The 72,089-nt window shown below is 50.2% G+C and overlaps 1 protein-coding gene and 1 non-coding gene across 2 annotated transcripts; both read right to left on the bottom strand.

Moving 5' to 3' along the window:
* Nucleotides 1–3,481: 3,481 nt before the first annotated feature.
* TRNAT-UGU (transfer RNA threonine (anticodon UGU)) lies at nt 3,482–3,554 on the bottom strand. The gene has a single exon. It is a non-coding gene; the product is annotated as a tRNA-Thr (tRNA).
* Nucleotides 3,555–35,501: 31,947 nt separating this feature from the next.
* Nucleotides 35,502–66,961, bottom strand: LOC109733707 (kinesin-like protein KIN-7L). Its single transcript, XM_020292928.4, has 14 exons — nt 65,694–66,961; nt 65,378–65,586; nt 61,040–61,153; nt 60,881–60,962; nt 60,729–60,796; nt 60,564–60,626; nt 60,332–60,474; nt 59,526–59,628; nt 59,343–59,423; nt 45,121–45,189; nt 44,982–45,041; nt 44,704–44,853; nt 44,280–44,507; nt 35,502–36,207 (listed from the first exon to the last, which is right to left on the bottom strand). Exons 1-14 carry the CDS (start codon nt 65,872–65,874, stop codon nt 35,839–35,841), a joined length of 1,920 nt encoding a protein of 639 aa, XP_020148517.1. The 5' UTR covers nt 65,875–66,961; the 3' UTR covers nt 35,502–35,838.
* Between the last annotated feature and the right edge of the window lie 5,128 nt (nt 66,962–72,089).

Here is a 72,089-nt window from a genome sequence, read left to right as displayed (position 1 = left end):
TCGACACTCTTACTTATTGAAAGGACTACGATTGATCCCCTGTACTTGTGGGCCATCAAGACTTTTTTCTGGCGTTGTTGCCGAGGAGTGAAGCGCTCTTGGTTAGTGGAAATTGGTAAGGAAAACTTATACTACGTGTTGAAATTTACTGTCACTTGTTACTATGGAAAACAATCTTTTGAGGGGTTTGTTTGGGGTATCTTCACCTCGACCGGAAACACAAAGAGTTGCCCCTCAACCTACTGTACCTACTGAAAATATTAGTTATGAAATTCCTTCGGGTATGATAGAGGAACCTCTAGCAAATCCTTATGCAGGAGACGGAACGAAGCATCCCGATATGCATTTGATACATGTGGATGAAATTTGTGGATTGTTTAAGCTTGCAGGTTTACCCGGAGATGAAGTTAAGAAGGAGGTTTTCCCTTTTTCTTTGCGGGGAAGCATTGACATGGTATAGGCTATGCGATGAAATTGGAGCTTGGAATTGGAACCGATTGAAATTGGAATTTCACCAGAAGTTTTATCCTATGCATCTTGTTCTTCGTGATCCGGATTATATATATAATTTCTGGCCTCGTGAAGGAGAAAGTATCGCTCTAGCTTGGGGAGGCTTAATTCAATGTTATATTCATTCCCCAATCATGAGTTCTCAAGTGAAATTGTTATTCAAAATTTTATGCTCAGCTTTCTCGTAATGATCAATCCATGGTCGATACTTCTTGTGTTTGTTCTTTTATGAAGAAGACTATTAGAATCAAGTGGGATCTTTTAGAAATAATTAAACGCAACTCTGAAGATTGGGAACTCGGCGAAGGTAAAGAGTCAGGTATTAAGCTTGATTTTGATTGTGTTAAATCTTTTATGAGTATCGATGATTTTCACAAGTTTAGCACTAAATATGGACTTGATCTGAGATAGTAGCCTCTTTTTGCGAATCATTTGCTACTCATGTTGATCTTGCTAAAGAGAAGTGGTTTAAATATCATCACCCTATTAAAGAAGAAATTAAAGAACTGGTTCTAGTTAAAGATGAAACTATCATTTACAATGTTGATCCAGTAGTTCCTGCTGCTTATAATGAAAAACCAACTTTCCTTGTTAGGATAAAGGAACATGTTAAGGTGTCAACAGTGGTTCGCAAAAGTCATATTAAAGCACCTAAACCCTCTAAAAAATTAAAGTGGAACCTAGTGTTGCTATGGTTAAAGATCTCTTGGTCAATAATATTGATGGGCATGCTTTTTATTTCTCTGATGAAGCAGCTAGAATTGCCAAACCCGATACTCCAAAGATAAGAACAAGCTTGTTGTTGGCAATGCATGTCGTCTCGGTTAAAATAGGAGATCATTGATATCATGATTTATGTGACTTGGGTGCTAGTGTGAGTGTTATTCCTTTTACCTTATACCAAGAAATTATGAATGATATAGCACCCGCTGTAATAGAAGACATTGTCACTATTAAACTTGCTAATAGAGATACCATCACACCACTTGGGATTGTTAGAGATGTTGAAGTCTTGTGTGGGAAAATAAAATACCCTACTGATTTTCTAGTTCTTGGGTCCCCACAAGATGACTTTTGTCCCATAATATTTGGTAGACCTTTCTTGAACACTGTTAATGCTAAGATAGATTGCCATAAAGAAACAGTCAGTGTCAATTTTGGTGATGTGTCTCATGAGTTTAATTTCTCTAAGTTTCGTAGACAACCTCATAATGAATAATTTCCTAGTAAGGAAGAAATAATTGGTCTTGCTTCTATTGCCGTACCTCCTACTTATCCACTAGAACAATATTTGCTAGACCATGAAAATGATATGCACTTGCGTGAAAGAAATGAAATAGATAAAATATTCTATGAACGACAACCTATCCTTAAACACAATTTGCCTATTGAAACTCCTAGAGGTCCTCCTCCACCTAAAGGTGATCCTGTGTTTGAATTAAAGAAATTTCCTGGCACTCTGAAGTATGCTTATCTTGATGAGAAAAAGATATATCATGTTATTATTAGTGCTAACCTTTCAGAACACGAAGAAGAGAGATTATTAAAAATTCTGAGGAAGCACCGTGCTGCTATTGGATATACTCTTGATGATCTTAAGGGCATTAGTCCTACTCTCTGTCAACACAAGATTAATATGGAACCTGATGCTAAACCCGTTGTTGATCACCAACGACGATTAAATACCAAGATGAAGGAAGTGTTAAGAACTGAAATACTAACGCTTCTGGAAGCAGGTATAATCTATCCCATAGCTGATAGTAGATTGGTAAGTCTTGTTCCTTGTGTCCCTACGAAGGAGGTATTACTATTGTTCCTAATGATAAAAATGAACTTATCCCACAAAGAATAGTGAATGGCTATAGAATGGTAATTGATTTTAGAAAAATAAACAAAGCTACTAGAAAAGATCATTACCCTCTTCCTTTCATTGATCAAATGTTAGAATGATTGTCAAAGCACACGCACTTTTCCTTTCTTGATGGATATTCTGGTTTCTCTCAAATACCTGTTTCACAACCTGATCAAGAGAAAACCATTTTTACTTGCCTTTTGGAACATATGCTTACAGACGTTTTCCCTTTGGTTTATGTAATGCATCTGCTACCTTTCAAACATGTATGACTGCTATATTCTCTGACTTACGTGAAAAGATTGTTGAGGTTTTCATGGATGATTTCTCCGTTTATGGAACTTCTTTTGATGATTGCTTAAGCAACCTTGATCAAATTTTGCAGAGATGTGAACAAACTAATCTTGTCTTGAATTGAATTGGGAGAAATGGCACTTTATGGTGAATGAGGGAATTGTCTTGGGGCATAAAATTTCTGAGCGAGGTATTGAGGTGGACAAACCTAAAGTTGATGCGATTGATAAAATGCCATGTCCTAAAGACATTAAAGGTATTCGTAGTTTCCTTGGTCATGTTGGTTTCTATAGGAGGTTTATTAAAGAATCCTCTGAAATTTCTAGGCCTCTTACTAATCTTTTGCAAAAGGATGTTCCATTTGTATTTGATGATGATTGTGTAGAAGCCTTTGAAACACTTAAGAAAGCCTTAACTTCTGCACCTATTGTTCAACCACCTGATTGGAATTTGCCTTTTGAAATTATGTGTGATGCTAGTGATTATGTTGTCGGTTCTATTCTAGGACAAAGAGTTGACAAGGAATTAAATGTTATCCATTATGCTAGTAAAACTCTAGACAGTGCTCAAAGAAATTATGCTACTACTGAGAAAGAATTTTTAGCAGTTGTGTTTGCTCGTGATAAATTCAGATCTTACATTATTGATTCCAAAGTAATTGTTCACACCAATCATGCTACTATTAAATATCTTATGGAAAACAAAGATGCTAAACCTAGACTCATTAGGTGGGTTCTCTTGCTGCAAGAATTTGACTTGCATATTACTCCATTTAATTCGGAGAAAAAGAGATTCTTGTTCGTAGAACATCGATAGAGAAAAAAAAGCCGACTATCGAATTTGAACCGATGACCCTCGCATTACAAATGCGATGCTCTAACCTCTGAGCTAAGTGGGCTTACATAACGGAAATAGTGTAACAAATAGAAATAGGTATAGTATAGGAAATCCGTAAAATCTCAGATATTAGTTATTAATCTTAGCTGTTAACTAGTTCTAAATTTGAAGTTATACTTATAAAAATAAAAAATACTAAAACTTCTTAAAGATAAAGTTAGCTTGGTATGCTTAACTATAGGAAAGGAACTGAGAACCCCGTAGCTGATAACTTGTCTAGGTTATAAAATATTCTTGATGACCCATTACCTATTGATGATAGCTTTCCTGATGAAAAATTAGTTGTCATAAATGCTTCTCATAATACTCCTTGGTATGCTGACTATGCTAATTATATTATTGCTAAAATTACACCACCTAGTTTCACATACCAACAAAAGAAAAAAATTCTTATATGATTTAAGACATTACTTTTGGGATGACCCACATCTTTATAAAGAAGGAGTAGATGCTATTATTAGACGTTGTATACCTGAGCATGAACAGGAACACATCCTACGGAAATGTCACTCCAAAGCTTATGGAGGGCATCATGCGGGAGATAGAACTGCTCACAAGGTATTACTATATGGTTTTTATTGGCCTACTCTTTTCAAAGATGCCCGTAAGTTTGTTTTATCTTGTGATGAATGCCAAAGAATAGGTAATGTTGGTAAACGTCAAGAAATGCCTATGAATTATTCACTTGTTATTGAACCATTTGATGTTTGGGGCTTTGATTATATGGGACCTTTTTCTTCCTCTAATGGGTACACACATATTTTGGTTGCTGTTGATTATGTCACTAAGTGGGTAGAAGCTATTCCAACTAGCAGTGATGATCATAACACCTCCATTAAAATGCTTAAAGAAGTTATCTTCCCTAGGTTTGGAGTCCCTAGATATTTAATGACTGATGGTGGTTCACATTTTATTCATGGTGATTTCCATAAATTGCTTGCTAAATATGATGTCAACCATAAAATTGCATCACCTTATCATCCTCAATCTAGTGGTCAAGTTGAACTTAGCAACAGAGAAATAAAATTAATATTACAAAAGACTTTCAATAGGTCCCAGAAGAATTAGTCTAAGAAACTTGATGATGCACTTTGGGCCTATAGAACAACTTATAAAAATCCTATGGGTATGTCTCCATACAAAATGGTTTATGGAAAAGCTTGTCACTTGCCTCTTGAATTAGAACATAAAGCATTTTGGGCAATCAAAGAACTCAACTATGATTTCAAACTTGTCGGTGAAAAGAGGTTATTTGATATTAGCTCACTAGATGAATGGAGAACCCAAGCTTATGAAAATGCCAAACTATTCAAAGAAAAAAGTTCAAAGATGGCATGACAAAAGAATCCAAAAGCGGGAATTTAAAGTTGGTGAGTATGTTCTATTGTACAATTATCATTTTAGATTTTTTGCAGGAAAATTTCTTTCCAAATGGGAAGGACCATATATCATCGAAGAAGTTTACCGCTCTAGAGCTATTAAGATCAATAATGCCGAAGGCACCAATCCGAAGGTGGTCAATGGACAAAGAATTACGCACTATATTTCAGACACGCTATTAATGTTGAAACTAATATTATTCAAACCATGACACTGGAGGAATACATAAAAGAGACATTCTAGAACAGTGCAGAACCCTGAAAAGGAAGAGGTACATGATACGGTAAGTAAACGGACTCTAAAAATTTCGCAAAAATATTTTATGTCAGTTTTGGAATATTAGAGAGAATAGAAAAATAAGAAACAACCAGGAAGGCAACCCAGGTGCCCACTAGGCACCAGGGCGCGCCTACCACACCTGGCGCGCCCTGGTGGGTAGTGGGCCCCTCAGGCACCTTCCTGACTTTGTTTTCCTTCCGTATACTTGTTTCCCAAGATAAAATTTCTTTATATATACCCCCGGACGATTTGGCCACTGCATCGCGGAGAAATCCTCTATTCTTGTTTTGTGTTGTTTTTCTACCAGATCTATCAAGCTAGGCATCATGTCTTCTCCCTCCTCCAACAATGTAGAAGGCGATGCTTGGTTGCTACAGGTGGAGTTAAGGGGAGAGTGAATTGAGGAGGTTGCCATGGGAGAAGATGAAGGTAACTCGCTCGGAGTCCACCCTCCGGCCTCCGAGAGGGGCACATTGACCGGCATCCCCACTCTTCCTAATCCCCATCAAGGCATGAGATCAACAAACGATCAAGAGAGCCCTGAAGTGCAAGAAGGACTCCCTCCAAGGAAGCCTTTACACAGGTTACACCGAAACAATTTTCATAATTTGATTCACAACTATGGGTTCGAACATACTCCTCGTGTGCACATAGCGGACAATTGGGACATATCTCGTCCAAGATAAAGTGATGCAGGAACAAACTCTTAGGGACCAGAGAATAAACATATTATGGCTCTCCGAGAGATTCAAAGTTTGAGAGAGGCACTCATGAATATGTTGGAGGACAAACCCACTACAACACTGACATCACCACCATTACCAAAGAAGGAGACTTGAGTACACGGGTATGGGCACTCCCCTTGGCTTGTGCCAAGCTTGGGGAGATGCCCCGGCACCGTATCACCATCAGTTTTATTACCTTTACCTATCTTAGTTTGATCCTTAGTTATTTCATGATTTAGTTGAATAAAAGTATAGTATGATCTATTTTCATGTGCTAGTTTCTTTATCTATCTATCTATGTAATCGAGTGAGAGTTATATATTAAAGCTTAGTTTGAGTTTTTGCTTATTTACTTTTATGTTTCAATCAAAATAAAGGAAAATAATGAAAAATATCATATACTAACCTTATGGTAAGTAATGACATCACATAAGGAAAAGTATAAGAGGTAAAATTTATTGAAAGTTGACAAACATAGCATTGGTCAATGATGCAATTCATGAATAATTAATAAGGGAAGAGAAGATTCACATGTAAATGTACCATCTTTGACATCTTTTATGATTGTGAGCCCCCATTAAATATTTTATGCCAAACTGTTAACGTTGGACAAGGAAGACAACATAATTATTTATGTTTGTTCATATTTACATAGAAGTTATATTGTCATAGATCCTTCAACATGTGGTGCTTGCCCAATATCTTTGCTAGCCAAAAGTCCGCACTAAGTAGAGATACTACTTGTGCATTCAAAACCCTTAAACCCAAATCCATGTTTTGACAGTCCACCATACCTACCTATGGATTGAGTAAGATCCTTCAAGTAATTTGTCATCGGTGCAAAAAGGGCAATAAAAATTGCTTCTAAATGTGTTTGATCTTTTAGTGTAAGGGAAAATAAGCGTTGTACAAACTTTTGATGGCAAAGTAATAAAAGTGATGGACTGCATAATAAAGGTTGCTATCATAGGGGACAATATAACGTGATTTGCATTAAGAGATTGTGCATACAAAACCAAAAAGCGCATGACAACCTCTACTTCCCTCTGCAAAGGGCCTATATTTTACTTTTATGTATTTACCTTTTATGCAAGAGTCAAAGTACTATCCTCCATTCCTTTTTGTTTTTCTCTTTTGCAAGCATCATGTGGTGGGGAAAGATATAGGCACATATATCTAGTTGGATATGAGTGATCATGAGTTATTATTGTTGACATCGCCCTAGAGGTGAATAAGTTGGAGGCGGAACTATAAGCCCATATCTTTCTATGTGTCCGGTTGAAACTTTTTGCTCATATATATGTCGTGAGTGTTAGCAATCATAGAAGAATTAAATGATGGTTGAGTATGTGGACTTGCCAAAAGGCTCCGATACGAGACCCTTCCTAAAAATATGATGAATTGTAGTTGCAAAGCTGAGTGAGAACATAGTTTGCTAGTTTTCTATAAAGTTTATGCTTTCTACTTCGATGTTGTGATGAATTGTTACTTGTTCATTAGAAGCTATATGATAAAGTTTGTTGATGTTACAATAATAAGCATGATGCTACTATGTCCGTATTTTGTTTATATCGACACCTTTCTCTAAACATGTGGACATGATTTTCGATATCGGCTTTTGCTTGAGGACAAGCGAGGTCTAAGCTTGGGGGAGTTGATACGTCCATTTTGCATCATGTTTCCTACTGTTATTTATAGTGTTTTTATGCAATATAATACTTTGTGGAGTAATTCTAATGTCTTTTCTCTCATAATATGCAAGGTCTACACAAAGAGCGAGAATACCAGCAGCTGGAATTCTGGACCTGAAAAAGCTATGTCAGAGATACCTATTCTGCACATCTCCAAATGAGCTGAAATTTTACGGACAATTGTTTTGGAATAAATAAAAAATATTGGAGAAAAGAACTACGGAGGGGGCCACCCAGGTGCGCATTAGGCACCTGGGCATGCCACCCCCCTCCAGGCGCGCCCTGGTGGGTAGTGGGCCCTAAGGGAGTCCTGGACTAAGGGGTCCTCGGGCGTCCGGCCTGTTAGCCATGGGCCGGACTGATGGGTTGTGAAGATTCGAAGGCCGAAGACTCTACCCGTGTCCGGATGGGACTCTCCTTGGCGTGGAAGGCAAGCTCGGCGACTAAATATGAAGATTCCTTTCTTTGTAACCGACCTTATGTAACCCTAGATCCCTTTGGTGTCTATATAAACCGGGGGGCTAGGTCCGTAGAGGCCAACATATACAATTATAGTCATACAGGCTAGACTTCTAGGGTTTTAGCCATTACGATCTCGTGGTAGATCAACTCTTGTAATACTCATATTCATCAAGATCAATCAAGCAGGAAGTAGGGTATTACATCCATAGAGAGGGCCCGAACCTGGGTAAACATTGTGTCCCCCGTCTCCTGTTACCATTGACCTTAGACGCACAGTTCGGGACCCCCTACCCGAGATCCGCCAGTTTTGACACCGACATTGGTGCTTTCATTGAGAGTTCCACTGTGACGTCGAAGATAGGGTCGATGGCTCACCTTGTTCTCAAGGACAACATCACCTCTGGAGGAGCACTGGCCCCTGGCCAAACCCTCCGGCTGGGCGCCTTTACCATGACCGCCCGTTCAGCCGTTAAGTCGACGATGACCTCTCGGGTCATCAAAAATTCCCTTCGTATTAACTCTGAACACTCCAAGCAGATGGATCCAGCAGAGCTTTCGTCTTTAAACGAGCTCCTAGATCGCATCGCCGCCATGGGGGTCGCTACTGACTACAATTGAATTGGGCTTAAACCCGATCAGAGAGAACTCAAATCTCCACCGATCACCCACCAGATAGCGGTAGTCGAGGAGCGAGACGACAACTCTTCCTCTATATTGAGGATGGACTATGTCCGGATCTCCGACCTCGAAGAGCCGGACACCCACTTGCGAAGAGATGCATCCTGCCCTCCGAACATAGAATCGAACGACGGACCTAAGAAAGCAGATGATATCCCGGAGCCCGAACGGTTAAGTTCGGAAAATCTCCAGACTCCGGATCCAAAATTGGTTCAGGGTTTGGATTTAAATCCACCCACCCACCCACATATAAGCGCTCTCATGAGCATACAACAACAGTCTCAGGAAACGGTCCACCACTGCTGGGCCAGATTCCTCCTTGTCAAAGACAAGATTAAAGATTGTCGCGACGAAGACGCGATCTCAGCGTTCCGCAACAATTGCATGGACGAAGGAATCCTCAACGCTATCAACCGCCGTCGCATATTACACTTCGCTGACTTGGCAACTATCGTACAGAAGTACAGCACAACGGAAAGCGCCTGGAAAACTCAGGCAGCCCGTTGGGAGCCATCGGTCCCCACTCAACCCCTCGTTCAGGTTAAAAGGGCGCACCCTCGTGGCACGGCCGGTCCAATGGTAAAGAAATATAAGCCCATTACGGGGCGCGGAACCATTCTGGAATGATGGCTCGATGGGCCATGCAAAATACACACAACACCAGATAATATACCAACCCACAGCCTTAGAGCATGTTGGATACTCGGGCAAGTGGGCAAGAGCGGCGAGGATATCCTCACCAAGAATACCCCAGAACAATACCCCCCAGAAGACGACGACCTCAAAGTATTGACGGTCTTCGAGACATTCGCTTCAAACAATAGGCGCAAAAGGGCACTCCGCGAGCTCGCCAAAGTCTGCCAAATCACAGCAATAAACCGTTGGAACGACACGGCTATAACTTTTAATGCCGGCGACGAACCCAAATACAGGACAGTCCGAGCACCAGCCGCCCTGGTCCTCAGTCCAATTATGGACGGCTTTCGGCTCACCAAGGTTCTCATGGACGGCGGCAGCGGACTAAACCTCATCTATGAGGATACACTCCACAAAATGGAAATAGACAGGAGCCGCATCGAGCAAAGCAGCACAACTTCCGAGGAATCATTCCCAGTCGGGAGGCGCGGTGTGCGGGAAAAATAACACTTGACGTGGTATTCGGCACGCCGGAGAATTATCGGTCCGAAGAGATAACCTTCCAAGTGGCCCCTTTCAACAGCGGATATCACGCCCTCTTCGGGCGAGAGGCATTTACATGCTTCCAAGCTATACCTCATTACGGGTACATGAAGCTTAAGATGCCCGGGCCCAACGGCATAATCACTCTCGCCAGTGATCCGTACATAGCACTCTGCGCCACCGAAAACAAAACCGCATCACTGGCCCTTGAGGCATTATCTGAAGCCCTCGCGGCCGAAGAACTAACCGCACGACGCTCCACGGTGGACAGGGATGATGTGATCCTAGACAAATGATCCAAATCCACCTCCTTCAAACCGGCAGAAGAAATAGTCAAATTCCAAGTCCATCCAACAGACCCCAAGAAGACAGCATCTATTGGAGCACAACTAGACCCAAGGGTTGACGCCGCGCTACAAGAGTTCCTGCGCGAGAACTGGGATATATTCGCCTGGCACCCTTCTGATATGCCAGGAATCCTACGCAAGTTGGCGGAACACAGCCTCAATATATTGAAGGGATATAAACCGGTCAAACAAACACTGCGGCGTTTTTCCGAACCCAAACATCAAGCTATGGGGGAGGAGCTAGCCAAGCTAATCGAGGCCGGATTCATTAGAGAAATAAAACACCCGGACTGGCTGGCAAACCTGGTGATGGTGCCAAAGAAGGACAAATCCTGGCGCCTGTTCATCGATTTCAAAGACCTCAATAAGGCTTGCCCTAAGGATCCCTCCCCCCTCCCCCACATCGACTAGATCATTGATGCTACCGCAGGACATGACTCACTGTGCTTCCTCGACGCATATTCCGGACACCATCAAATTAAAATGAAGGAGTCCGATCAAGCTGCAACAGCATTCATTACCCCATATGGGCCATTCTGCTTCAACACCATGCCCTTCGGGCTCAAAAACGCCGGCGCCACCTACCAACGCATGATTCAAACATGCCTGGAGAAACAGATCGGCAAGATAGTTGAAGCATATGTGGACAACGTCGTCATCAAAACTAGACACGTCGAAACACTCATAGACGATTTACGTCTCACATTCGACAACCTTCGTGCATACGACATTAAGCTCAACCCAGAAAAGTGTGTTTTCAGCGTCCCCGCTGGAAAACTACTGGGCTTCATCGTTTCCAATAGAGGAATTGAAGCAAATCCAGCCAAAATCCGAGCTTTGTCACAATTGGCTATGCCAACGGACCTTAAACAGGTCCAAAAACTCGCCGGTTGCGTGGCAGCTTTAAGCCGCTTCATCTCCAGATAGGGAGAAAAGGCATTGCCACTCTATCGCCTTCTACGGCGCGTCGATCACTTTGAGTGGACGGATGCGGCAACGGTCAGACAGGAAGAAATAAAAACCCTTCTAGCGAGCAACCCAATCCTGGCCGTGCCGAGCGTCGGCGAACCCATGTTATTATACATATCGGCAGCACACCAGGTGGTGGGCGCCGTGGTCGTCGTTGAACGAGAACAGGACGGACACAAATTCCCGCTTCAGAAGCCAGTACATTACATATCCACTATCCTCACACCATGTAAATCCCGGTACCCTCATTATCAAAAGATAGCATATGCAGTCTTCATGGCATCCTGGAAGCTACGACACTACTTCCAGGAGTGTTCGATCACGGTGGCTTCTGAAGTACCACTCAATGACATAATAAACAACCGCGATGCTATGGGCCGGATTGCCAAATGGGCCATTGAGCTCCTTCCATTTGACATAACATACAAACTGCGTCGAGCCATTAAATCCCAAGTACTGGCTGACTTCGTCGCCGAATGGACAGAGGCCGAACTCCCTAAAGAGTACGGCACATATTCCAACTGGGCTATGTATTTTGATGGTTCCAAAATGCTGGCAGGACTAGGAGCGGGCGTCGTTTTAACGTCCCCCACTGGAGACGTCGTCCAGTACGTACTCCAAATATTATACACAGACTCCAACAACGCAGCCGAATACGAGGCCTAATTGCATGGTCTTTGGATGGCTGTCTCCATGGGCATACAACGCCTGGAAGTGCGCGGGGACTCAAACCTCGCAATATCTCAAATAAATGGAGACTTCGATGCCAAAGATCCGAAGATGGCGGCTTATCGTAACGCCGTCCTAAAAATGTTGGCTCGGTTCGAGGGGCTCGAGTTCCATCATGTGGCCCGAGAAAGTAATCAAGCGGCGGACATCCTTGCTCGCATCGGCGCCAAGCGTGACCCAGTCCCACCTAACATCTTTCTTGAAAGACTTTTTAAGCCATCTGTAGTGTGGCAAGGGGAAAGTGGCAACACCAGTCCGGATCCGAACACAACCCCAGATCCCGAGCACACCGATACCATCGGGGGCTCAGCCACCGAAATAACACCGTCGGCCCATCTCATTATGGCAGTCATTGCCCCATGGACCGAACCCTTCTTGGCCTACCTTAATAGGAAAGAACTCCCTGAGGATCAGAATGAGGCCCGCCGCATTGTCCGGCGTTCGAAGGCCGACAAGGTTCACGGCGGGGAGCTCTACAAGAAAAGCGCTACCGGAGTCCTTCAAAGATGTATCTCCGAAGAAGAGGGGCGGCAGCTCCTGGCTGAAATTCATGCCGGTCTCGGTGGGCACCACGCCGCAGCTCGGGCCCGTGTTAGCAAGGCCTTCCGTACAGGGTTTTATTGGCCGATGGCCCGAGCAGATGCACAGGACCTCGTCCAACGTTGCGTTGGATGCCAACTCTTTGCCAACCAAAGCCATATGCCCCCTACTTCCCTACAAACAATCCCCATCACTTGACCTTTTGCGGTCTGGGGACTGGATATTGTTGGACCCCTTAAAGGAGGAAGCCATAAGAAAAAATATTTGCTGGTCATGGTGCATAAATTCACTAAGTGGATAGAGGCCAAACCAGTTAAAACGGCCGAGTCCGGGCCGGTGATAGAATTCATATCCGGCGTTGTACACCGTTATGGTGTTCCACACAGCATCATCACCGATAACGGCTCCAATTTCACAGTCGATGAGGTGAAAACCTGGTGCGCTAATCTGGGCATTAAGCTCGATTACGCCTCTGGCTATCACCCGCAAACAAATGGTCAAGTCGAATGAGCCAATGGTCTTATTATGAGCAGCATCAAGCCTAGACTAGTGCGGTCTTTGAAAGAATCAGACAAGCACTGGGTTGAGGAGCTCGACTCCGTACTCTGGGGGCTACGGACCACGCCCAATCGCACTACCGGATACACACCTTTCTTCATGGTGTACGGCGTAGAGGCAGTGTTACCCTGCGACATTATTCATGACTCACCTCGAGTGCGCATGTACGAAGAGAGAGAGGCCGAGCTTGATCGGCAGGACAGCTTAGACGCCCTGGTGGAGGAGCGCGACGTCGCAAAGGCCCGTTCCGCATTTTATCAACAACAGGCTCGCAGGTATCAAAGCAGAGAAGTGCGGGCCAAGACTTACAATGTTGGCGAACTCGTTCTACGCCTGCCGGAGAAGAAAAAGGCCAAACTCAAGCCCAAGTGGGAGGTCCCTTCATCATTGACGAAGTTCTCACTGGAGGAGCGTACCGTCTGCATGATGCGTCAGACAATCGCCTGGAGCCGAACCCCTGGAACGCGGCCAGACTTCGAAGATTCTATGCCTAGCGCCGAACTCTTTGTTCGTCTCCTTCCCCCTGTTGTTTCCATCATTTCTTCTCTCTTTTCGTTTTTTCTCTTTAGCCTTAAAACTTCCGCGCGGCTAGACCGTGCACCCCTGATGCATACATCTTCAACTATGTATGTCCATTATACCTGGGGGCTTCTTGGACAGAAGCTTGCTATTGTTATTTCCCGAGCATCAAGCTCATCACATATGCGTTTTTTCCCATATGTACCTTTTCTTCGCCATTATATGCATCGATATGACTTAAGTTTTGGCCAAGCTGGGTTGCCTGGCTCCTGTGCTTATGCCCTACGTTCCCGTTAGTTCGGCTAGGGCATAAAGAGAGCACCTCTGCGATTGTTACTGTCGGGTCATCCGGATGTGTACCTCGGACTTGGTGAAGCCGAAAGCTAGCGTTCTTAAGGTAATATTCGTTCGGTGAATTAAAGATGTTTCTTCCATTTACTCCATTGTGAACCCCCAGAAGTTATATGCACTGCGATTTCTCAATCACAGTTCGGACATGCACATTAACGCATGCACACCCAGGGAAAGGAACCCTTAACGGAACTATTCTCTCTAGAAGTTGTTTCTTACAATCTTAATGTAATATAACATAACTAGCCGGATACAACTTGTCTGTTCAAGAAACTATGACCCCTACGGCTGGTTTCCACGCATAGCCCGGTCTATTTGGCCGTTCTGGTATTCGGAAACACTCCGCACCTTCGGGTCCAGAGGTTGAAGCGAAAAGGTCTTCCATGACAATCATTTTACAATTCAGCTAGAGTTACATATGCCAAGGAAAGTACATAGTCACTTAGGACTCAAAAACTTCCTGTTCTATACCATCCAGCAGGATGTCTAATTTACAATCCTGCTGGGAATACTTGGCGGCTACTTCTACATGGTCATATACCAAACTAACGGGAACTTCCTTCCCATCTGACCCTAGAGGTCCGACCCGGGCCATGCGATTCGGATCAAGCTTGGTATACCGTGTTTTCACCATGGCCCAGGCCTCTCGCACACCCTCCCGGCAGGCCGATATCTTCCATAATCGGATACGCCGCTGTGCTCCCTTGAATAGCTCTACAAGCTCCTCCATACTTCCTGGAGGGGAGGCGGATGGCCATAAGGCCTTGGCAACACTTCGCGTGGCCTGCCGAGCTTGCTCGTGCATTTGCGACAACCCTTGCAGCAGATCGTCCGACAATCCGGACATCTCCTCTTCGGGACGGCCCGTCAGCATACCTGCAAATATAACTCTATCAGTTCCTTTCATTTCCAAACTATTATAAGGTACGTTCGGCCACATACTGAATATGCCGCCTCCCAGCCTTTTGTTCTCCTTCACGGAGTCAGCCAGTTGGGCCCGAACATCTTTCAGTTCTTCGCCCAGCTGGGTGTTTGAATCCTGGAGTTTGTTTTTCTCCTCTCTGACTCGGGTCAGAACACGCTCGCCTGTAGTGTATAATCTTTTTGCCTCTTTCTCGCTCGCTTGAGCGGTTTTCTGTTTCTCCTCCAGTTGATCTGACGATCCTGTTATGAGATAAGCAACAGTGTTAAACACCGCTGGTATATAATTATTGTTTCTCGCTGGAGGGAAATATTACCAGAGGACGCCTTCTTGGATTTTTCCAGTTTGGCGGTAACAGCAGTTAGTTGTGTCCGACACTTTTCTAGCTCTTGGGCTAGCAGGTCATTCTTCTCCATAAGAACCTGGTTATACAACAATCCTTAAATCAGTTGTGCCAACTACTTCAAGTCTCGGGGGCTACTGGCATATGGTTATCATATTCGGGCACAGTAAACTTACCTGCACATCTTTTAAATGCTGCTCTGTGGCTCTGCTAAGCCCATCTCGAGCAGCTCGGATGTATGCATCAGCCGAGCTAAAGGCATTGAACGCCTCTTTTGAGAAGCGGGGGTCTCCTAAAACGGCCCTCCGGCGCTGATGATTCATGGCGCTCTCCACTTCTGAGTTGGTGACGGACATATCTTCCGAGCCCTCAGCCGAAGGATAGTCCGGCGTCACTCCCATATCGGCCCCCGTCTCCTCGGCTGGGACCGAATCCCGGCTGTTGGGAGTATGACTGGCCGGATCCCCGGACATAGTCCGGCGAACTCTTTTCCTGATACAGGACGAACATAAAAATCACAGTTGGAGGCGACTGCTAAAGAACATATTTGCGAATCCATACCTCTTCGATGAAGGCTCGGCCGTATCTTTGTTTGCCTTCCTCTTCGAATGCTTGCCCGACGTAGGGGCCGCTCTCTTTGAAGATACCCCTGGGGCAGCATGGCGCACCCAACGCCTCCCGTTTTGAGTACAGGACGGTGTGGTGGGTGAGGCAGAATGAGAGAACTCTTTCGGATGAGATGTCTCCTGATTACTTATGTGTGAAGCAGGGAGAAGACCGGGGTAATCGGCGATGATGGCCACTTCTGTGCCGTCATAGCTCGCCTGGTAAAACACCCCATCCTCGAGCACCACGAATATATCCGGATCCTCTTCGAATCCGGGGTCAAGGTCCCGATTGTGGCCTTCGGGCTGCGGGGCGGGGATATGAAGCCCTTCGGAAATCTTTTGCCAGTGCTGTTATAAATGGAAGGGTTAATATTCATTGAAAGTAGCTCAGGGAGTGGAACGAGTAGAGCAGAGGAGTTGGGCTTACCCAGCTAGGAGGAATGTACATGGAAAACAAATCTTTGTGCTGGATACGTAGAAATTCCTCTTCCTCCCCTTTGAACAGTTCGCACAATATTTTGGCCAGAGCGGCGGGGGTGTCCGGACCCTTCTTGCCGCAGCGGGAGGCATCGTCCTCCCCGTTATAGTGCCACATGGGAAGCCCTCTGTATTGGAGTGGCTGAACCCCCCATACTATAGAAGTCGCCATTACTTTGACTATTGTTAGCCCGGACTGAGTTTGCGTCCTTATCTTGCTCATGAGTTGACGAACCTCCGCACTATCTTCCTCCTCGAGGCTCCGAGGGCGCCAGTTGTGGCGTTTCTTCAAAGGAACGCTTGTGAACTCGGGAAGACCCCTCCGAACTGGGTCTGGAAGTGCGAAGTCCTCAATATAGAACCATTCGGAAGGCAACTCTTCGGATGCCTTCTTTGGTGTACCGGACAGGTATCCGGTCTCGGCGACGCGCCATATTTCGGCTCCGCCCACTTCAAAAATTAATCCGTCATGGTTGCCCGCGACGAGGTAGAATAGCTTCCTCCACAACTCAAAGTGGGCCTCACAACCCAGGAACAGCTCACAAAGAGCGACGTAACCCGCGATATGCAGGATGGAGGCAGGACTAAAGTTGTGCAGTTGGAGGCTGTAATACTCCAGAAGCCCTTGGAGGAACGGATGAATTGGAAATCCGACACCTCTTAGCAGATAGGGGATGAAACACACTCGTTCCCCCTCAGACGGATTGGGGAAATCCTCCGCCTGGGCCTCACCATTGAAGGAGGTCAACCCTGCTCGAACAGGGACCAGATCTGCAGGAGGAAGAAATCCCTGTGTTTGCAGCTTCTCCAGCTGACCATGGGATACGGAACACCTCTCCCACTCGCATTTTTCTGGGCCGCGAGGACGGGAGGAGGAGCTGGGAGCGCTGGCCATGTTGGATTGGTCTTTCCTGGCAATCTCTGAGGATTTTTTCCGCGTGGTGCCGAATGGATCTGAGATCCAATCTCTTTAAATAGGCACTTTTTCTCGCATGGCCAGGGTGTTGTCTGCAAAAATACCCTGATCTCTCGCATTTGCTTGACACGTGGAAGCTGAAGTTGTTGATACACAGAAGCCGAGGGGTACGACACTAAATGGAAGGCCGGATACATCGCTTTGAAGTCATCGGAGGAAGAACCCGCCTTGCAATGCCGAAGACAATCTGCGAGCCGGACACCTTGTCATTGAAGTCTGGTTCGGGGGCTACTGAGGGAGTCCTGGACTAAGGGGTCCTCGGGCGTCCGGCCTGTTAGCCATGGGCTGGACTGATGGGTTGTGAAGATTCGAAGACCGAAGACTCTACCCGTGTCCGGATGGGACTCTCCTTGGCGTGGAAGGCAAGCTCGGCGACTAAATATGAAGATTCCTTTCTTTGTAACCGACCTTATGTAACCCTAAATCCCTCTGGTGTCTATATAAGCCGGGGGGCTAGGTCCGTAGAGGCCAACATATACAATTATAGTCATACAGGCTAGACTTCTAGGGTTTTAGCCATTACGATCTCGTGGTAGATCAACTCTTGTAATACTCATATTCATCAAGATCAATCAAGCAGGAAGTAGGGTATTACCTCCATAGAGAGGGCCCGAACCTGGGTAAACATTGTGTCCCCCGTCTCTTGTTACCATCGACCTTAGACGCACAGTTCGGGACCCCCTACCCGAGATCCGCCGGTTTTGACACCGACAGGCCCCTCGGCCCACCTCCGCTGCCCATCTTCTAGTACATAAGGTCTTTTGACCTAGAAAAAAATAAGGAGAGGACTTTTGAGACGGAGCCGTCTCGAGGCGGAACTTGGGCAGGAGCACTTTTGCCCTCCAGCGGAGCGATTGCGCCGGGGAAACTTCCCTCGCGGAGGGGGAAATCGAAGCCATCATCATCACCAACAACCCTCTCATCTTTGAGAGGCCAATATTCATCAACATCTTCAACAGCACCATCTCATCTCAAACCCTAGTTCATCTCTTGTGTTCAATCTTTGTATCAAAAACTCAGATTGGTACCTGTGGGGCGACTAGTAGTGTTGATTACATCTTGTAGTTGATGCTAGCCGGTTTATTTGGTGGAAGATCAGATGTTCAGATCCATTATGCTATTTAATATCCCTCTGATCTTGAGCATGAATATTATTTGTGAGTAGTTGCCCTTGTTCTTGAGGCCACGGGAGAAGTCATGTTGCAAGTAATCATGTGAATTTGATATTCGTTCGATATTTTGATGATATGTATGTTGTGATTCCTTTAGTGGTGTTATGTGAACGTCGACTACATGACACTTCACCATCTTTGGGCCTAAGGGAATGCATTGTGGAGTAGTTATTAGATGATGGGTTGCTAGAGTGACAGAAGCTTAAACCCTAGTTTATGCGCTATTCCGTAAGGGGCTGATTTGGATTCATATGTTTAATGCTATTGTTAGATTTTATCTTAATTCTTCTTTGTTAGTTGCGGATGCTTGCAAGAGGGGTTAATCATAGTGGGAGGTTTGTTCAAGTAAGAACAGCATCCAAGCACCGGTCCACCTAGATATCAAATTAGCAAAGTAGCGAACGCGAATTAAACCAACATGATGAGAGTGACTAGATGAAATTCCCATGTGTTCTCAAGAGCGCTTTACTAATTATCCGAGACTGTTTCGGCCTGTCCTTTGCTACCAGAAGGATTGGGCTATCTTGTTGCACTTATTGTTACTATTGCTACTTGTTACTTGTTGCAAATTATCTTGCTATCAAACTACCTGTTATCGACAATTTCAGTGCCTGCAAAAATTACCTTGCTGAAAACCGGTTGTCATTTCCCTCTGCTCCTCGTTGGGTTCTACACTCTTACTTATTGAAAGGACTATGATTGATCCCCTATGCTTGTGGGTCATCACACTCCACAAGCTCTTCTCAGACGGCAAGTTCCGGGGGCGCAAATGGCCTCCAGAACACGAGACGCCCTAAGTCAATAAGGGTCGTCTCAACTGAGAGTCTAGGCTCGATCGTGATGGCGAACAAGTTAGGGAAACGGGCGGTGAAGGGGCGATCCCTAGCCCACCTATCAAACCAGAACAATGTGGACGTCCTGGGCCCTACCGTGATGGAGGTCCCAATGTGTAGATCCGGGAGCAGCTGGATGATGGACTGCCAGAACTGTGATCCGCCATTCCACTGACAAAAGGCGAGCGGTTGTCCACGGAGGTATTTTTTCCGGATGATCTCAAGCCACAGGCCACCCTCCCCCTTTGCAATCCGCCATAACTAGCGCGTTAGGAGGGCGATGTTCATGCCTTTGGACGACATGATCTCGAGCCCGCCTTGGTCATGGGTTTGCAAATATCAGGCCATCGAACCATATGGTATTTCTGCTTATCTCTCTCAACCGCCCAGAAGAAACGAGACTGGTACTTGGCAATCTCATGGTGGAGGGTCTCCTGGAGGCTATAGAAGCTCATGATGAACAGAAGTAGGCTAGAGAGGGGAGAATTCATGAGCACAGTCTGGGCCGCCTTGGAGAGCCAGCGGCCCTGCCAACGCTCGAGGCGATGTTGTAGCTTAGTCATTGAGGGTTCGAAGCTTGGCTACTGAGAGCCGAGAGTCATTAATGGGGATCCCAAGATACACAATTGGGAAGGACCCCAGCTGGCAATTGACCCCTTCCGTGATACTCTGGCACTCAGGGTGCAAATACCCAAGCACCATAACTTCACTCTTATCGAAGTTGATCGTGAGACCCAACATCTATTGAAATCACAGGAGCAAGAATTTCACATTTGCAATGTCGGCATCACACCCTTCCACCATGATAATGGTGGCATCGGCGTATTGCAGGAGGGAGACCCCTCCCCCACCCACAAGGTGCGGGACAACTCCGCGGATATGGCCCACGACCTTGGCCTTGTCGAGGATAGTAGCCAGGGCATTGATCACCATATTGAAAAAAGGGGGAAAACAATCGCCCTGTCTAACCCCACAGTGGGTGGGGAAGAAGGGGTCAATCTTCCAATTAGTGTTCACCGCGGTACGACTGCAGGAAACCATCTACATGACCATGGTGACCCAACGGTCATCAAATCCCTTGCGGAGCAGAACTTCCCGAAGGAAGGGCCGGTGCACATTGTCATAGTATTTATGGAAATCAATCTTCAGGAAGACCACCTTTACCTGCTTTGTGCGGACCTCGCGGAGGACTTCATGGGACACCAATACCCCATCCAGAATATATCGACCTTAGATCAATGTCGACTGGTTGGGGTGAGTGATGTGGTCGGCGAGGGCAGTCACCCTATTGGTGTACCCCTTTGCCAGAATACGTAAGATCACATTGATCACCGTGATTGGGCAGAATTGACGGATGTCCGAGGCGCCCGGCACCTTCGGGATAAGAGTAACAATCCCATAGTTGAGCCGAGCTAAGTCAATGGAGCCTACATGGAAATCCGTGAATAGATCCATCACTTCTGGCTTGATGACATCCCAGAAGGTTTGGAAGAACTTGACTGGGAGGCCGTCAGGGCCCGGGGCGGAAGTCGGATTCATGTCCTTGATGGCCATCCAAACCTCCTCTTCGGAGAAAGGAGACGTCAGGGCCGCGTTCTCGGTATCTGATATGCATTGATGTGCGATCCAAATGTCCGGGGCCAGGGCTACCCCTTCCCTAGGGGAGGCGGAGAAAACGGCTTGATAAAAGCCATGGACGTGTGATCGAATGTCGGAAGGCCGCTGGAGGAGGTTATCCCCGTCCCACGGGAGAGGGATGGTGTTACGACATCATCGACCATTCGCAATGGCCTGGAAATACGTTGTATTGGCATCCCCTGGAGGACCCATCTCTGGGTGCCCCGAAGTCTCCAATAGGCCTACTCATATGTGTAGATAATCGTGAGCTAGTCCTCTATATCGTACCATAGCATCCATTCGGCGGGAGATAGTCCTGAGGTGTCGGCCCGAAGAACTAGGCCTTGGATGGAGGACAAAAGGGCCTTCTTGCGATCTCACAGGTTCTGGCCAAGGTTTTCTCCCCATCCCTTCATGAACTGGCATGCGCGCTTAGCACCAAAGTGCCAGGAATCCACTGCCAAGAGGGAGCAGTGGGGCTCTTCCCAGGCTGCAATCCATCGGTCCCGGACCACCGCGGCAAAACCCTCCTGGTTTAGCCAGAATGTCTCGAAGCAGAACATGTGGGGGAGGAGGGGGTCTATCGTTCTTCGAGGACAGAAGGAGAGGAACATGGTCAGACCCAATCCTGGTGATAGCCCGAAGGGAGGCTAGGGGGCAACGGAGCTCCCACTCGAGGGACACGAAAATGCGATCTAGGACAGACCGTGTCGGATCCGCCTATCTGTTGGTCCAGGTGAACCTGGCACCAACCCTATCTAGTTCTCGGAGCCCGAGATCCGCAATACAGTCGTTAAACAACTGCATCCGGGGGTAGTTAACTAGGTTGTTGCTCTTATCCTCCACCGACCAGATGAGGTTGAAATCAGCTCCAACTACCATAGGTAGTTGTGCCACCAAAATCTTCTTAGTGAGCTCGTCCAGGAAAGCCTCGGAGTGATGGTGGTCGGCAGGGCGATAGACTATGATGATTTCCCATTTGAAGTTGAGAGCCCACTCGAAGATCTCCATGCTCACAAAGAACTCGCCGCAGTCCATGCCGCCCACCTCGAAGGTGGCGTCCTTCACGCCTAGAAGAATGCCACCCGAATGGCCAGTGCTCCCACTAGAAGGGGGCTAATGCCACGCAAAGAGGTGGGTGCTCAGTCGTTCTAGCTCTTAGAGGGCGAAGTCCGTGCACATGGTTTCTTGGATGGCCACGATATCAATTCGTTCATCACGCATGTACTCGATGAGTTGGCGGCGGTGGCCATCTTGGCTGAAACCGCGGATGTTCCATAATAGCGTCCGCATCACGGGGCCATCGAGGGGCTGCTTAACCCTAGGACAACAGAGGCACTCCGCGCACGCAAGGCGTCGGTGCGGGAAACGGGTGCGGCCACGGATCTCTTCCGGAGTCGTGAGGCTGGCACTACTAGGGAAAAGCCTAGCAGCAGCGCGGGTTTTAGGTATAGCAGTAGCGCGGCGTCCCGTGCTACTGATACGGCGCTACAGCTAACCTGTAGGAGCAGCGCATGTCTGCCCGCGCTACTGCTATACAAGCGTAGCAGCAGCGAGCAGCATGAAAGAGCGCTACTGCTAATAGCTCTAGTGCACTTTATTAGGCCGCGCTACTGCTAGTGCCACGCTGCTACTAACTTCTCTTCACTCGCTACTGCTAATTTATTAGTTTTTGTTTTTTTTCTGCATATTTGTTTTGTATTTGAACAGGCCTTATACAAGAATCTTTAGCACATACAAATGTCATCATCATACACATACAAATGGCTGCGAGACCACAAATATAATCATAGCATATACATACAAATAGTCTGATCATAATCATTATCCAACACAAAGTGGTCTCTCGTCATCATCTAGAAAATAGCGATACATGCAAGTCTCGTATACTTGCAACTACAACGTCATCCATCTAAACAATGATATACGCGAGAAGTGCTATCACTATGAGTGATAGCGGAACTATGCAGTACATGAGGCGGCGGTTATGAGGCCTCTCTCGCGCTAGCGTGAACCTCAAGTAACTAGCTTGTGCTTCTTGTCTGCTTTTGAAGCCTTTATGGCTGGCGCCCGAGACCCCCTCCACTTGCGCCTGACACTCATACCACTCATCGTACACTCCCGGAACCTTCCCTTCGTACACGACATAGTACTCCTTCGCCATCAAGAATCTGGGTACCTGTTAGAGATGCATCTTCATCAAGAGAATGTACGATCATATGCAACAAAATATACTAGAGCAACACGAAAAAGAAAGCGTTAGCAACTAGATGCAACATATAGTATGCAAACTAATTAACTAGAGGTGCGCATGTCATCGTACCCAAACTAACAAAGTAGCGTTACGCAAGTTCGGCAGGGACCGTGGACATCACAAAGTTTAATCGCTACAGAAAGTATACAAGTTCAACCGACACATATCATCATCATCGGCATCGTAAATCACTAGAAGTTCCATCCTTCCATATCATCAAGGATGGACCCTAGCTTCTTGAACAGTGTGAGGTCATGACGTTGCATGCCTATGCAAGTCCGGACGTCAGCTCGCGATATAGGGCCGTGGTGGAACATCCCCTTCTCATCGATGACTTCTTTCATGATGATCGTCGCAATGTCCCTTTGGATGCGAAAGAAGTCATCTCTAAGTTTATAATCCACTTCTCCATGAGATTCTACCCACTTGCGGATATGATCATCGTTTCTGGTTGTCATACAAAGCTTTTGGTGATCCGTGTTGAACTCAATCATGAGATGGAGGAGGTAGAATCCATCTTTCTTGCTTGGTTTTGGGACATGGATGCAGCAGAAGTTAGTTTTATGCGAGAAACCCAACTTCTTGTTCCTTTGTTTCCTGATCTGTAGGTGGCCACCCCTAATGCTGAAGCCTTGGAGAGCATCATCTAGAATATTCATTATGTGGGTGTAGTCCTTCTCGTAGTCTCTGGTAGGGTCGAAATACACGGTGTGGGAGACTCGCTGTTAAAGAACGATAAGGACGGCGCGCCCGTTGCTGCGGGGAAAAGACACCTCAAATTATTCTCCATATGAGCGAGAAGGAATGATTGAAATGTACAAAAGGGTTGTCCGGAACTGACTTACTTTGGATGATAAGGCAGGAGGACAATTTCCTGGTCCTTATTCTGTACCATGAAGTTTTGGAGGTAGTCCCTAGCAGTTTCACGCTCAAAGTCGCCGAGACTCAAGAAAGACTCGTGCATGTAGTACGGATCCGCCACACAGATTTGCGAGACTTCTTCTCTCTTCATGATGGAGCTCATATGTAGCGCAAAAAGGCGGACGATTGTAAAATCGAGCCGCCTTGTCAGAAACATCTCAAAGATATGGTCAAACTGCAGGAAGAACACCTCCGCGGGTCGTGTGTCGACGTAGCACTTCCCCTCAGGCACACGAGCCGCGTATGTCGGATATCCTGGATCCTTCGAGGCTAGTAGGCTTTTCTCAGTCGACATCACATGGTCATGCAGTCTCCTGAGATCCCCTGATAGTGCCTCCTGCGGTTTCGGCGGTAGCATCGGCTCGCCCGTGAGATGGAACATGGCCGCACCTTTCACGGGTAGACGCTCTTTAGAATCCACCGTCTGGCTGCTATGTGCTCTGGCTTGTTTGGAGGCAGCTACCTTCCCCGGTCTCTTCCTCTCCTTTTCTTGGGCACACCTTCCAGACCCTTCTGTAACCCCTGCCCCAGTGTTGCCGGGCTAAGCACTGTACGACCCCCGGCTAGTTGAGCCTGTGTTGAGGCGACATCTTCAGGCGTGTCCTGTGAGGATTTCATGAAGAGAGACTTCTTGCAATCCCTGCTACGACGTTCCTGCCCGGGCAGATCATCCATATCCTCATTAGCATGCTGATAGCCCGATTCATCATATGGTTGACTCATCATATCTAAGTCACCCTCATACGCGTTTGTATTGAGGAAACCCATTGGGTCCTCCATATCCTCCGTCTCATCATCCATTCTCTGTTCTACGAGACTGATTACATCAGCCAGTACTATTGCACCCCCTTCATCACGTCGTCCGCCGCTCTCACCCAGCACTACAGGAGCTGGTAATTGCGTAGGTGGGGTGGTGGTCTCCATACATGCTTGTTTATGTGTGGTTATTGGTTCTTTGACATGTTTCCTATGATTAAGTCTCCTCGTTTAATTCTAAAACTATGAAAAAAACGAGAAATGACATAAAAAATATCTATGTTTGTCGGAATGCCGTTTCCCAGCAACTCCCGGCACTCGGTATGCCTACTATCTAGCACAAGCAATGCCAAAATTCACGAAAAAATTTGGCATGACCTTTGCTAAAAATGGACATATCGAGCGCCTGAAATTCACCAAAACAGAAATGAATCAACATTCCGGCGTAACATAGGCCACTCGGATCATTTACCCTGCACATAATCATCATTTTCCAGATGACATGTCCAAATTCCAAATATGACATGTTCAAAACATCACATGTCCACATATCACATGTCCACTTCAAATTTGCATATAAAATTAAAATACTAATTCTAATTAACTAACTAGCACTATAGAATTTAAATAGCAACAATTACTTAAACTAAAAAACCTAGCTAAATTCATAACTTAATAGATAACCTAATTAACCTACTACCCTAACTAAAACCTAAGTAAATTAACCAAAGAACCCTAGTTAGCAGAGATAGGAGGAGCGGTGGGGGCTTACTGAGGGTGCAGGCCCGACGACGGCCGAGGTTGGGAGGGGTCGGGGTCGGGGCCGGGGTCGCAGTCGGGGTCGAGCGCCGGGGCCGGAGCCGGGGTCAGGGCCGGGGTCGGGGCCAGGGTCGGGGTCGGGGGCGAGCGCCGGGGTCGGGCGCGAGCACAGAGGCGCGGCCAAGGCAGGGCTCCGGCGGCGCGACGGGGGAAGAGAGAGTGGGGATTTGGGGGGGAGAGGCGGGATGAAGCAGAGAGAGAAGGATTTTGGGGGTTAAGTGGACATAGCAGTAGTGCGTTTAAACCAAACGCGCTACTGCTATTACATGTAGCTATAGCGGTTTTATAAAGAAACCGCTACTGCTACCTTGACTAGCTATAGCTCTTTTTCAGAAAAGTGCTATTGCTATAACCAGTACCTATAGCAATTTTCCTGTTTGTTTTCTTCTATTTTCTTTTCCTTTATTTTCTCTCACTTTTCCTTTTTTCCGAGAGCAGTGAACGAAGGGAACGCGATATATATTGCATCATTTGACGGTGAAGTATGTATACAAAATAGGAACATATACATTACATCATTGGACCCATGCATAATGGCTAAGTGTGTATACAAAATAGGAACATATATATTACATCATTTGACCGATAACATTAGGTTCCTCAGTGTTGACGTTTTCGTTTTTGAGTGAGCTTCTTTCCCTTCTTGTTCGTTGAAGAATAATTGAGCCCCTCATTGTGACTTTTCCTTTTCCATGGAGTACGATTTTTCTTAGGCAATGTAGTATTGATTCTTCTTTTGACGTATACTTCATCGTCATTGTCATCTTCCCTCATTGGGTTGCTGTACTGATCGTAGTCTTCCTCGTTGGCGACTCCATCCATTCCATTGATGTTCCTTTTGCCTCTCCTCACGACAACACGGCTAGGATTGCGCGGGTCGGTTATGAAGAAGCATTGTGTCACGTGCTTAGCATGTACCCATGGCTCGTTTTTTGCGATAGCGTTCACGGTAGCGCTCTTGGCGTCGGGTATAGTCATGGTAGTGAAATACCGGTTTTGCTCTTTCGACATTCTTAGCCCATCTGACACGGAACATCATCGTGTTGTGCAGTCCAGAGTAGTCAAGCTCCCAGATCTCCTTGACCCTTCCGTAAAATCTCTCAGTTGCGCCGTTGTCGATGCTGGTCATGCATTCCATCGTCACCCCTGAGTTCTGATCATCACTGTCCATATCTTTGGCCTCCGTGTAGAACGTGTATCCGTTGATATCGTATGCCTGATAGGTGACGAGGTTGGGCGAGGGGCCATGTGCTAAGGCATATATGAGCAAACCGTCCTTAGAAACCTCCTCCGGGGGATTAGCAATAATATGCTCTTTGAACCAATGCAGGAAAGTGGAGTTGTGCTCTCTAGTAACTTCGGCGTATGTCCTGCATACCCCCCGGTCACGATACTTCTTTGCGATAATTTCTTTGTGCAGTGCCACGAAAGGATCTACCTCGTCTAGGTGTTGTAGCACTACCAAGTTTGCTCTGTCAAAGTCATTGCGTTGATCTGAGTATGCCACGTGCAGTTCCCTGCGACCGTTGGAGTGACCTTCTCCTTCGAGCCTCCCATCGTGCTTGTTAACGGGCAAACCAACACCAACACCAGGCGGCTGGTCTGCGCCATATAGAAAATTCTCGCAGAAAGAGATGCACTATTGTGTCAGATAGCCCTAGACGATGCTTCCATCCGGACGGGACATGTTACGAACGAATCCTCTGATGATCTCATTCATCCTCTCAAACGGCATCATGTTGTGCAGGAATGACAGCCCCAGGTATATTATGTCGTCCACAATATGGACACACAGATGCACCATGACGTCAAAGAACGCGGGCGGGAAGTACATCTCAAGCTCATTCAGTATCACAACGATCTTTTCCTGTAGCCTTCGGAGCTGCTTCACACTGATCGACTTTCGAGAGATGACGTCGAAAAAGTTGCAGAGACCAATAAGCGTGTCACGGACATGCTTGTCCATTATCCCTCTAAGGGCAACAGGTAGTATCTGCGTCATCATCACATGACAGTCATGGGACTTCATCCCGCTGAACCTTTTCTTGTTCGTGTCTAGATATCTGCTTATCTTGCCACAGTAACCGGAACTAACTTTGACTCTAAATTGATCGATCTCAGCCTGACTTAAGGTGAAGCAAGAAGGGGGGAAATAATCCTCTTCCTTTACTTTCTTGCCCTTCTTCTCCCACGCCTCTGTCTTATTCTCTGTCTTGTCTGTCTTTTTACGGGGCGGCATGTGCAGATCTTCCCTGATATTCAAATCTTGCAAGTATTTTCTTGCCTTCGGCCCATCCTTGGTCTTATCTGGCATGTTCATCAGTGTCGCGAGCAAGCTCTCAAGCACATTCTTACAGATATGCATTTGATCAAGGCAATGAGGTGTGTCGAGTTTGTGCCAGTACTCCAAGTCCCAGAACACAGACCTCGTCTTCCATACCTCCAGCAGTGGCTCTGGCGCCTTTTTCATCGTCTTTCCCAGCGCGGGGCACTGGTTCCAGTTTTTCAACAGCTCATCGATTTCGGCGCCGCTCCTCTTACGTGGAGGTCCTCGATGCTCAGCATGACCATTGAATAGATCTCCATGGTTTCTCCACGGGTCGTCCGGATCGAGCCATCTTCGATGCCCCATGTACACGATTTTCCCAGACCCGCCGTCTTTCCTTGACATTAGCTGCTGAGACGTCATATCATCCATGCACCGCGTGCATCCGCAATACCCATGGCACACCTGGCCTGCGACATATCCGTAACCGAGATAGTCGTGCACCGTCGTGATCAGCGCGGCTCTCATGTAGAAATACTCGCCTTTGTTGGCGTCCCATGTCTTGGCTGGTGTTTTCCATAACGTGTCTAACTCCTCTTGAAGTAGCCCCAGATACAGATTAATATTATTTACTGGTTGTTTCGGCCCTTGAATCAGCATGCTCATGTGAATGTACTTCGACTTCATGCACAACCAGGGGGAGGTTGTACATCCATACAAACACAGGCCATGTGCTATGGTTGGTGTTCTGGTTGCCAAACGGATTCATGCCATCGGTACACGCGCCGAGCACAATGTTCCTTGCATCACATTTGAAATACCGATAGAAGCCGTTCAACGCTCTCCACTGGCTTCCATCCTTGACGTGTCTCAGCTTCGGATCATCTCCACCATCGGGCTTCTTCCTCTCCGCGTGTCAGCGCATGAGCTTTGCTTCCTTGGGATCTACGAAAATACCGCTGGAGACGGGGAGTGATCAGTAAGTATCATACAACTTTCTGGGGACATTTCTTTCCGGCCTTCTTGTATCGAGAAGCATTGCACACCGGACAGCTTGTATTTTCCGCGTGCTCCTTTCGATAAATTATGCAATCGTTGATGCATGCATGGTATCTAACGTGCGGCAGATCAAGAGGGCACACGATCTTCTTGGCCTCATCCACACTAGTAGGACATAGATTCCCCGTGGGAAGAACATCCTTTAGGTACTTGAGATGCTCATCGAGGCTAGTGTCTGTCCATTTGTTTTTAGCCTTCGTCTTCAGGAGTTGGAGCGTGAAACTCAAACGGGTCACCTCAGGATTGCAACCATCATACAATGGAGTGTTCGAGTCTACCACGAGTTGCTGTAGCTTAGCCTCCTCTCTAGAAGCAGCTCTCTTAGTACTCGTCTCCTTGCGAAGCAGTGCTTGAACATGAGGGTCCCGCATGGTTGAACTTAGTACCGACGAACTCTGTGGCGTGGAGTCCACGTTCTCTCCGCCGCCATGTCCGGCCCCTTCTCCTCCGCCATGTCCGGCCCCTTCTCCGCCGCCATGTCCGGCCTCTTCCGCGCCGCCATTATCGATCATCTCTTCGTCTTGCCACGTGTCGTCATTGCCTGACCCGTCAGCGTCCTCAACATCATCATCCTCATCTTCAATTATCCACCGAGTGTAGCCATCCATGAAACTAGTCATGAGCAGGTGCGCTTCGACACGACCTTCGTCATAGGGGTCGAGCCAAACTATTCCTTTGCACCTTCGACACGGAAATAAAACCTCTGCCAGGTTATTTTCTTCCATGTCCTGCACCGGCGACCGCAACCACCTGTCCACCATCGTTCCACTGACCATCATGAACGCCTGCACGGTAATAATAAACAAATTGATTATAAAAATGTGTGCATGCATCAAAGTCATACAAAATTTGGCATGACCTTCCCTAAAAATAGGATATATAGATCTAGAGTTTGCCCGGAATTCGCAGAAACGGAAATAAATCGACATTTCGGCAAAACATAGGCAACTCACAAGCACAATTCGGCTTCAACTCATGCCACACACACAATTTCCATCATATCACCCAATTATCATATCGCACACACATACACATATTTCCATTCTTGCAAAAGCATGAATTTTTAATCACACACCTATCTCGAGATCGAGCACACGGCGGAGAGATGATGATATAGTAGGGAGATCAAAAGTGGACAAAGCTAGATCTAGTTAGGGGGCACATAGGTAGCTAATTTGGGAGGAGACAACTTCAACTAGTGGTGGGGGAGGAAAAAGAGAAAGGAGATGCATTAATGGAGGTGGTGTAGTTAGCTAGGAGTAATAAAGAGAAAGGTAGATAGAAGAGGGAGAGTAATGGGGGAGAAGTATTGAGGAAGAGAGGAGGTGGGAGGTAGGGGAAAGTGAGGAAGAGAAGAGATGGGGGAGGGGGAGGGGGAGGGAAAAGGTGGCATTATGCTGCGTCTTAGCAGTAGCGCGGGTGGTTAAGCGCGCTTCTGCTAAGAGCATAGCAGCAGCGCGCTTCATGCGCACGCGCTACTGCTAAGCGGGGCCCACCATGTGGCCAGTTTCAAAATTAGCAGTAGCGACAATAAAAAAAGCGCGCTACTGCTATTACTTTAGCAGTAGCGCGGGTGGCAGAGGTCGCTTTTAGTAGCAGCGCGGTTCAACTGGGCCGCGCTACTGCTAACTGAGTAGCAGTAGCGCTTGTTTTGAATCAGCGCTACTGAAAGTTAGCAGTAGCGCCTCTTTTTGTACCGTGATGCTGCTAAGATTCTGTGCATAAGGTTTCCCCTAGAAGTGGTGGGGGCAAAGGTTGCAGGGTTAGCCGCAGTCAGCAGGCATGCGTGAGACTCGGCCACCTTCCCATCTAGGATTTCGCGTGCGCGGAGTGCGTCCATTTGATCTAAGGGGGGGTCGCTTCCCCCTGAAAATGATGGCCGATTCCGCCGCGAGCTTAGCCAGGTGGCCTAGTGTGATGCCCAGATAATTAAGCTACAGTAACCCTATAGTAATGACGCCACATCACCACGGTTACTATTGATAAACTCGCATTAATTCAACCCCCGATCAAATTCAAATTTTAAAATCAAGTGAAAGTATAAAAGGTTTCAAACTTTAAAACTAAAAAGTTCAAATTGTTGCAAATAATCATTTGTTATGAATTGTGGTGAACCAACATTTTAAAAGGTGCTTGAATGACCTAAAATAAATTAAAACAGAATAAAAACAATTAGTTAAATGCCTTTTTCAAATAATAAAATATTAAAATATTTGTTTTAGTTGCCCAAACTTATGTGGCAGTGGTATAATTACAACACAACTTTAGGTGTTGATCCTGTTTTTATTTATGAAACTATTTGCTTTTCAAAAAGAAAAGAAAGCTCAAAAAGTAAATAAGAGAGAGAGAGAGGCCCACTGAACCCTGGGCCTAGCCAACCTGGGCCGGCCCAGCTCCCCCGCACCGGATGCCCAACCCGCTCCTTCTTGTTCCTCGGTCCATGACCGCTACAGGGCGCGGGTTCCGCCCGACCATCTCGCCGGCGGTGGGCGAGAGGATAAGGCCGACGCCTCGGCCTTCCCCCTGCCACCTCTCCCACTTGCTCCTCCCCACACACTCGCCCTCTCCCCTCCCCTCCTCAGATCCGCCGAGGTGCGCTCGCCCGAGCAGGCTCGTCGTCGTTGTCTCGCCGTGCGCGTGGCCACCGGCCTTTGTGCTCCGTCCTCTCGTGTCCTGGGAGGTCCTCGGTGTCGACTACGTCGCCTGCGTAGCTGGGTTGAAGACGACGAGCCGCCTCGACGCCGGCTGCCCCGATCTCCGTCGTCGGACGCCACCGCACCACGCTGCTCCATCCTCCCCAACTCCGACCATCGCAGCACGTCCCCGGGCCTTCTCTGCAACGGCCGTGAGCTTCTCCCCCTCATCCCCCTCTCCTTTCGCTCTCGCGCGCCTCCTAGCTAGCTCGCCCGCCGTCGCCCGAGCGCGTTGCCGCCGACGAGCTCGGCGCTGTGGCCATGGTCGCCTTCACATGCGGCCGAGCGCCGCATCGTGCTCCTGGGGTTCCCAGGGGCCCAACGGGCGCGTCCGCTGCTCTCGCCAAGCCCCGTAGCCTGATCCCCGCCAACGCCCGTTTCGGCCGTCCGCCCCGCTCGACGCCGTCGTCGTTGCAGCCCGCCCCCGCCTGAGCTAAGGCCGCAGTTGGATGCGCCGCTCCTCCCGCGTCCGAACGAGCCCGGCCGAACTCGAAACGGCCCCCTGTGGCGCTTTTCCGGCGAAGTCCCGAGCTGCGCCGCCGCGATCTGCGTCGTCGGAGCTTCACTGCCGGCCACGCCAACGTGGCTGGCCTGGCCCCACCTCCGGGCCACTGCCAGTGGGCCCCGCGGGCCCCGTTGACTGGGTTGACCCAGTCAACATGCTGACAGGACAACCTAGTACCATTGACATGCGGGCCCCATAGTTTTTAAGTTAATTAAAACGTTTTTTAACTAAAATTAATTAGTTAATCTAATTAGTCATTGACATGTGGGGCCCAACCACTAATTAACTCTGTTTAGCTAAATTACACTGCTGTTAGCCCCACTGTCTATGACAGGTGGGACCCAGCTGCCAGGTTTAACCTGAGCAGCCGCGGTTGTCCTGTTGACCTCAGCTGACATCATGCTGACGTCATATTCCATTTCTGTTATTTTGAATAATTCCTGAAAATACTTTAATATTTAGAAAATCATACAAATTAATCCGTAGCTCGGATGAAAAAGTTTTATGATGCCTCGAGTGCACTTGTATTCGAGGCCTCGAGGCCCCTGGCTTGTATTATGATGCTTGTATGACTTATTTTATTTTTAGAGTTGTGTTGTGATATCTTCCCGTGAGTCCCTGATCTTGATCGTACACATTTGCGTGCATGATTAGTGTACGATTGAATCGGGGGCGTCACACCTAGCGGACCCGCCTCGAGTGCGGAAAAGGAACGGTTGGAAGAACTAGTAGGGGGTTCTGGGGTACCTGTCTCAAGGTTCCGGGCAGCAGCCCGGATCTTCATCTCCTCGGGGATGGACAGAGCCGGGCTGCCGACCGGTCTGGCTACATCGATCTGTGCATTGCGATGAGAGGGAGTAACAGGGGTTGAGGCAGACCGAGCCCGCCTGGAGTAGGCCATCGTCCATGGAGGAAGGGGGTGGGAGGCCACCGGGGTGGTCACCGATGCCTCGGCAGCCACCGAATCGACCAGCAGAGCGATCGTCCCGGACGATGGACAGACGGTATCGGTGTCGGTGTCCACGCACCTGTGCGACGGCGGCGGCGTGGGTCGAGAGACTCCTTAAGGACGGCCAAAGCGAGCGAGGTGGTGTTGGGGAGCACGTCATCAACTAGGGAGCGCGGGGAAGATGCCGGAAGAACCACAAGCCCAACGGTAGAGGTGTCGCTCGCGGAGGCCGAGGGATATGGAGACCCCCCCCCCTCCGGATGGAAGAGGTCCCTTGCAGCGGCGTGGGAACGCCCAGTGCCCCTCCCCCCGGCCCAGGGCGGTCCTCGAGCGGTCGAGGGAGCAGTTGGGGTTGTCGGGGTCGTCGTGTCGAGGTCAGTGACGGCCATGGTAGTCACCGCCCCCTTCTGGGCCACCACCAAACTTTCCATCATCCATGAGGCGAGGGCGGCCCACATGGTTAGGTGGTTCAGGAGCAATCTTGAGGTCGAAGTCTCGGTCGTTGAAGAAGACCCAGACCGTAGCACAGAGTTTCGAGGAGTCTAGAGATTTGACCTTGACTCGTACCTCCTCCTCCTTGCGAAGCGAGAGCTCATCCACCACGACCACCTTGCCAAGGATGTGGGACATGTTGTGAATAACCCGCTCGTACCTCGCAATGTCCGGGAGCCCGGTGATGAGGATCCATGTCATGTCAAGGACGACAACCGCTTTGGCGTCGACGACCGGCTCCGAGATGTCCACCACCAGTTTGTTGAGGGCCAGGGTGATCTCGTCGCTACGGGTGCATAGGCCAAGGCTAGTCGAGTCGTGTAAGATCACGCTGAACACCAAGCCCGAGGTAGGTGTCACCTGCCAGTCCCACTGACAGCGACATAGGTGGTTGAGCTCAGCCTCGATCATTCGGGCAAGGCGACGCCCTGCCCCAAGACTGTCACAATCGCCCAGAATGAAGGGGTCGGAGATGGGATGTCTGGAACCTCGATGTGGAAGAAGCCCATGCCCTCGATGCCATGACCATACATCATCAACTCCGCGGACACCGGCTGGTCGGGGCAAAGAAGCATGGGGTGTCCGGGGTCCTTGCATAAGTAGCATCATGACGGGTTGGGGCAGGAGACTTGGAAGTGATCGGTAAGCCCACAATTGAAGCACGGAGCAGCTTCACGGGAGGGGTCACCGGCCGGAGCAATGGAGGAGACCACGGCCGCGGGGGGTTGAGCATGCAGGGCCCCGGCCGCGCGCGCGTTCCCCTTCTTCGTCTTCTTCTTTGCAACCGGTCGGCCCCGGTTGGTGTTGGCCCCATTGGTAGGGAGGAATTGGGGTTGGTTCCTTGGTGGCTAGTATCGCTGTTCTAGGGACGCCAGGGGGTGCTGCTGTCGGTTGGTAGGAGCCTGAGAGCGCCTGGTCAGGGAGGGGTTGTGCTCGCGTCGGCGTTGAGGCGACGAAGAACGACACTACAGCGAGCGGCGATCGGTCGGGGAACGGGGTCGGTCACGCCAATCCTCCCGAGTAGGGGACCGTTTGTCGGAGTGAACCGGTGAGCGGCGGTCGGCGCGCATCAGACCGGCGAGACTCTCGACCTGAGTGGCCGGTATACTCCCGGGCGGGACCCCTGGAGCTGCCTACACAGCTCGTCCTTGCGTCGTTGCACCGTCGGAGAGGGGACTCGGTTGTCTCGGCGGGCGTCGAGGCTGTGCTTGGGCTGGCCACCATCGTCGCCCCATTCCGGAGGCATGGCCGAGGCGGGCGACGGGGGGAGGCGGGCCGGTGGCGTGAGGGACGTATAAGGACGCGGTCATGCGGAGGGAGGGATTGCACGAGGGGTGGAAGCGGAGGCAACTGAGCCGAATCGAGGAAGTGGGAAACCCTTAGGCAGCCAGATGCTCCAGATCCTCAGGTGAGTGGTGGACCAATTGGGCCCCTCCAATGCCGATCCGGAGGCCACCGAGGGTCCATATGGTAGGCTAGGGGCCCGAGACACGGCCCAACTAGAGGGTGGCCGATGCGGCCCCGGAGCAGTTTTGTGGCCCGTTAGGGAGCGCCGAAGCCCATCCGAGCCACCCGGGGAATGGCGGGGCCTAGGGTTCCAGGTGCTCCCTAGGATGGCAGGGCGCCGCCAGTGTGCGGCGCCTATCAGCGCGAGCGAGGGGAGCCGGAGGGGGCACGACGGCCACACCCGGGCAACGGGATGGGACTAGGGCGTCGATGAACGGCGGGCCGGGAGTCGAATCGGGGGCGAGCAGATGGACGGAGGAAGTCGACGCCGGCGAGGAATCCATGCGCCAGGAGATACATGCAAGCTACAGTACATACGCTTTCACCTTAAATGATACTTATTTGGCACTCAAGTACATTAGAGATAGGAAGCTAAGAAAATACAGTATATAACAACTTTAGACATACTACAATACATTCGTAAATAAATTCATCTTGTTTATTACATTAATTAACTAGGACAACCATGTGTCAACTACACTTGACACTTTTCAGATTCCTAATGACAAATAAAACCGATGCCCTTTTCCTAGGTATACCCACACCGGTTTCCAGATCTTGCTTACACACACTTAATGATAACGACTGAATTAGAAAACCAAGCACACTGCACACACACGACACGCACACTTGTATTACAGGCACCACGAAATCTACAGTAAAGCAGTGTTGCAGAAATGGAAAAACTTCCAAAGCAGCTGAGGCTCTCATTAGGGCAATGCCACCCGGGAGGCCTTGCAGTTCTCCACGATGGCCTTGGATTTGGTGTACAGGGACGTCAGATGACCCTGCCTCTGTGAGAAGGCCTGGCGAAAGAGCCTGATATCCTGCTTGAGCTCCTCCATCTTGTACTTCTCGGTCTCCAGCTCCTTAAGCAGCCCCTCTTTCTCATGATCTGTGTCGTGCTTCGACTTGGAGAGCTCTTGTCGCAAGGATGAGTTTTCCTCCTTGAGCAGCTCAAGCTCCTTCTCGAGAGTTGTGCATCTTGCTTTTGAATCCTCGAGCTGTTGCCTATCGGAGCTGCATGCAGTTTCTAGCCTAAGGCATCTCACGTCAATGGGCTCCTCTAATGGCACAACCTGTGCAGACAAGACAAGCATTGGCAGCGACAAAAGTGTTACTCTGGTGGCGAAATTTAGCAGCTCAATGACAAATTATCATTTGCAATCAAAAAAAAAAACTAGCAATGGCCAATGGAGTTCATCAGTCTTCAGTTTTGACACTAGGAAAACCTGAGTCAATTTGATACTTGAGGATGATTTTAACACTTTTTTTGGAGAATTCAGAATATACCACCTGCTAGATGGAGAAGTTACGCCTTCTATAAATCAGGCATCTGCATTAGTACAATGAAATCTTTAAATGGCATCACCGAGTAACTTGCTCTGGAGTTGAACTTGTGCCTTGATTCAAACCTGTGGTTGGATGGTTAGGAAGGTGGTTGTACCCTAGCCCACCATGGATAAAACCCCAAGTTTGACACTTGTCTCATAAATACAGAATATTCTTTGTGGGAGGCAAAATTCCTGTCTATAGCAAGGTGCATGTGGTGACTTCGTCAATGTCAAGACCCGCCGGCTAAGTCTCTTCAAGGTGCTCATAGGGGAAGGGTGTCGGTGTGTGCCTTCATAAGGGTGAATGTATGTGAATGCATGTAAGCCTCTGCGCCTCTGTTGTGTTTCTCAAAGAAAAAAGGCAGTCTGATTGTGTGAGTGCTACACATGTTGAGTAAGAAATTCTTACTTAGAGCATCTCTACTCGCCCCCCTCCTCCTTGCGAAGCGAGAGCTCATCCACCACGATCACCTTGCCAAGGATGCGGGACATGTTGTGAATAACCCGCTCGTACCTTGCAATGTCCGGGAGCCCGGTGATGAGGATCCATGTCATGTCAAGGACGGCAACCGCTTTGGCGTCGAGGACCGGCTCCAAGATGTCCACCACCAGTTTGTTGAGGGCCAGGGCGATCTCATCGCTACGGGTGCATAGGCCAAGGCTAGTCGAGTCGGGGAAGATCACGCTGAACACCGAGCCCGATGTAGGTGCCACCTGCCAGTCCCACTGACAGCGACATAGGTGGTTGAGCTCAGCCTCGATCATCTCGGGGGAGGCGGCGCCCTGCCCCTAAGACTGTCACAATCACCCAGAGTGAAGGGTTCGAAGGTGGGATGTCCGGAACCTCGATGTGGAAGAAGCACATGCCCTCGATGCCATGACCATACATCATCAACTCCTCGGACACCAGCCGGTCGGGGCAAAGAAGCGTGGGGTGTCCAGGGTCCTTGCATAAGTAGCATCGCGACCGGTTGGGGCAGGAGACTTGGAAGTGACCGGTAAGCCCACAATTGAAGCACAAAGCAGCTTCACTAGAGGGGTCACCGGCCGGAGCAATGGAGGAGACCACGGCCACGGGGGGTTGAGCATGCAGGGCCCCGGCCGCGCGCGTGTTCCCCTTCTTCTTCTTCTTTGTACCCGGCCGGCCGCGGTTGGTGTTGCCCCCATTGGTAGGGAGGAATTGGGGCTGGTTCCTTGGTGGCTGGTATCGCCATTCTGGGGACGCCGAGGGGTGTCGTTGTCGGTTGGTAGGAGCCGGAGAGCACCTGGTCAGGGAGGGGCTGCGCTCGTGTCGGTGTTGAGGCGACGAAGAACGACACTACAGCGAGCGGCAATCAGTCGGGGAACGGGGCCAGTCACGACAATCCTCCTGAGTAGGGGACCGTCTGTCGGAGTGAACCAGTGAGCGGCGGTCAGCACGCATAGGACCGGCGAGACTCCCGACCTGAGTGGCCGGAATACCCCGGGCGGGACCCCTGGAGCTGCCTACGCAGCTCGTCCTCGCGCCGTTGCACCGTCGGAGAGGGGACTCGATTGTCTCGGCGGGCATTGAGGCTGTGCTTGGGCCGGCCACCGTCGTCGTCCCATTCCCGAGGCATGGCCGGGGCGGGCGACGGGGGGAGGCGGGCCAGTGGCGCGAGGGCCGGATGAGGACGCGGTCATGCGGATGGGAGGGATTGCAAGAGGGGTGGAAGCGGAGGCGGTTGAGCCGAATCGAGGGAGTGGGAAACCCTTAGGCAGCCAGATGCTCCCGATCCTCAGGTGAGTGGTGGACCAATTGGGCCCCTCCAATGCCGATGCGGAGGACACCGAGGGCCCATATGATAGGCTAGGGGCGCGAGACACGGCCCAGCTAGAGGGTGGCCGGTGCGGGCCCGGAGCAGTTCTATGGCCCGTTAGGGAGCGCCGAAGCCCATCCGAGCTACCCCGGGAATGGCGGGGCCTAGGGTTGCAGGTACTTCCTAGGATGGCAGGGCCGCCGCCAGCGTGCGGCGCCTATCAGCGCGAGAGAGGGGAGCCGGAGGGGGCACGACGGCCACACCCGGGCAACGGGATGGGACTAGGGCGTCGATGAACGGCCGGAACGGGGATCGAGATCCCAGGAACGGCGGGCCGGGAGTCGAATCGGTGGCGAGCAGATGGACGGAGGAAGTCGACGCCGGCAAGAAATCCACGCGCCAGGGGATACGTGCAAGCTACATTACATACGCTTTCACCCTAAATGATACTTATTTGGCACTCAAGTACATTAGAGATAGGAAGCTAAGAAAATACAGTATATAACAACTTTAGACATACTACAATACATTCCTAAATAAATTCATCTTGTTTATTACATTAATTAACTAGGACAACCATGTGTCAACTACATTTGACACTTTCCAGATTCCTAATGACAAATGAAACCGATGCCCTTTTCCTAGGTATACCCACACCGGTTTCCAGATCTTGCTTACACACACTTAATGATAACGACTGAATTAGAAAACCCAGCACACTGCACACACACGACACGCACACTAATGCAGATACTTGAGGATGATTTTAACACTTTTTTTGGAGAATTCAGAATATACCACCTGCTAGATGGAGAAGTTACACCTTCTATAAATCAGGCACCTGCATTAGTACAATGAAATCTTTAAATGGCATCACCGAGTAACTTGCTCTGGAGTTGAACTTGTGCCTTGATTCAAATCTGTGGTTGGATGGTCAGGAAGGTGGTTGTACCCCAAGTTTGACACTTGTGTCTCATAAATACAGAATATTCTTTGTGGGAGGCAACATTCCTGTGCATGTGGTGACTTCGTCAATGTCAAGACCCGCCGGCTAAGTCTCTTCAAGGTGCTCATAGGGGAAGGGTGTCGGTTTGTGCCTTCATAAGGGTGAATGTATGTGCGTGCATGTAAGCGTCTGCGTCTCTGTTGTGTTTCTCAAAGAAAAAAGGCAGTCTTTGGTTGTATGAGTGCTACACATGTTGAGTAAGAAATTCTTACTTAGAGCATCTCTACTCGCCCCCCCCCCCCCCCAACAGGCCTGCCAGGCCCTTTTTTTATCGCCGGCTCAAAAAAAGTGGCCCAGTCGCGCCCCCAGGAGCCCAAATTTCGCCGGTTAGGGCCGAAATTGGCACCGGCGGACCCAGGCCGAACCCAGCGCGCTGGGCGCCGACCGGGGGCGCCGGGGGAAAGAAAAATGGCGCCAAAACTCCCCGAGCCAGATTCCAACCCCGTGGGCCCGCCGAGTCAGCGACTAGGCATCGTCGTCCTCCTCTCATCGGCTCGGCTCCCGCGCGAATCAATGCCAAGGCTGCCGCCGATCATCCTTCCATTGATCACGGGCGGCGGAGTGAACGCGAGCCACTGCGTGTCCCGCCCTTTCCCGCCACGCGTCCGCACTGCTGCCGCCCCCTCGTCGCTATAAAAGCCGCCTTCGTCGCCGCTGGCCGCACACTCGCCACGCCACAACCATCTCTCTCTCGCCGCCGACCACCTTCTCTCCTTCGCCGTCCTTGCTCTCGCCCTCTCTCCTTCACCGTCAAGCCCGAGCCCATAGCGGAGAGGTTCCCGGACGACGGAGCGGCGGCCAACGGCTTCGGCCGCCGGCATCTGCACGAGTGGGAGGCACGCGTTCTCCACAAGGCCAACTACCTGACGCCACCCGCCATGCGCGTGCCGGGCGCTTGGAGGCTCAACGCCGGAGGCATCCCCGTGCCCCCGCCGCCCTCCGATGCGGAACACGCAGCGAGATCGCGAGGATCCGGGCGTCCTTGCCAGAGGAAGCGCGGCAGCAGCCGAGGTATGCCGCCGACAACCACCCTCTGTGGACGGCGTATTTCCAGCGCCACCACGCCGACCAGCTCCGGCACTTTGGCGCCAAGGGGGCGCCACAACTGCGACGGCCGCCGTCAGTGGTGCGGCGTCCCCGGGCGCACGCTCCACACCGTCCTCAAGCACATCGAAGGCGGCAATGAGCCGCCGTTGGAGTACCCGGCGCTGTCGTTCTCACGCCGGAGCGGGAGCTCGTGGCTGCCAAGGCGCATGTTGGGGTCGTCCTCCTCACCCTCCAGCTCCCGCTCCTCTGGCATGACGCCGCTCGCCGCCGTCAAGCCAGAGCCCTAGGAGACGCCGAAGCGTCGGCGCAGCCCGGCGGCAACCTCGTCATAAACAAGGGTCGCCGCCAACCTTCACCTTCCCGTGGCCATCTTCGCCTGGTCAGGCCGAAGGAGCCAGTGACGCCCGTGGTCGTCAAACAAGAACACGTGGAGATGGCCGCCGACCTCGACACCGGCCTGAAATGGTCGCGCGACGACTACGTGCGGGAGGAGATGGAGCGCTAGCGCCGCACTCTGGAGGAGATCGCCGAGCGATGCCGCGACCGCAAGGAGGATGGCATCATCGTCCTCGACAGCGACGACGAGGCACCGGCGCCGACCAACCCCATCCGCAGCGGCGATCCAGGGCAGGGCTGCAGCAAGGACGGCAGCATGCAAGACGACGACGACGACAGCGGCGACGGCGGCGACTACACCGCCTTCTACAAGCTCCTCGGCATGAACTAGGCTTGGTGCGGCGGCGGTGGCGTATTTTTTTCCAAGTTTTTATGTATGTCTTTAAATTTGTACAAATATGAATGAAACCGCCTAAATTTCGTCCAAAATCGAGACATTTTCTTTGAATTTGAGACCAATTTGCATTTGAAAAATGGTGTCTGGGTGCCAACTTGGGGCGGCGGTTGGGAACCCGAGCGCCCCCATGGCGGAAATATCGCCGGTTAACCCCCAGGAGGCGCTATTCAGTCCCTTGGGGGGCCGAACGGCTGGAGATGCTCTTATTACTATTCAAACATCAAACAACCAGTCCAATCAAGTATGTGTGCTAATAGTTCCCTAAAAAAGTGTGTCAATAGTTGTAACTTATTTTACTATTGTTTCCCTTTTACTCTTTTCTGCAACAACAAAATCCAGAACATTTCTTTGTTAAGGAGTATCAATATTGGTCTAAGAGTCAGTATTAGTCTATAATTCCTTTCTTGTACCTCATGCCTTGTGTAATATGCTCCTTGGGCTATATAATAGAGATATGTTGCACATTCCTAACATGGTATCATGAGCCCTTTAGGGTTGAGGAGGTGGGGGCTAGCTACCCAGGATACTCCGCTGTGAGAGCAGAGGCTCAACGTGGTGATAGTTGCGATGCATGCGGCAACCATAGGGCACGACGACAAACACACTTATGATTAGACATGTGGTCATGCAAAGTGCGAAGAAGGTGCTAAAGCAGTGCTGGCAAGTATTAGATTCATGTTAGTGATTAGATCTATCGAGTTTGGCGCATCAAATAGATGAGTGATGGAAAGTCTAAAATGTCAAAAAGCTTGAAGAGTACATGGTCGTATATTCTATGGTATTCGATGCACATGGCAAAGTGTGGATGACAAGTACAGAAGCAGGTGGAGTGCTATAGATATGGGGCATATAAAAAGTATCTGGTAAAGAAGGTGAGACAACTACGAGGTTGACCTAGGGTGACGATGAAATTCCTTCCAGTGTCAGACATCAATCAAGAAAGAGCAACTGTAGTGAGTTCAGGTAACTCTTAAATGTGGCGTCAAATAAATGAGTTGTTCATTTTTACGCATATCAGGGAATAAGCTGCCAGGATGACAACAATACAACAGTATTGTCAGATATGATGACTCAATGATCAACGTGTAATGGCATTAAAAGGACACTCCAGAAACTGGGAGCACAAACTAAAGTTAAGAACTTTATTTCGCTAGAGCATTGACTATGACGAAGGAAGCAAGTACACTTGCAAGTGGACTCACGTGGAGTATGGTAGTAGTAGCAGTACTCCTGGTATAACCTCAAGTCCAAGGTAGGGTTTGTTAGAATTGTGTCGAATATTTCATACAAGGTAGGTTACAATTGCACTTGGAGTCACATGATGTGTAGACAGGTATGAAGTAGTGTTTGAGTAGGATACTTGTATCTCGGGCCTCCATATAATGTGGGAGTTGACACAGGATGTAATCTATGCCAACATAATAGCACATGCACGCAGGGAGAGCTGGCGGCATGTTCCGATGCCCGAGTGGCCGGTGTGCGGTATTGTAGCGGTATCAAGGGGGAGGAGCGTCCGCAGTTACGACTCCAGGATTAGCCAATGTTCGTTGAACATCGCTAGCAAATCTCGGTGCCATGTCTCGTGTGATTGGTTGGTCCTCCATAGATTGACTATGCGCCTTGGATTATTCTAACACCGACTGTCAGATTTGATTCCGGTTTATGTCGCCATCGGCTTGGGTCCGCAACGCCAGCAGCAGTTCCCCACCCGCCGCCGGTCCCAGCAACAGCCTATTACTATAGCTGTCTGCTCCCACGCAAGCTTGCAGGCCTGCTCATTGTGGCACCTTGTGCGGCTTGCTTCCCCCTTGCATGATGCCCCTGCTCTGTTGTTGCCTGCGGCTGCTGCTAACTCGCCCACGTTATCGTTGTTGTGCCACTGCTCTACCTGGGTCTCGGTGTTGCGCGGGTGCTCCTGTTAACTCTTAACATGATGTGTGATGGATATCTGCTAGCATGATGCTTGCCTCCTGCTGTTGCTAGTGCGCTACTCTCGGAGGTTCGTTTCTCTGGTTGCTGCTGTGAGCCACACAGTTCAGGGCCCTGTCAGCGCCTCATCTATTTGTGTCACGTTGACTGCCTGTGTGTTCAGTTTGTGTGTTCGGTTTATCGAGAGAAAAACAAATAAAAAAATACAGTGTCATCCGGTATCATTTCTCTCATTGTCCGGTGATTTTTGACGGGGTTCCCTCCATCGACTATGTCATGCACATGCACTTTCCATCAGTGTTGTCGATCAGCCGTTAGTTGCTATTCTCTCGCTGGCATTCCACCTGCATGGCCTCCTTCGTGCTTCTCATGCGCATGATGGTTCTTGCATCTTTGTCTTGTGTGCTTCTAGCACTATATTTTCCGCTGCGTCCACCAAATCTGTTGCTCTTTCATGTTTCTCATGCCATGTGAGTCCACCAAACCTTTATCCGTCAGCATTGATCCTTTCTATGCAACTTTTGTGGCCTTTCTGGACCGTGTTGTTTTCTACAGGATATTCGTGACCTCCTTTTGCATTATCGTTCATCTACGTCCATTCTCTTATTCTCGAGCTTCTTTCACCTTTGTTTTCTTGGGCTACAATCTTTTGGGCAATGTCTCGTTCTCTTGATATGCCATCTTCTTTTGACAACCAATCTTCTCTACTTATCTTGTATATCTTCTACTAATGCGGTGTCTTCCTCTGATGCGTCACAAGTTTTGAGATTGTCCATGCTACGATGACACTCTCAAGACGCAGATTTTTTATCATTATTTTTTTCTCTAGTGTTACACTTCTTGAAATGCAATGTTATTGCATACACTTAGCATTTGAGGGGGCTGTTGAGGAGTATTATTATTGGTCTAGGAGTCTGTATTAGTCTGTATTTCCTTTCTTATACCCCCAAGGCTCATGTAAAATGCCCTTGGGCTATTCAATAAAAAAATGTCGCACATACCTAATATTCTAATCTTACAAGTATTTAAGCTCCCTAAGGATAGAACCCCATGGCAGCTTGATGTATTTTAAGCCTTATAATTGTTGGTTATTTCCACATCAGTTCCAAAAAATCATATGGATCTTCAAAAATTTACAAGAAAAATGATTTGGCGCAGCAAAGCGCGCGTTTGCTTCTAGTCTATAAACATATACCGCCTAAAATACCTGTAGACAAACATGTTTGCAGAATCATCAAAGAAAAATAATTGAAACTGGACTTACCGCTGTCGTATCTTCTGGGGACGGTGGACATTTAAAATCAGATGTCATTTCAAGCATATCAAGATCAGTGATGCATCCTTTATTCAATTGCATCCAGAGATCCTCATCAGCCACAGAACCTAAATTTTCAGGTATTGGGCAGAACTCTGCATCCTTCAAATAGTGTGAGCGGCTAGCAACGAATCCATCTGGTGTCCGCTTAGAATCTGGAGTTTTTAATACGTCTAGCTGCAGAAGGAGAACCAATAGTTGTGGATTTCACCAACGTCTGGGCTTGAGTATTAACAAGCAGGTTGAAAGGAAGAATGTGATGTGGTTCCAGAGGACCAGGACGAAGATGTGCAAAAATTGAAAATATGAAACTTGAATTGACTACATGTTGAACTAACAAAAGTTTTACGTGTTGCTGCCTCACCAAGCATACCTGGCTAGAATCAGCAAATTGCTCTACTGATATGTCAGTATTGTTGTGGTTCTGTGACATCTTTTGCTTGGCCAACCGGTGCTCTAATGTCTCCCTTAACCTCCTTTCCTCTTCAAGTTCCATTGCTAGACGATCACGCTCGAGTTCAGACTGCAAGAGATAATCAGCATAACTTTATATGTTAAAAACAGTTTAACAGTTGTACAATGCATCCATAAGAGGAAGTTCATAATGAATAGGAAACACCTGTTCTACTGGAAATGTTAGTCTTTACATACCTTATGCATGTCATTGCGTTGCTTTAGGATAAGCTGCTCCAAGTCTTCAGAATGGGAACCCTGAAATTTAAACAAAAAACTTTAAGTAACAGTAAAGCACGTCACATACGGAGAGCAACATCAAACAAGCAGGACAAACCTGCAGCTTTTTGCGAAGTTCCTCTATTTCCAGTTTTTGCCTCTTCAGCAGAGCAGCATCTGTTAGAATCTGAAATACCAACATTCATAATTAAGTTCTCAGATTATCGCTACTTACAGACAAACTGAGCTCAAATAAATGATACTTATGCTGAAGATGCAGTACATATAAACACCAGACCATTGTCATAGACATATTCTAGCAATTTGTGCCGAATATTTTTCATGCATAAAGAAATAACAGAACGTGAATGTTGTTGCAGTAAAAACAACGGATCATTAAGGAGTGTCATTAGTAACGTGGTCAAGACAAAGCTTAGCAGGGGTGTGTGCCTTGTCCGACAAAAGTGACGCAAAGATATAGTTTTGAATAGGTCCAGTCACCTTGAAGGAGCGCGACCCAGTCCTATGTTAGGAACGCATCAAAAGGGAGGTTTGGTCGCAGGCCCGAGTCGTTCACGTTTCCTGGGAACCCTCTCCAAACCTCTCCTTCTCGTTACATCAGAGCCATCCGTAACTCCTCAAGACTCGACACTAGAGCTCCTCGGTCTTTACCTAGGAGATCAAGTGCCCTTCCTTTGAGTTTATTCAAATGAGAGTTAACGGAGTACATGGCCATGGGGGGCTTATATAGGTGAGAGTCCTTACAAATGAGCAAGGTTAACCATGGTGGTAGGTAGGTAGGAGGGGTAGGATGGTAAAGCTTGGTCCAAGGGTCCATGGTCCATACTCAATAGCCACCATTCCTTCTCTGTTGGAATTATTGGCCTTTGGCCCATTTATTTTATCCAATAATTCCTAGGAAAATCCCAGAGGCCCATATGGCCCATCCATGCATGACAAGGGATGTGGAAAGTTTAGTCCCACCATGCTAGTGGAGGGTGTGGGAGACCAACTTATAAGGTGAGTTGTTCCACACACCACTAAGAGCTTGAGAAGAGAGCACATACCGAAAAAGGCTTTCGCCCCGCTTTATAGATAAAGCAACTGCCCAAGCCAAACATCCAACAAGGTTCACACACACACACAGACAAAGGTCTAGTACATACAAGAAGTCATAGGGTTAATGCTGAGGGCACAGCTCAACAAGCCCTGAAGAAACAGAAAACGCGCACACGCGGGGTGCGGAGAGCATCTAGTCGGGCTCCGGAGGTGGCGGGGGGAGCGGAGGCGCCAAGCGGAAGGCCATCGATCGAAGGTCGGCGAGGAGGTTGTTGATGACGTCCCGATCCTGGGGGCGGCTAAGCGGCCGCCAGAGCTGCAAGTATCCACACATTTTAAAGATGGCGTCAGTAGCACGTCGAAGAGGGACCTTCTGTATGACAAGCTTATTGCGAACGGTCCAAAGCGTCCAGGCAAGGACCCCAACGCAAAGCCATCTAATATGGCGGTAGCGAGGGGGGAGGCGTGAATTTCCGCAAGCAGGTCAGGGAAGTTGGTGTTACACCACTGACCCCCAACCGTCTCGCGGAAACAAGACCAAAGGAACTGAGCCGTGGAGCACGAGAAGAAGATGTGGTTAGCATCTTCCACCGTGCCGCACAAGGGGCACATCCCATCCCCAGGTCCATTACGCTTAAGGACCTCCACGCCAGACGGGAGGCGGCCGCGAATCCATTGCCATAGGAAGATCCTGATCTTCAGGGGCAGGCGGATGTCCCAAATCAAACTAAAGGGCTCGGGGGTCGTCGAGGGGGCGATGGCCGCGTAGAGGGATTTGGTGGAGAAGCAGCCGGAAGGCTCCAGACGCCAAGAGGTGGCATCCGGGGTGTCGACGCCGTCTATAGGTAGGAGGGCGATGTCCTGAAGGAGGGCATCCCAAGCGGCAACTTCAGGTGGGCCAAAGGGGCGGCGGAAAGCGAGGCGCCCTAAGTCAATAAGGGCCGTCTCAACTGAGACATGAGGGTCAACTGCAATGGCGAAGAGCTCCGGGAATCGTGCGGCCAGGGGAGTGTCGCCAATCCACCGATCAAACCAGAACAGGGTCGAGGACCCAGTACCAACCGAGATGGATGTGCCAATGCGAAGCACGGGAAGCAGCTGGACGACGGCCTGCCAAAACTGGGAGCCGCCCGAGCGCTGACAGAATGCAAGAGGCTGTCCTCGAAGGTACTTGTTCTGGATGATGGTGAGCCAAAGACCTCCCTCGCCATTGGCGATGCGCCAGAGCCAACGGGTCAGGAGGGCAATGTTCATGCGTTGGGAGGACAAGATCCCAAGACCGCCCTGGTCCTTGGGTTTGCAGATATCGGGCCAGCTTACCATATGGTACTTCTGCTTATCCCCCTCCCCAGCCCAGAAGAATCTGGATTGGTATTTGGCGATCTCCTGATGAAGGGTCTCATGGAGGCTATAGAAGCTCATGAGGAACCATAGAAGGCTAGCAAGCGAAGAATTGATAAGAATCACGCGAGCAGCCTTCGACAGCCAGCGCCCTTTCCAGGGCTCAACGCGGTGTTGCATACGGGTCACCGTGGGGCGAAGATCCGCCACAGTGAGGCGCGAATCGCTAATGGGGATCCCCAAGTAAGTCATGGGGAAAGAACCCAACCGACAATTGAGTCGGTCAGCAATAGCCTGTGCTTCCTCCGGGGGGTACCCGAGAACCATCACTTCGCTCTTATCGAAGTTGATGGTTAGGCCCGACATCTGTTGGAAGCACAGGAGGAGGAACTTCAGGTTAGCAATGTCCTGGACGGAGCCCTCCACCATTATAATGGTATCATCCGCATATTGAAGGAGGGAGACCCCTCTCCCTCCGACTAGCTGGGGGCCTATGCCGCGGATATGGCCCGCATCCTTGGCCTTATCCAGGATGGCTGCGAGGGCATCCACTACCATGTTGAACAGGAATGGCGAGAACGGGTCACCCTGACGGACCCCACAGAGTGTGGGGAAGTAGGGCCCAATGTCCCCATTGATGTTCACAGCGGTCCGGCCACAAGAGACGAGCTGCATGACACGAGTCACCCACCGGTCGTCAAAGCCTTTGCGAAGCAACACTTCCCGCAAGAATGGCCAGTGGACCGTGTCGTACGCTTTGTGGAAGTCTAGCTTCAGGAAGACTGCCCGATGGTGTTTCATCCGGACCTCGTGGAGGACTTCGTGGAATACCAGCACCGCATCCAGAATAAATCGGCCTTGTATGAAGGCGGATTGGTTCGGATGGGTAATCGCGTCAGCGAGCAGGGTTACCCTATTGGCGTACCCTTTGGCCAAGATCCGGAATATCATGTTAATCACTGTGATTGGATGAAACTGGCGGATGTCGGAGGCACCCGGGACCTTGGGGATGAGGGTCACGATACCATAGTTGAGACGTCCAAGGTCCATGGCACCCGAGTAGAATTCCTCAAACAAGGCCATGACCTCCGGCTTGATGGTCGGCCAGAATGTTTTGAAGAATGTTACAGGCAGACCATCCGGGCCCGGGGCCGAGGAGGGGTTCATCCCTTTAATAGCCGCGAGAACCTCGTCCTCGGCGAAGGGGGCCACTAAAGCAGCATTGGCCTCAACAGAGACCAATTGAGCACCCGACCAAATGTCGGGGGCGAGACTAGCCCCACCCCGAGGGGTGGGGGTAAATAGGGCTTTATAGAAGCCGTCTACATGGGCACGGATGGCCGAGGGGCGAACGAGAGGCGTGTCTCCATCCCAAAGGCAGTGGATGGAGTTTCGACGCCGCCGGCCGTTGGCTACCACCTGGAAATAGGCGGTGTTGGCATCACCCCGAAGTACCCACCGTTGGGTACCGCGCAAACGCCAGTAGGCCTCTTCATCCGTGTAAATGGTTGAGAGCTGGTCTTCAAGGTCATATCGCAACATCCACTCATCCGGGGAGATTCCGGACGTGTCGGCACGGGCATCCAGGGCTTGGATAGCCAGCAGGAGGGCCTTTTTGCGCTCTCTCAGGTCCCGGCCAAGGTTGGCACCCCAACCCTTCATGAATTGGCGGGCGAGCTTGGCACAGAAGTGCCACGAGTCGACTGCGGACATGGCGCGATGAGGGGAAGAGCGGGCGGAGATCCAGCGAGCGACGACCGCCTCCCGGAAGCCGGCCCGATTGAGCCAGAAGAGCTCGAACCGGAAACGCGGCGGGGTGGGGGGGCGCTCGTCAGCGGTGGAGAGGAGAGGGATATGGTCAGACCCAATCCGGGTGATCGCACGAAGCGAGGCTAGGGGGCAACGTAATTCCCACTCAGGGGAAACTAGGACGCGATCCAAGACGGATTGCGTCGGGTCAACCTGACGGTTTGTCCAAGTAAACCTGGCACCCGTCCGATCAAGCTCACGGAGACCCAGCTCCGCGATCCAGTCATTGAATAACTGCATCCGGGGGAGGTTAATCCGGTCATTATTCTTCTCATCCGGGGATCGGATGAGGTTAAAGTCTCCACCCACTACAACTGGGAGGAGGGAGTTGGAGATCTTCAGATGTAGCTCCTCCAAGAAGGCCGGGGAGCGGCGGTGGTCCGCCGGTCCATAAACAATCACGACCTCCCATTTGAAGTTGGGAGCACGCTCGAAGATCTCCATACTAACGAAGAATTCACCCCGGTCCATGCCACCCATCTCAAAGGTGGCATCCTTTACCCCTAAAAGGATGCCACCAGAGTGGCCTGTGGTCCCACTAGAAGGGAGCCAATGCCAGGCGAAGAGGTGGGAACAAAGGCATTCAAGCTCGTGGAGGGAGAACTCAGTGCGCATGGTTTCCTGGATGGCAATGATGTCAATGTGTTCGTCTCGCATGTATTCGATGAGTTGGCAGCGACGGCCATCATGGCCGAAGCCGCGAATGTTCCAGAAAAGGGCCCGCATCTAATCCCCCATCGGGGGGCTGCTTGACCCCAGGACACGGGAGGCACTTTGCGCGCGGAGAGCAGCAGTGCGAGAGCGGGTGCGCCCACGGATCACCCCGTCGGCCATCGGAGGAACCCGACCCGCGGGGGTCGCGATCGAATCCTCGGGAGGCCGAAGCAAGCGCGCCCGAGTCTCAGCCAGTTTGCCATCTAGGATCTCACGGGCCCTAATGGCCGCGGTCTGTTCTAACGGGGGGACCAACCTCCCCTCTGAAGACGATGGCCGAGTCAGTGGCCACCTTGGCGAGGTGGCCAAGGGGAACGGCCTCAAGCGCGGAAAAGGAACAACTGGAAGAACTAGGAAGGACAGGATCCACACCTGACTCGAGGTTCTGGACCGCCGCCCGAAGCTCCGCACGCTCGGCGATGGACGGAGCCGGGGAGTCCGCCGGGCGGGTCGCATCAAGGCGGGCGCTGCAGCGGGACGCCGTCACCGGCGTCGAGGTGGAACGGGGCCGCCTGGCGTACGCCACCGTCGGCGGAGGGTGGGCGGAGGCCGGAGTGGTCACGACCACGGCCACCGCCGCGGTCGGGGAGGCAGGCGGTGAGAGGCGGGCGTCGGAGGCCACCGGCGAGGAGAGCGGGGCGACGAGCTCCAGGATGTCGCCAGCCGCGTCGCCCGCGGGTGGGAGGGGCGGAGACGGCGCGCCGATGGGGGTGCACCCGCCGCCACCCGTGGGGACCGGGGAGGTCAAACCAGGGGGGGACGGGGGGTCCGGGCCCGACGGCGAGAGGCGGAGGGCGGAGTCGGCGGAGGGAGATCGCGGCAACGAAGGCGGCACGACGAGCAGGCCCACACTGGAGAAGTCACTGGCCGACTCCGACGGAGGCGGAGAGGGCGCGACCGGCGTGGAGGCCAGGCGGAGAGCCACCGCGAGGTCAGTGGCCGACACGCGGGTGCGCCCCGCCCCGGAACCGCCATGGCCTGAAGGTGGGTTGGCAGGCTCGCGGGATGGGGAGCGGGAGTGCTCCGACAAGTCCTCGTCATCCTTAGGGTCGTCGAGGCGGGAGTGGCGGGACCGTCGGCGGCGGGAGTCGTCGGCGTCGGCTGGGCCGCCCCCCATGTGGCTATCATCAGTGAATCGGGGGTGGCCGATGTGGTTCGGAGGCTCGGGGCAGATCTTGAGGTCGTAGCCGTCGTCGTTGAAGAAGACCCGAATCGTGGCGTGAAGCTTGGAGGAGTCCAGGCACTTCACCTTGACCCGGACCTCCTCCTCCTCCTTGCGAAGGGAGAGCTCATCGACCACCACCACCTTGCCCAGGATCTTGGACATACTGCGAATGACTCGCTCAGATCGGGCCACATCCGGCAGGCCGGCGATTAGGAGCCAAGCAGTGTCCAGAACAGCCACGGCCTTGGGATCCCACCGCGGCTTTGAGATGTTCACCACAATCCCGTTGAGGGCCAAGGTGATGTTGTCGTTGCGGGTACAAAATCCCATGCTCAGAGCGTCGGGGAAGATCACCGAAAAGGCGTTGGCAGCGGTGGAGGTCACCTGCCAGTCCCACTTGCACCTGCACAAGTGGTTGAGCTCGGCCTCGATCAGCTCCGGGGTGGCGACGGCCTCGCCGATGACAGTCACGAGAGCCAGGAGCGAGGGGGAGGGAGGGGGAATCTCCGGGACCTCGATGTGGAAGAAGCCCATATCCTCGATGCCGTGCCCATACATCATGATCTCCTCCGTCACCGGGCGATCCGGGCAGAGAATCGCAGGGTGACCGGAATCCTTGCAGAGGTAGCACATCGGAGGGTTGGGGCAGGCCACCTGGAAGTGTCCGGACAAGCCGCAATTGAAGCACGGCGGACCATCCGAGACGGAGTTGGAGGCCGGAGGTGGAGCCGCCGCGGCGGCGGTGGAGGCCGCGGCCGCGGGGCAAGGGGGGCCCTTCTTCTTCTTCTTGGCACCCTGGCGTCCCCGGTTCCCATTTCCTCCATTGGAGGGAGGAAGCGCGGCCTGGTTGTGCGGCGGCTGGTAGCGACGGGGCGTTGGAGGCGTTGGCGAGGGGCTGTTGACGAGGAGGAGAGGGGGAACGGTCCCGCCAGCGCGACGGGGAGGTGGACCTCCGCCGGGACGAGTGTCGGGCCTCCCCAGCCGGCAACCGGCCGCGGTCCCGCGAGTCCTCCCGAAGGGGCGAGCGGCGGGCCGGGGAGCGGGAGCGGCGGTCCTCGCGCGCAGGCGAGCGGCGGGCAGGGCGGGGGGAGGAGCGCCGGGAGTCGCGGCCGGGGGACAGCCGGGCCGGGCGGGAAGAGAGTTGCTGCCGGAGATCATCCTCCCGCTGCTGGCCGTCGGGGAGGGCCGTGGAGGATCTCGACGGTCATCCGCGCGGCATTTGCGGCGGCCGGCGTTGTCGCCCCAGTCCCTGGTCATGGCTGGCTGGGGATGGGGGGGGCTCAAGGGGGCCGGTGGCGCCGGCGAGCAGAGAGCAACGGGGGGCGGCGGTGGGCGCGTCGAGGGAAGAAGCGGGAGGCGCGGGATTGGGGGCGGGTCGACGGGGAAACCCTAGCGGGATCCAGATGGGGTGCCGGACTAGGCCCAGGCCCACGGAGGGACGCGGCACAGCGGCCGCGGGGGGCAAGACCGGCCCAGGGGACTGGCCCACCGAGCGGTCCAACGCCCGCGCCCCACAATGCGGCCCAGCAGCCGAGGGACTCAGGATGGGCCCAGAGGCGAGGCCCACGGGACGGCCCATGACCAGCGTAGCCCGGTACGACAGCCCCGAGGCGACCAGGCGAGGTGCAAGGGTTTCCCCGAGCGCCGCCGCAGTGGTCGCCGGCGGGGCAGGACGGAGGCGGCGAGGCCAGGCCGGAGCGCGCCGGGATCCAGGAGGCGAGAGGGCGGATGCGCCGAAAGAGGAGATGAAGGGGCGGAAAGGTGAGCGCCGGCAAAGCACCGACGAGAGCGCCGTCGAAATTGCCGGAGGCGGGCCGGCCGGGGCCGAGGAAGACGAGGCCGGAGCAGCGGATCTCCAGGAGGACCTCGCGGTGTCGTGGTCGGCGCGGCCAGCCACGCCCCATCCACCACGACACCTCCGGCGACGGGTCCCCGATCCCAAGGTGGGACCTTGCCGAGCCGCCGTCTGAGACGGGCCCGAAGGCCGGTGCCGGCGCCGGGTGGACTCGCGGGCGGCCGAACCCCCACCCTTGGGGGTAAGGCCACCGGCGGAGTCGGGCCGCGGCACGCGGGCAGGAGCCTTGGGCGGGACGCGGTCATGGCAAACCACGGGACGCCCCGCGGCGAGGTCGTCGGCCTCGGCGAGGTCTGCCCAGACCAGACGGGACGACGCGGCGGGGGGGGGTCGACGGCGGGTCCCCGGCGGGAGGGAAGCGCGCGACGGAGGGGACGACGGTGCGGGCGGCGGCAGAGTCACCGGCTCGCCAGGCGCGTCGCCAGAGCCAACGGTCGCCATCATACACAAGCGCTCCTCCTCCACTGCCCGCCTTGCCACGCCTCACACGCGTGTCGTGTTTCGTGATCGAGCCAATCCGAGCCATGCTAGGACCTTTGAAACGTGTCTGCTCTACCTTAACTTTTTGTTCTTCTCCCTAGTGGGTCAGTTCAAGGCTTATATAAGAGGTCGCTCCTCTTCCACCAAACAGAATACACAACTCCCTCCCCTCGTTCCAAAACCTTGCGCCTCCTAGTCCTTGTATGGGTGCTCTGTGGCGGTTTGCTTTATCTATAAAGCGGGGTGAAAGCCTTTTTCGGTAAACCTTGCGCCTCCTACTGCTGCCTCTTGCGATCCTGTATGGGGGAGAGGCAATCAGGTTTTTGGGGAGCACTCTAGCATGACTGTTGGATCTTCATCATGGCTGACAACGACAACTTCTTCCCCGACGTCGACCACCTCCTCGGTGACATGACAAACTTCGCACCTGCATCTTCTTCCATAGCACCGCACATCTTCTTCTCTCTTCTGTTAGGGTTTGTGTCCGGTCTACTGCTTTTACCTATCGATGTGGATATGATGTTTGTCTGTTATGTACCCAATTGCATGACAATTACATCACTTTGCTACTTGATTCATTATCATCTCTATTATGATTATCATGTTTTATCTACCATCTTTCTAGATTAAACTTAATGGAAAATTGCTCAAATATTCAACAGTCCAAAAACCTGATATGTGTAGGCAATTTTCTCTAGTTGCTTTTGGTACGACTCTCAAGCCTCCTCTGTTTGAGGATGTGAACTATAAGACGTGGCGTGCGAGTTCTTTTGGTTGTGTCATGCTAAGGGCCAGTTCCTTTGGTTGCATGACGCTGCCAGCAAATTTGAGTTTAAACCTGAAATTCACAATTGTCAAAGGTTCTAAGTGTGTGTGCAAGCAAAGCAACCTCGCAAGTCTCATACGACAGTTGAGTTGAGATATTTGGCACCATTAGAACTCATGCATTCATATCTTCGTGAGATCAATGGTGTGTTGACAAAGGGTGGAAAAAGATATTTCATGACTTTGATCGATGACTCTACTAGATAATGCATGATACATCTGCTGAAAACAAAAGATGAGGCTTCGCACTACTTTAAAATCTAAGCCGAAGCAGAGAATAAACTTGATCGAAAGATCAAGAGGCTTAGATCGGATCGTGGTGGAGAGTATTTTTTTCAACGAGTTCAATTTATTATGAGAGGAACATAGTATAATCCATGAGAGGACGCCTCCCTACTCGCCCCAGTCAAACGGGTTGCCGAACAAAAAAATCACACTAACTGATTTGGTTAACACCATGTTAGACACAGCGGTATTTTCCAATGCATGGTGGGGGGAGGCTTTGATGACTGCAAGTCATGTCCTAAACAGAGTTCCCACGATGAATAAAGAGATTACCCCATTTGAGGAATGCGAAAGGAAAAGGCTTGAACTCTCTTATTTACGAACTTGGGGTTGCTTGGCAAAAATCAACGTGCCAATTCCCAAGAGTCAACTTGACCAAAGCCATTGATTGTGTTTTTCTGGGCTATGCTTTCCATAGCATTGGCTGCATATTTCTAGTGGTCAAATCTGAGGTTCCCTAACATGAATGTTGGTACAATTATGGAGTCGAATGATGCGGGCTTCTTTGAGGATATTTTCCTATGAAAGATATGTGTAGCTCATCTAGTCAGAGGTTAGAGGCAACTCCTAAACCTTTTGTTCCATTGGAACATTCTAAGCGGAAACACACTGAGATTCCTAAGGAGGATGACAATGAAGCTCCTAGAAAGAGCAACAGACAAAGGACCGCAAAGTCATTTGGTGAAGATTTCATTGTGTACCTCATGAATGACACTCCCACTTCTATTTCAAAAGCTTATGCATCTCTTGATGTTGAATAATGAAAAGAAGTTGTATGTAGCGAAAGGGATTCCGTCATGGCTAACAAGACATGGGAGGTCACTGATCGTCCTTATTGGTGTAAACCTGTAGGATGTAACTGGGTGCTTAAGAAAAAGCTTAGGCCTGATGGTACAATTGAAAAGTACAAGGCACGACTTATAGCCAAGGGTTAACCAAAAAAGAAGGTGAAGATTTCTTTGATACTTATGAGCATGTGGCCAAATTGACCACCATTCGAGTACTACTCTCATTGGCTGCCTCACACAATCTTCTCGTTCATCAAATGGACAAGACAGTTTTCCTAAATGGAGAGTTGGAAGAGGAAATATAGATGAAACAGCCTGATGGTTTGTAGTAGATGGTCATGAAGGAGAGGTGTGTAAGTTGGCGAAATCTTTGTATGGCTTGAAACAAGCACCTAAGCAATGACACGAGAAGTTTGAAAGACCTTGGTGCAAATGAAGCCGACAAACGTGTGTACTATCGCCATGGTGGGGGCGAGGGAGTTATGTTGTGTTTGTATGTTGATACTTATATTGGGACAAATTTCAAGGTCACTGAGGATATTTTCTATCTCATAACTTTGAGATGAAAGACCTGGAGTAGCTAATGTTACATTGAACATCAAGCTTTTGAGAGGTGATGATGGTGGGATCACTTTGTTACAGTCCCACTATGTGGAGAAGGTTCTGGCTCTCTTTGGATATTCAGATTGTAAACCTTCTGGAACACCTTAAGATTCAAGTGTGTTGATTCGAAAGAATGAAGGAGAAACAAAGGATCAATTGAGATATTCTCAAATCATCAGTTCGCTTATGTATCTAGCTAGCGCTATGAGGCCTGACATCTCGTTTGTTGTGAGCAACCTAAGCCGGTTTGTATCTAACCTGGGAGATGCTCATTGGCATGCTCAACAAAGGATAACGCGCCATCTGAAAGGTACTGTGAGTTATGGACTTCACTTGATGTGGCCGTTAGTGCAAGAGATAATCTTCAGAATGTGTTACAAGTTGGCTCTTTTAGCTTTGAGATTCCACCAACTGAACCGAAGAAAGATGAAGTTAAGCCAACCTTCAGAACTCCATGTGTTGACACATTATGGTAGGAAATATACCAGTCAATTTTTGATTCGGTTTGGCAACCTACTGTGAACATAGTGTATCATGTTACATAAGTCAAGTCTATTTCTTTTTGTCTAGTATACAAGTGACGTTGTCAAATAGTTTCCTAGGTGATCAAGGTGGCTGGATATTTAATTAGGTAAATCTAGATTAGTTTGAATAGGAGAGAGAGAGAGAGAGAGTCCGTACCAACTATGTTTGCCTGTGAGTCGGTTCCGATCGAATGTGGATGCCTATATAAAAGGCTAGCGACCGATCTAAGTCAGATTGGTTTGATCGTGACTTCAATAAAATTACAAAAGCGTCCCATGTCTGGAGACACCAAATATTGTCTTCGTTGCTAATCCATGGGGATTTTGTTGCAGCTGCGCGTGGAGTCGATCTAATCTACTCGATGCAAGTTTTTGATTTTACATTCTTGCATCTTTGCTAGATCGGAATTTCTTATTGCTGCTGCTAGTACCAGGAAAGATCGGACAGCGACTCGCGCAATTTATCATCTCGCTATTTTTGTGCCTCGTCATCACTGTATCGGGTACCCAAGGGTACTGGAGGGATATAACGATGCAAATTGGATATATGATCCTGATGACCTTAAAGCCACAAGTGGTTATGTGTTTACACTTGGTGGTGGTGGTGTTTCCAAGAAGTCTTGCAAGCAGTCCATCTTAACAAGACACAACCACGATTGAAGCAGAGTGGCTTCCTGAGCTTTTGATGGACTTGTCGGTAGTTGAAAAAAAAATACCGACTATCCTATTGAACTGTGATAATCCAACAGTGATCATCAAGGTAAACAGTTCTAAGGATAATAAGAAGTCATCAAGACATGTGAGAAGGAGACTGAAATCTATCAGATTTAAGGGAAACTCTGGAGTTATAGCATTGGACTATATAAACACATCGAAGAATCTGGCTGATCCCTTCACAAAGGGTTTATCACAAAATGTGATAGACAATGCATCAAGGGAGATGGGATTGAGACCCACTACATAAGTTACCCATGGTGATAACCCATTCTATGTGATCGGAGATCCCGTTAATTAGAATTGGCAAGACTACTGGGTAACTAAGAGGAGAATGTTTAATTTGTAAAGATCCACTCCGTTATGATGCAATTCCCTCCTAATCTACAAGGTAGGTTGATATTTATCTTAATGTGTTTTGAGTGGCTTGGGTAGGCAAAGATGTTGTCCTACAGAACATCTTGGAAGGACAGATCTATATGAGTCAAGACTGTTAAACTTGCACTCTGTGATAGTTGGGTGCTCTCTAGTAAACTCATGAAAAGGTCCATGGAGTATGATATATACGCTCCTACCCGCGGGAAAGCTTTTCAGCGGTCCAGTATCGGTCAAGGCTTTACGTAAAACTTTTTTGCACAAAACTTGCAGTTCAAGGTCCACTGTCCAAGTTGTGAATGGGTGTAGTGTGGAGTTCTAGGTGGAAGTTCAACTTAACTGTTTCCAACTAAATACCGGTATATAAACAATGGTTTGGAACCATAGGCAAATTCTATGTGCCTCTGGGATCTGGTGGGATCTGGTGGGGGATTGTTGGAATTATTGGGCTTTAGCCCATTTATTTTATCCAATAATTCCTAGGAAAATCCCATAGGCCCATATGACCCATTCATGCATGACAAGGGGTGTGGAAAGTTTAGTCCCACCACGCAAGTGAAGGGTGTGGGAGACCAACTTATAAGGTGAGTTGTTCCACACACCACTAAGAGCTTGAGAATAGAGCACATACACGCGCGCTCCGCCTCGCCGCGCCATGCCTCACCTCACACGCGATCGTGTTTCGTGATCAAGCCGAGCCGCACTAGGATCTATGCAACGTGTGCTTGTTAATTTTTGCCACGCAAGAAAAGGTTGAAACTTTTTGCCTCCAGTGGGAGACGAATCTCAACAGCCGCACGGACCGTTTCTCTTCCTCTCCCTAGTGGATCAATTTGAGGCTTATATAAGAGGTCGCTCTTCTTCCACCAAATAGAATACACAACTCCCTCACCTCATCCAGAACCTTGTGCCACCTACTGCTTTTCCATCTCACTTCTCCGCGTGCACCGAGACGTGAGACAGCAGGCCTCTGAAGCCCTGCCTGTTGCAATCCTGTACGGGAGAGAGGCAATCAGGTTTTTGGTGAGCGCTCTAGCGCGACTGCTAGATCTTCCTCCATCGTGGCTAACAACGAAGACTTCTTTTCCTACATTGACCACCTCCTCAGCGAAATGACGAACAGCACACCTACATCTTCTTCCACCACACCGTATGTCTTCTTCTCTCTTTTGTTAGGGTTTGCGTCCGGTTTACGTCTTTTATCTATCAGTGTGGATATGATGTTCGTCTGTTATGCACCCAATTGCATGACTACTTACATCACTTTGCTACTTGTTTCGATTATCATCTCTATGATGGTTATCATGTTTTATCTATCATCTTTCTGGATTAAACTTAATGGAAAAATGCTCAAATATTCACAACACTCATCACTCCACCATAATGGGCATTGGCTACTTGGGCCGTTGGGCCTCTTCTAGAGTTGGGTTCCTTTGCTGATTGCCTTCTGTGTTGACTTTACCTTTTAATTTCCTTTTCTCCATTGACTTGTTGACCATGACAATTTCCTTGGATTTTTGTTGACTCCCTTAGACCTTGTTTACTGTCTTGGACTCTGTTGACCGCCTTGGACTTTTCGTTGACCACCTCAGACTTTCATTGGCCGTCCATGCAGTAGGTAGGTCCTCTGGGTATGATTATTTATTCCCAGTTTCCCACAACAGTAAATACAACAGAATAAGATAAAAGCACATAGTTTCAGATGCACTATTTCATATTTCTGCTTCCAAAATTAATGTGTCAGAGGTACTAACATCTGAAACTAAAACTCATCTGTTGCAATATAAAAGTTTCAATACTCACCTCATTTACTTGAGCACAATTGCTGACACATTTTGCTCTACTTGCAAATTGAAGAGTTCCTCTAGTTTCCTCAATATGAATCTGTAGTTATTTTTTTAGAAGATGTGATAGCAATGGTGGTAAGTGCATGAGGGTTTAAAACCATATAATTTACTTGGATGTAACAATGTAAACATAACACACCTCTTCAGGTGCAGCCGTGCAAATGATTGATGTCTTTGCATTGCCTCCAAGTGCAGACTGGAGGATGCGAGTCAACTTACTATCACGATAAGGGATGTGCCCTCTGCATCAAAATAATTAACCACTTTAGTGCATCAACCAATCCTGGATCTTAGGAGACTTTTCACATAATTCAATAAGTAGGCCCAAGGAGTTCCCAATAGATTTTTCTTCCCTTGCATAAGGTAACCTTTTTATTAGGGATGAGCCCATGATTTTATAGGTTAAGACTACAACATCTGTGGTGCCATAATCATTGGGCCTACCAAATTAGCCAAATAGACAATAACAGGGTGATTCCATGATTGAATAAAATAAAATAATTTGGTTGTAGACTCAGATATTTCTTTCGCTCGAGTAAGTGTCTTTCTTTTCATTTGGTATGTTACCATGACTTGGAACACTTGAAAGGATGGAAAGGGAAGCTCAAATAACTTCTGGGTGCCACATTCTTGGATAATATATTAGCTATTATAACCTAGTGATAGAATAAATGGTGATAAAGTATGAATAAAACTCATGTTTAATTTTCCATTAAAATTGGTGCTTGCAATTTGTTATCCATGTTCTAAACTAAATGAATAGCACTGCAAGCTGTTTATGATTGTTGGGCACTTGGGATAACTAACATATAATAATCAGAGCTATCGCATGCACCTATATTTTTGTTAGATTACTGTCATCTCGTGCTATATGTCAAAGCTTGGTACAGTTTAGTTAGAGAAAGTTAGAGATTATTAAGTCAGGGTAATGCTCCATAGAAATACCTTTGCTTTCCATTCTCACTCAACTTATTGATGACATTACCGAGAATCATCAAGCTCTTATTAATATGCTTCCCTTCCTTAAGCCGCACACCATCAGCTCCTGTCTTGGGGATTCTTTCTGACCCAGCTAAATCGACCAAGTTCTACATGTAAAAAAGCAGTGTCAATCAAAGCATTCTTTTTCTTGACACATTTACTTTATTTTGTAAGAGGGGGAGTCAAAAGCAGATACCAAAATAGAAACACGGATTGCATCTCCAGAGTTCGTCTGGTGCTTAGCACTGCTTTCAATTACCTGAAACCAGCAGAACAACACAATTGAGTATTTTAGTTACCATGCCCATTCTATGTAAATGGACTGAAACCAGCTACAATCACTTTTGGCTTTTCAATGTACCATCCGAAAAATAGTATGGGACCTGCTGCTCCGGACATTCATGTTTGTTTCTCCGAAATGTCTATTTGCTGAGAAAAATGGAAGCTTATGAATTGGTGAAAATGAAAATATACATTTGAACAAGTACGACGATAAATGGACAGAAATGGAACCTTCTCCAAGCTCAAGGAGTTGTAGCACTTGTTCAGCATTGTTAACAATTTCTTCCCGCAGACCGGACACATATACACCACGCTGTAGAAACAACACAAATCCTTACACAGTGTAACAGCAAGTAGAAGAAAGTTACTATAACCATTCCTAGCATTTACCTCGAGGCTCTCATGAATTGGCAGCTTCTCGCTCCCAAGTGTCAGGAGGTCATTGATCTCCTCATTATAAATCTCCATGTACGAGACCCTGATCAGGAACACCCTGTCTGCGGCCTGTCCCAAAACAAGAATCAAACTGACAGCGCGTTTGGCAATATTTGGGAAGGGGATTGGGAGTTTAGTGTAGAGAGTTGTGTTGAGATTAGACATGTGATGAGTTGTTTTATTCCCTTGTTTGGTTCATGTGAATTGACGAGGGACTTGACCAGGGAAGTGAACATAAGTCGACAGGGAAGAGCTGCATGGAGAATGCCACCTCCGTTGCCTCGTCTCAGTCGTCTCCGACCACAGTCCCCTACTGCTCGATTGCTCGCCGGTGCCGCCGGCGCATCGCCGCTTCCACTTCGAGGACTTCTGGACGCGCATGGACGGGTTTCCCGACACTGTTGTCGGGCCCATGGGACTGGGGGTATCCAGGCCCGTCTGCCGGCGGCCCAAGGCACGGCACCTGGCGTGGGCCCAGCACGGCCCATCTTCAAGACTTCACGAGCAGGATCCTCGCGAGGGCCCCCGCCTCGCGAGGTGGGCATCAGCAAGCATCGTCAAGAGCTCCCCGAGGTCCTCGCGCTGGGCGGTCTACTGAAGCTGCCTCCCGAGGTCCCTCGCGGGGCGGATATGTCTAGGCTCACCAAGCCCCGCCTCGCGCTGCACGAGGGTGACGCGAGCAACGACGAGCGGAGCCAGGAGGGCGCCAGCGGGCGCAGATAAGGATGTTTTCCTCCTTCGTGCTAAGGGAGCAAGGACAGCGCGTCGGTTCCCAAAGCAATCCCCTGAGGTTGCCATTTTGGTGCAAAAAGACCAGGACAGCGGGCGCGCCAGGACGGAGGTCATTGTCGAGCCCACCAGCGCATCATGGACAGAAGCTTTTGCAGGCGAAGACAGCCTTTAGTCAGGATAAGTTGTACTGTTGTTCCCCTTCGAATTTGGCCGTTGTGGCAACCCTTCCCACCTAATATTTTTGGGGGAAGAGGACCGGGGCCAGTATAAAGATAGGCTAGACGCCGCCGTAGGAGAGGGGTCAAACCCTTGGGATCCAGAGCCTCCAGAGGCAGTTCATCCTCTTTGCACTCTCATACTCATCCTCCCCCGTAATCCACACAAAGCAAGAGTAGGGTCTTACACCGCAAGGTGGCCCGAACCTGGGTAAATTGCCATGTCGTGTCCTTTCCCCTCGCTCGAGCATGCCAGAGCATCGCCGTGAGGCAGTGGGCAGCGAGCTAGAGCTTAGTGGAGATCTGTGAGCACACCCCAGAGTTTGAACCTTTTCTTGGGTCCTGGAAGCCCCGATTCCGACATTTGGCGCGCCAGGTAGGGGTGTGCCGAAGTTCCTCCGCTTCGCTCTGATACCGCTCCACCGTCCCCATGGCCGACGCTCGTCGTGTTCGTGCCAAGCGCCACGCAGCTCGCGTCACCCAGACGGAGCCTGCGGGCCGCGGCCGCCGCCACTCCACCTCGGCCGCCGCCAACGCCGGCACCGACCCTACCGCTCACGAGCAGCAGGACTCCTCCCTGCCCTCCTCCGTGCAGCACGATGGCCGCACTGCTACGCCTTCGCTCACCCCTGCTACGGCTTCGTCCTCCCATGCTCGCTGCGGGCCGGCGAACACGCAAGCCGCGCTGCTCATGGCGCGCGAGCTGCTGCGCTACCGCCCTGCCAACGAAGGCTACGACGCCTAGCTTGGAAAGTAGATTTCGTGCTCTTTCCCACCCAATTGGATTCACCTTCAAATTCGTCCGGAGCGTTGAGATATTGACGAAACAATCTGACATTGCAGCAGAATCCGAGTCAAACTACAAGTCCAAAGGTGTTGCATCACCTCCACTTGGGCCCATGGGCCTTGTACGACTTAGGGTTAGTTTTAGGCTGCCTTGGGACGTCCTCCCGCCTCCTTGGCCGCCACCCCTTGCTCCTATATAAGTAGATCAATCTAGTAGCTTTTTGCTTGGGTTTTGTTTAGATTAAAGTTCGCCATAGTTGCAACTTCGCGTACTTCATTTGTGTTCAACGACCAGACCAAGACGTCACAGAACCCCACTTTCATCAATAAAGCTTTTCTCTTATATTCGCAATATCCAGATTGCAATCTCAGTTTCTTGCTTGTTCTTCGTTTGCTCGCAGGAAATAGACCTAACTCGCGCATTTGACTCGATCAGCTGGTCCTCTTCGATGTCCTGCGCCAATATGGTTTTGGTGCCAGATTCCTGGGTTGGCTAGCAATCTTGCTCTCCTTGGCCAGCACCAAGGTGATCATGAACGGCGAACCGGGCCCGCCCGTTTGGCACCGTCAAGGACTACGGCAAGGTGACCCCATGTCACCCTAGCTCTTCGTTCTCGCGGTGGACACGCTAGGCCGTCTGCTCCGTCGCGCCACCGAGCTGGGCATCATGCAGCAGCTACACCCCTGGCGTTCGATCCCTTCCGTCTCGTTGTACGCGGACGATGTGGTCCTGTTCTGCCACCCCACGCCGAGCGACATATCCGCTGTCAGGAGCGTCCTGCAGCTCTTTGGGCGCGCCTCAGGCCTTCACGTAAACTTTTCGAAGAGCTCCGCCACCCTGATTCGAGGCGACACGGTGGGCGTCGCGCTAGCCCTCGACCTGCTGGGTTGCCCCGTTGTAGAGATGTCGATCACCTACCTGGGCATCCCGCTCACGTTGCGGCGGCCCACTGCTGCCCAGCTTCAGTCTATCGTTGACAAGGCCGCCGGCATGTTTCCCTGCTGGAAGGCGCATCTCATGAACAAGGCTAGCCGCCTCGTGTTTGTCAAGGCAGTCCCGGCGGCGATCCCTATCCATCAACTGCTCGTGCTGCCCCCCCCCCCCCCCCCAAAGAAGACCCTGAAGGCACTTGAGAAGATTCAGAGAGGCTTCCTCTGGGCTGGGCGTGTGGAGGCTAACGGTGGCAATTGCCACGTCAACTGGCAGCGCGTCTCCAGGCTGATCTCTCTTGGCGGTCTCGACGTTCGCGATCTAGCGCGCACAGGCCTTGCGCTCCGCACACGGTGGTTATGGTTCAGCCGCACGGACCAAGGCAGGGCCTAGGCTGGTCTGGACCTGTAGTTCAGCGACGAGGAGCGTGCGTTCTTCTTCGCCTCTACCACCATCTCGGTTGGGAACGGAATGCGGGCCCTTTTCTGGGAGGATCGGTGGATCGATGGGCGCTCCGTCCGCGAGATCGCGCTGCCTGTACACGTGCATCCCCAAACGCCGCCATAAGCTCCGAACCGTGGCGGACGGCCTCCTCACCAATCGGTGGGCGCAAGACATCCAGGGCTCCGCGGGAATCCAGGAAATCGGACAGTACCTGCAGCTATGGCACAGGATCGAGCACACTACTCTCTCCACCGAGCCGGGCCGCCTAACCTGGAAGTGGGGCGCGAACGGCATCTACTCCGCCAGATCAGCCTACCTTGCCACATTCCATGGCTCCAACTCTTGAGACGCATGGAAGCTCACCTGGAAGTGCTGGGCGCCCCCGCGTGTCAGGTTCTTCCACTGGCTCGCACATCTGGATCGTTGCTGGACAGCGGACCGCCTCGCCCGCCGCGACTTGCCACACCCCGTGCGCTGACCACTTTGTGACCAGGCGCCAGAGACCATGAACCACCTCCTCCTCGCATGCCCCTTCGCCCGGCAGACTTGGCACGAGACGCTGAGTTGGCTTAGGATCCCATGCCCCCCACCCGCTCACGAGCCATCGCTCAACAATTGGTGGCAATCCACAAGTCACCTCGCCCCCAAGCCCATGCGCAAAGGCCTCGCATCCGCGGTCCTGCTCGTCCCCCGCAATGACTGCGTTTTCAACCAAGGCCGCCATTCGTTGCTGAACTGCTCGCGAAGATCAAGGAGGAGGCCGCCCTTTGGGCCGCCGCTGGCGCGTTAGGACTTAGAGCTATCTCAAGTCCCATGCCTATTCCTTCATAAATTCCCAATCCCCATAACCAAACGATAGATTTGAAGTCTCGTACCCCTTTAATTCTCATTCCTTGACTCTAATTACTCCCAACCAAACACGCTGTGAGGACTCGACCAAATAAAAATCTTGTGCCCAAGTGGCCTGCCTCGGAAGTCTGAACACCTGATAAGGCACGGTCACCTTTGTGAATTTTTTCTACTAAAGCCTACTCCACCTCATGTGCTAAACCTTGACATGTACTTGTAGCACAACCGGTCTTGGTGTTTGAGTGTTTTTCCATGATGTCAACATACATAGTAAGGTGGGGAATTCAGACAACTGGCGCTCAAAAAGGAAATTGATCTCGTCGAGTAAGCAATTACCTCGGCCGCCGTGTCAAAGATGTCGCGAACAGCGAGCGGGATGATCCCAGGGTCGGCACCGGAGCCGTTCATGGTAAACGTCTTGCCACTGCTGGTCTGGCCGTAGGCGAAGGCAGTGCCGTTGAAGCCATCTACGGCAGCACGGATGAGGGAGCGGACGAGCAGGCCGTAGATCCGCGCGTTGGTCACAGACTCGTTGAACACGTGGTCTTCGTGTGTGCAAGGAACCGACCAGCAAAAAAGGAGAGAGCGCACGAGTTAGAAATGGAGGGACAGAAGGTGGGAGGAGAGTGAGATAGAGGAAGGATCCTGGTACCGAAGACGAAGGAGGTGCCGGGGACGGGGACGGCGCGGTGGAGGAGGGAGATTCCGGAGTCGTCGATGCGCCACTCGCGGTTCCCGACAGCACCGCCGCCCGAGAAGGAGGACGAGTCGGCGTCGGCGTCGACCGAAGGCTTGGGCGGGCGGAAGCGGACGGCGACGGAGATCTTCTCCATGAGCGGATGGACGGCGAGTCGGCCACTGCAATGGTTGGGGCAGAGAAGAGCGGATTTGAAATTTCGGCCTGAGGAGAGTTGTTTTCTTTCTTTTGAAAATGAAATGCGGCCTCAGGAGAAGTTGGAGCCAAGCCAGCCCCGGCGGGGTGGGGCACGCGACAAGTGCGACACTTGTGGGCTGAAGTAGGTTGACAAAAAAAATAGGTTGGACCACACGTCTTTCTAGCCATCCATTATGACACGTTAACTTTTTTTGTTTGGGGTTACTATTTGACATTTCATACCGAATGATGTGTCTGCTGTTTGATTAAATAGCACCAATCTTGACCCTAGCGTAGGTCCACGTCAACTTCCCATCTCGTTTGGGGTTTGCGCGACCGAAACGAACACTCGAGACTCCTCCTTATCCTCCATCTCTCCCCTACCGCACCCCACTCTCTCCAGGAGAGATCCTGTTGGCACACCTAGCTCTCATGGCCGTCGTCGTGATGCAGCTCCACCACACGTTAGCTCTCTCCCATGGCCACCGTCGGATGCAGCTCCACCGTGCCATCCCTAACGACACCCACGCCAGCACAGGCCCCGCGGCGATGGCCCTCGACTCTGTCGCCAAGGCACCTCCGTCTGCGCGTCAATGGTGGAGGACGAGGTCCACGGGCACAACGCCGTCGTCGCTTTTTTGGCGTCCTCTGCCATGCCGCAGCAGCAGAAGGACAAGGTGGCGCATGAGTTGCCCCGTGCGACGGTGTCTAGCATCATGGCGCCCCTAACCAAGTGGATGCGCGAGCGAGCGGCGGAAGCTCCGCCAAATCTACTCGCGACGAGCACGACGACCTCGCCGTGTTCCAGCTCTCGCTCCACCGTGGCCTACCCAAGCCCACCACCAAGTCACACCTGCTCCTGCTCCGGCACCCCGTCGTCGTCCACTCGGTCGCCTCCATCTGCATCACCTCCGATGACCACGCCGACTCCGGCTCCTAAGTCGCGGTCGACTTCACCCGGGCTGGCTGGCCGGAGCAGGCCCGCATGGTTATGAGCTCGACCTTCCTATACCTGCGGACCGGGACCTGCCACGCCCGTCTGACCCTTCTCCGGTACCCGACGAGCTCGAGAAAGACGAGGACGTCCACCCGTCCACTAGCTGTCCCCTGTCCCCACATAAGGTCGATCCATCTGCGTTTCCCATTTTCCCCCAGTTCCCACAGGTTGTGTTTGCTTTCTCCGCCTACGACACAACATATAATTGAAACATATCTCTCGTAATTGGCCTACACGTGATTGAGTTTGTATTGTGTTTGTATCTGCCATGTATATGGCCAAGGGAACCAAACAGACCGGTTGATAGGAAGGTCGACCACACCCCACAGTACATGAGTTAAACCATTGGAATTGGGGGCTCCTGCTCCGAACAACTAAGGCGACTAAGAACCATCCAGGCAGGTCACAGGGTCCAAATACCATACAGGCATCTGAAAGCATGACATCCGATCAAGGGCACACGATGGCAAGAGGTAGTGGCACCACCCGACAACCACCAGGCATGAACGAAACAACCCGGCAGGATGCGACAAACATGCATTCCGAGTTGGGTACTGCGCGTGCCCGGCGTGTTTTGGGATGTGAGCCCCATCTTTCGAGTGGCACTGTCTGACAACCTGCCTAATAGAACACAAGCAAAATATGACCAATGTTCACATGTCATCTGTATCAATGACCACCGACGAACGTGAATCAAAACTAAAGGCAGCGATCTCCCAGTGAAGCAATTGCGGGGTTTAAAAAACACAAACACACAAACTTGCCACCATTTTTTCCCGCTCCGGTAAAAAGAAAAGAAAATGGGGCATTTAGCTCACTACATGTCCAAGATTTCCTCGTATCTGCAACACTACTCTACCTTGAAGGCGTGTCGACATACTTCCTAGAAGAACAGTCATGCTCGGGTAGCGTCGTCCACGAGATGAGGCGGAAGTCTGTGTCCTTATAGTGCACCTTCAAGAGTGTTAGAGCCATCTGAGCTCCTGATGGGCAGTCGATCATTGCCGCTGAACCATTTCTGAATTGGCCTGGCCAAGCTGAACAAAGAGATCAAAGATGCCCACCTCCGGAGTAGCCCCCGCTCCATAGATAGAAGTCGTCATCTTCCCATTTGAACACGTGCCAACATTGCAAGCCATGTAACTAGCGAACGCAGTCGGGTAGATCGGCGACATGTCTGCTTGCTCTCTGGTAAGACTACTTGGGTATGTTGGGAAATTTAGTAGAAAACAAAATTTTGTCCCGCGGATTGCTACGTCTCAATATTTTAATGTTAAATGCTATTATATTACCACTTTTGTATGTTTTATATGCCATTTTAGATTATTTTTTGGACTAACCTATTAATTTAGTGCCGAGTGTCAATTCCTAGTTTTTGGATGTTTTTATTTTCCCAAAAAATTCATACCTATACAAGTACAAACACGATGAAACCTTTTGATGATTTTTCTGGACGACCCTAGAAGCTTAGAGGGAGGACGAGAAAACCCACGAGGGCCCCACAAGGCAGGGGGCGCGCCCTGGCTTGTAGGCCCCTTGTAGCTCCGTTTTCCCTAATTCTTGGCCTATAAATTCCCAAATATTTAGAAACCCTCGAAGCAGGACCCAAAAGAATTTTATCGTGCCCGCGGCCTCTCTTCCAAAGCGATCCCATCTAGAGCCCTGTTCCGGTACTCTACCGAAGGGGGGCCTCATTGGGGAGGCCAACTTCATCAACCTTGCTGCCTCCATGATGATGTGTGAGTAGTTCCTTTAGGACCTACCGGTCCATAACAGTAGCTAGATGGATTTCTCTCTTTCTTTTGATCTTCAATACAATGATCTTCTCTAAGATCAATCTGATGTAATATTTTGCGGTGAGTTTGTCGGATCTGATGAATTATGGGTTTATGATCATATTATTCACTGATCTATTTTAAATCTCTTGAAATTTCACTCTTGTGTAATTTTATAGCTATGTATGTTTTTCGATCTATGAGTCTTCTTTGACCAATTGGATGATTAAATCTTCACAGGGAGTTGATCCGGAGCATCCTATGGTCATCCCCATGGACCTACCATCGTCTCATCAAGTGCCAAGAGGACCAATGACACGAGCACGAGCTAGAGCTCTCGAGACCGAGGTGACATCTCTCCTTAGTGATATTCCATATGATCCACTCGAGACATGGCTACTACCTAAGTCTGGAATGTTGTGCATGATCGGGTACCAAGAAGGCCCTCTCGAGGACGCACGTGAAGACGGACAAGTCCCCAAGCACATGGATGAAGAGGAACGACAGAAGGAACTGGAGGAAGTCCCCAGGACCCGGACATCTGGCCCCTAAAGCCTACGACCACAACACCAGCCCTGCCGGGGAGCACCTCCAGGCACCGGACATCCAGCCCAAGCCTGGACATCCGGCCGAGCCGCCCAGAAATCCGGCGTCCTTCACAGAACCTCACCGAAGTCGGCCCCCGCCAGCCCGGACATCCGGCGCAGGCCCCGGACATCCGGCTCGACGTGAGCCGCCGGACATCCGGACCCCAGCCCGGAAATCCAGACAAGCCCTATCCAGAGAACAGAAAGAACGGCCCCGACAGCCCGGACATCTGGCCCCAGCCCCGGACATCCGGCTCCTCGTGAAGGCCCGGACATCCGGCCCGACGTCCGGCTCCCCCTGTGTGCGCACAGTGTAACGGGTCGAAGCCCATGTATCCCTTCGTCCCCCCTAGACTATATATACCTTTCTCCCCCAACGTTTTAGGGTTAGCATTGGCTTAGCTCACATAAGAGATAGAGATTTGCTCATCCACTTGACACGTACTCCATTAGAGGCCAAGCCCTCCATCTAGGAGAAGATCCCCCAAGTGGATTCAAGCCCTCCACCTAGGAGAAGATCCCCTAGTGGATTCAAGACCTCCTCTTGGAGAAGAACTAGATACTTGTACCTTTGCTTTGTTGTCTTTGGATCTTGTGATCTCTTTGTATTCATGGATCTAGCACATGTGTGATTGGATCAAGTCAATTTGAGTGTTTCCTCTTATTTTTGCCCTTGTGTTCTTCATGTGTTCGTCGTGTTCTTCGTGGGAACCCCTCCAAATCGTGAAAGATCGGCCTTAGGGTTTCCACCCTACATCATCTCGGTATCATGAGCCAAGGTTGATCATGATTTTGGATCCTCCCCTCTTTGTTTTCTAGCCTAATTTTGTTGATTTTGTCCCAATTTCGAAAATTCCCCACAAAAATAGCCCCCAATTTTTTTGTGATTTGTTGGTGTGATGATGTTGTTGGATTTGATCTATGGATTTCATGTGTTACTCGTAGATCTAGCTTCCCCTAACTTTTTCTCCAATTCCATCCACACAATCCCTCGATTTTTGCCTGAAATTGTCTCTCCCCATGAGATCCACCGAGTTTGTCCACGGATCCAGGAACCGAACATCCGGCCCACAAGCCCGGACATCCGGCCCCTGGCAGTAACACCTCCTCCACCACTCCTTTCTTCCGCCTAACATTCGCCAATTTTGCCGGGCCTACACCAAACCTTCCGCATACCACCACCGCTCTCCGCAACCACCATCACCTACCCGCTACCAACTCCGACAACTTTGCCACATTTGATCATTGAGAATTTGATGTCTACTACGCAACTTTATAAATGTAATTCGTGTTGGGCCTCCAAGCGCAGAGTTTTGTAGGACAGTAGCAATTTTCCCTCAACTGGATGACCTAAGGTTTATCAATTCATGGGAGGTGTAGGGTGAAGATGGTCTCTCTCAAACAACCCTGCAACCAAATAACAAAAAGTCTCGTGTGTCCCCAACACGCCAAATACAATGGTAAATTGTATAGGTGCACTAGTTCGGCGAAGAGATAGTGATAAAAGTGTAATATGGATGGTAGAAATATATTTTTATAATCTAAAAATAAAAACAACAAGGTAGCAATTGGTAAAATGGAGCACAAATGGTATTGAATGTTTGAAAATGAGGCCTAGGGTCCATACTTTCGCTAGTGCAATCTCTCAACAATGCTAATCTAATTGAATCATATAACCATCCCTCAACGTGTGATGAAGAATCACTCCAAAGTTCTTATCTAGCGGAGAACATAAGAAGAAATTTTTTATAGGGTATGAAACCATCTTAAAGTTATTCTTTCCGTTCAATCTATTCAGGAGTTCGTACTAAAATAACACAAAGTTATTCATTCCCTTCGATCTATCCAAGAGTTCGTACTAAAATAACTCCATATGATACACATCAACCAACTCTGATGTCACCTAGATACAACAATGTCACCACAAGTATCCATGAGTTCATTATACGATACGCATCAAACAATTTCAGATTCATAATACTCGATCCAACACAAAGAACCTCAAAGAGTGCCCAAGATTTCTACTGGAGAAACAAGGACGAAAACGTGCATCAACCCCTATGCATAGATTACCCCAATGTCACCTCGGGAATCCGCAAGTTGAGTGCCAAAACATATATCAAGTGAATCAATATAATACCCCATTGTCACCATGGGTATTCATATGCAAAACATATGTCAAGTGCTCTCAGATCCATAAAAGTATTCATTCTGATAAGAACAAAATCTCAAAGGGAAAACTCAATTCATCACAACAAGATAGAGAGGGAGAAACACCATATGATCCAACTATATTAACAAAGCCCATGATACATCAAGATCGTGACATCTCAAGAACACGAGAGAGAGAGAGAGATTAAACACATAGCTACTGGTACAAACCCTCAGCCTCGAGGGTGGACTACTCCATCCTCATCATGGTGGCCGCCGGGATGATGAAGATGGCCACCGGTCATGATTTCCTCCTCCGGCAGAGTGCCGGAACGGGGTCTAGATTGGTTTCTCGTGGCTGCAGAGGCTTGCGGCAGCGGAACTTCTAATCTAGGGTTACTTCTGATGGTTTCTCTATTTATTGGATTTTTTGGCGTCGGTTTCACGCGAAGATGGGCCTCGAGGTGAGCACAACCCACCGGGGCACGGACAAGGGCCCAGGCGCACCCCGGTGTCTTGTGCCCTACTCCTTCACCTTCTGGTCCTTCCACGAAGCTTCGGGGGTCTCTTTTGTTCCAAAAAAATCGTCAAAAAGTTTCAGCTCATTTGGAGAACTTTCATTTCTGCACAGAAAACAACACCATGGTAGTTCTGCTGGAAACAT

Source organism: Aegilops tauschii, chromosome 4, assembly GCF_002575655.3.
Source record: "Aegilops tauschii subsp. strangulata cultivar AL8/78 chromosome 4, Aet v6.0, whole genome shotgun sequence".
In the NCBI taxonomy this organism is placed as follows: domain Eukaryota; kingdom Viridiplantae; phylum Streptophyta; class Magnoliopsida; order Poales; family Poaceae; genus Aegilops; species Aegilops tauschii.
Note: the sequence above shows the minus strand (reverse complement) of the source record. Positions and strands in the feature narration are given on the sequence as shown.

Coding starts and splice junctions, on each gene's coding strand:
- LOC109733707 (XM_020292928.4), bottom strand. CDS start 65,874: ATGGAGAAGATCTCCGTCGCCGTCCGCTTCCGCCCGCCCAAGCCTTCG. Junction 61,154..65,377: donor TCTTTGACACGGCGGCCGAG/GTAATTGCTTAC, acceptor GTTTTGGGACAG/GCCGCAGACAGGGTGTTCCT. Junction 45,042..45,120: donor AACTTCGCAAAAAGCTGCAG/GTTTGTCCTGCT, acceptor TTTAAATTTCAG/GGTTCCCATTCTGAAGACTT.